The sequence below is a fragment of the Cervus elaphus genome, chromosome 14 (genome assembly GCF_910594005.1).
Source record: "Cervus elaphus chromosome 14, mCerEla1.1, whole genome shotgun sequence".
In the NCBI taxonomy this organism is placed as follows: domain Eukaryota; kingdom Metazoa; phylum Chordata; class Mammalia; order Artiodactyla; family Cervidae; genus Cervus; species Cervus elaphus.
Genome location: NC_057828.1, coordinates 8,058,447 through 8,113,031, shown reverse-complemented (window position 1 = coordinate 8,113,031; position 54,585 = coordinate 8,058,447). Strand labels below are relative to the sequence as shown.

General features: G+C 44.7%; 1 protein-coding gene, 1 long non-coding RNA gene and 1 other non-coding gene across 4 annotated transcripts; 1 reads left to right on the top strand and 2 right to left on the bottom strand.

The window, feature by feature from the left end:
• Positions 1-6,412: 6,412 nt before the first annotated feature.
• On the top strand, positions 6,413-12,890 carry LOC122707877. The gene is made up of 3 exons (XR_006344945.1): positions 6,413-6,468; positions 8,884-8,982; positions 12,817-12,890. It is a non-coding gene; the product is annotated as an uncharacterized LOC122707877 (long non-coding RNA).
• An 8,385-nt stretch (positions 12,891-21,275) lies between these two features.
• LOC122708436 lies at positions 21,276-21,382 on the bottom strand. Its single transcript, XR_006345208.1, has one exon. It is a non-coding gene; the product is annotated as a U6 spliceosomal RNA (small nuclear RNA).
• Positions 21,383-27,467: 6,085 nt separating this feature from the next.
• Positions 27,468-37,224, bottom strand: DYRK3 (dual specificity tyrosine phosphorylation regulated kinase 3). 2 transcript variants are annotated; one of them, XM_043924080.1, is made up of 3 exons: positions 36,951-37,224; positions 34,802-34,913; positions 27,468-29,276 (listed from the first exon to the last, which is right to left on the bottom strand). In XM_043924080.1, the coding sequence occupies exons 1-3, from the start codon at positions 37,025-37,027 to the stop codon at positions 27,702-27,704; spliced, it is 1,764 nt and encodes a 587-aa protein (XP_043780015.1). In that variant the 5' UTR covers positions 37,028-37,224; the 3' UTR covers positions 27,468-27,701. The 2 variants fall into 2 exon arrangements, with proteins under 2 accessions (XP_043780015.1, XP_043780016.1); XM_043924081.1 differs by having other exon boundaries at positions 36,913-37,035.
• Between the last annotated feature and the right edge of the window lie 17,361 nt (positions 37,225-54,585).

The following is a 54,585-nucleotide window of genomic DNA, read 5'->3' as shown; positions in this document are numbered from 1 at the left end:
GGGTTCGATTCCTAGGTTGGGAAGATCCCCTGGAGAAGGAACTATCAACCCACTCCAGTATTCTTGCCTGGAGAATCCCATGGACAGAGGAACTTTGTGGATCCTGGGGTCAAAAAGAGTCAGACACGACTGAGTGACTAGATGATTTGACTGTATATATATACCAACTTTTATTTATTTGTTCATCCCTCTTGATAGACACTCGGTTTGCTTTCACCCTTTGGATAGCGGGAACAATGATGCCATGAACATCAACATCACCGCTCATTCGCTCAGTTGTGTCTGATTCTCTGTGACCCCATGGACCACAGCCCGCCAGCCCTCCCTGTCCATCACCAACTCCCAGAGCCTGCTTAAACTCATGTCCATTGAGTCCAGGATGCCATCCAACCATCTCATCTTCTGTCGTCCCTTCTCCTCTTACCTTCAATCTTGCCCAGCATCAAGGTCTTTTCCAGTGAGTTGGCTCTTCACCCCAGGTGGCCAAAGTATTGGCGCTTCAGCTTCAGCATCAGTCCTTCCAATGAATATTCAGGACTGATTTCCTTCAGGATAGACTGGTTGGATCTCCTTGCAGTCCGAGGGACTCTCAAGAGTCTTCTCCAACACCACAGTTCAAAAACATCAGTTCCTTGGCGCTCAGGCTTCTTTATAGTCCAACTCTCACATCCATACATGACCACTGGAAAACTATAGCTCTAACTGTATGGACCTTTGTCAGCAAAGTAATGTCACTGCTTTTTAATACATTGTCTAGATTTGTCATAGTTTTTCTTCCAAGGAGCAAGCATCTTTTAATTTCATGACTGCAGTCACTGTCCACAGTGATTTTGGAGCCTAAGAAAATAAAGTCTGTCACTATTTCCATTGTTTCCCCATCTATTTGCCATGAAGTGGTGGGACTGGATGCCATGATCTTAGTTTTCTGAATGTTGAGCTTTAGGCCAGCTTTTTCACTCTCCTCTTTTACTTTCATCAAGAAGCTCTTTAGTTCCTCTTTGCTTTCTGCCATAAGGGTGGTGTCATCTGCGTATCTGAGGTTATTGATATTTCTCTAGGCAACCTTGATTCCAGCTTGCTTCATCCAGCCTGGCACTTCTCATGATGTACTCTGCATATAAGTTAAATAAGCAGGGTGACAATATACAGCCTTGACGTACTCCTTTCCCTATTTGGAACCTGTCCGTTGTATCATGTCTGGTTCTGACTGTTGCTTCCTGACCTATGTACAGGTTTCTCAAGAGGCAGGTCAGGTGGTCTGGTATTCCCATCTCTTTAACAATTTTCCATAGTTTGTTGTGATCCACACAGTTGAAGGCTTTAGCATAGTCAATGAAACAGAAGTAGATGTTTTTCTGAAATTCTCTTGCTTTTTCTATGATCCAATGGATAAGGAAGTGGCAACCCACTCCAGTATTCTTTTTTTTTTCCATTTATTTTTATTAGTTGGAGGCTAATTACTTTACAATATTGTAGTGGTTTTTGTCATACATTGACATGAATCAGCCATGGATTTACATGTATTCCCCATCCCAATCCCCCCTCCCACCTCCCTCTCAACCCGATTCCTCTGGGTCTTCCCAGTGCACCAGGTCCGAGCCCTTGTCTCATGCATCCAACCTGGGCTGGTGATCTGTTTCACCCTAGATAATATACATGTTTCGATGCTGTTCTCTTGAAACATCCCACCCTCGCCTTCTCCCACAGAGTCCAAAATTCTGTTCTGTACATCTGTGTCTCTTTTTCTGTTTTGCATATAGGGTTATCGTTACCATCTTTCTAAATTCCATAAATATTCATTAGTATACTGTATTGGTCTTTATCTTTCTGGCTTACTTCACTCTGTATAGTGGGCTCCAGTTTCATCCATCTCATTAGAACTGATTCAAATGAATTCTTTTTAATGGCTGAGTAATATTCCATGGTGTATATGTGCCATAGCTTCCTTATCCATTCATCTGCTGATGGGCATCTAGGTTGCTTCCATGTCCTGGCTCTTATAAACAGTGCTGCGATGAACACTGGGGTACATGTGTCTCTTTCACTTCTGGTTTCCTTGGTGTGTATGCCCAGAAGTGGGATTGCTGGGTCATATGGCAGTTCTATTTCCATTTTTTTAAGGAATCTCCACACTGTTCTCCATAGTGGCTGTACTAGTTGCATTCCCACCAACAGTGTAAGAGGGTTCCCTTTTCTCCACACCCTCTCCAGCATTTCTTGCTTGTAGACTTTTGGATGGCAGCCATCCTGACTGGCGTGTAATGGTACCTCATTGTGGTTTTGATTTGCATTTCTCTGATGATGAGTGATGTTGAGCATCTTTTCATGTGTTTGTTAGCCATCTGTATGTCTTCTTTGGAGAAATGTCTGTTTAGTTCTTTGGCCCATTTTTTGATTGAGTCATTTATTTTTCTGGAATTGAGCTGCAGGTGTTGCTTGTATATTTTTGAGATTAATCATTTGTCTGTTTCTTCATTTGCTATTATTTTCTCCCATTCTGAAGGCTGTCTTTTCACCTTGCTTATAGTTTCCTTTGTTGTGAAAAAGCTTTTAAGTTTCATTAGGTCCCATTTGTTTATTTTTGCTTTTATTTCCAATATTCTGGGAGGTGGATCATAGAGGATCCTGCTGTGATTTATGTCGGAGAGTGTTTTGCCTATGTTCTCCTCTAGGAGTTTTATAGTTTCTGGTCTTACACTTAGATCTTTAATCCATTTTGAGTTTATTTTTGTGTATGGTGTTATAGAGTGTTCTAGTTTCATTCTTTTACAAGTGGTTGACCAGTTTTCCCAGCACCACTTGTTAAACAGGTTGTCTTTTTTCCATTGCATATTCTTGCCTCCTTTGTCAAAGATAAGGTGTCCATAGGTTCGTGGATTTATCTCTGGGCTTTCTATTCTGTTCCGTTGATCTATATTTCTGTCTTTGTGCCAGTACCATACTGTCTTGATGACTGTGGCTTTGTAGTAGAGTCTGAAGTCAGGCAGGTTGATTCCTCCAGTTCCATTCTTCTTTCTCAAGATTACTTTGGCTATTCGAGGTTTTTTTGTATTTTCATACAAATAAAAAAATAATTGTGAAATTATTTGTTCTAGTTCTGTGAAAAATACTGTTGGTAGCTTGATAAGGATTGCATTGAATCTATAGATTGCTTTGGGTAGTATAGCCATTTTGACAATATTGTTTCTTCCAATCCATGAACATGGTATATTTCTCCATCTGTTTGTGTCCTCTTTGATTTCTTTCATCAGTGCTTTACAGTTTTCTATGTATAGGTCTTTCATTTCTTTAGGTAGATATACTCCTAAGTATTTTATTCTTTTTGTTGCAATGGTGAATGGTATTGTTTCCTTAATTTCTCTTTCTGTTTTCTCACTGTTAGTGTATAGGAATGCAAGGGATTTCTGTGTGCTAATTTTATATCCTGCAACTTTACTATATTCGTTGATTAGCTCTAGTAATTTTCTGGTAGAGTCTTTAGGGTTTTCTATGTAGAGGATCATGTCCTCTGCGAACAGCGAGAGTTTCACTTCTTCTTTTCCTACCTGGATTCCTTTTACTTCTTTTTCTGCCCTGATTGCTGTGGCCAAAACTTCCAAAACTATGTTGAATAGTAGTGGTGAGAGTGGGCATCCTTGTCTTGTTCCTGATTTTAGGGGAAATGCTTTCAATTTTTCACCATTGCCACTCCAGTATTCTTGCCTGGAGAATTCCATGGACAGAGGAGCCTGGCGGGCTACAGTCTATGGGGTTGCAAGAGTCGGACACAACTGAGCAACTCAGCACACACACACAACGGATGTTGACAATTTGATCCCTGGTTCCTCTGCCTTTTCTAAATCCAATTTGTACATCTGGAAGTTTTCAGTTCACATACTGTTGAAGCCTAGCTTGAAGGATTTTGAGAATTACCTTGCTAGCTATGAACAAGGGTGTACAAATATCTGTTTGAGTCCCTGCTTACAGTTCTTTTAGGTATATACCCAGAAGTTGAATTGCTAGGTTATGTGGTAATTCTACATGAAATTCTTTAAGAAATGTCAAGCTATTTTCCATAGCAGTTGCATCATTTTACGTTCCCATCAGCAATGCATAAGAGTTCCAATTTCTCTACTTAGCTAATACTTGTTATTTTCTTAGTGTTTTGTTTTTGCATTTTGGTAATAGCCATTCTAATTGGTGTGGCATTGAGAGGGTTTAAGCATGAGTCTTCTGGACTCACTAACAAGAGAGAATCATCTGAAAGTTCTCACCAAAGAAATGGCATTTGACCTAGGAATCTAAAGAAGGGCAAGAATTCTCCAGGCAAAGGAGGAGAAAAGGAAAACCTCTAACAATGGAGCAAAGGGAGAGAAGAAATTGTACAGCCTCTTCCAAAGCATCAGGTGGTCAGCATGGGATGTGTAGGGGAGGGTGCCAAGGTGTGAGGTGACAGGCAGGCTTAGGAGCTAACACTCCACTAAGGCTTTGGACTTTGGACGACAGGATCCATAAGTGATATTATGTGAAAGTGCTGTACAAGCTTCAACACAGGATATAAATGCAAGAGCCTGGGATGAAAAAGAAAGAAATGTTTTTAAAGAAACAAATGTACTAAGTGAAGTCACTCAGTCGTGTCCAACTCTTTGCGACCCCATGGACTGTAGCCCGCCAGGCTCCTCTGTCCATGGGATTTTCCAGGCAAGAGTACTGGAGTGGGTTGCCATTTCCTTCTCCAGGGAATCTTCCCAACCCAGGGGTTGAACACAGGTCTTCCGCATTGCAGGCTGACGCTTTACCATCTGAGCCACCAGGGAAGCTTCACCTGGAAATTAGAGGCAGCTTCTGGCATCTACCAGGATGGGTCCCTGGGGTGCTAGCTCTGGCCAACCCCACCACGTTGGCTCTGAGTGCAAAGGCACCTGAATGGCTCCCCTCTGTCGCCCTCTCCTTTCCTCTCAACCGTCCACTAGTCCATTAGATAGGAGAGCGGCCTTCCAGGCCAGGATGGACCACATTTAGCAATGTGTCGCCTCATAGTTCAAGATTCCAAGTGGTTCACACACTCAGAAAATCTCCCCAAGCAGCCACCTGCCTCTGACAGCCCCTTCTGAGCCTGAAGTTGGGTCCAGATGTGGCTTCCCCAGTGCGACAGCATCAGTATCCCTTCTGCCCTGAAGAGAGGACCAAATGTCTCTTCTCTACATTCAACACGTAGAAGATTTACAAAAGTACAGAATACTCGCTCGCTCTCTTTTGGAAACTTTAACACATCCGCATGGTACCCAGTGCAGGGACCCTGAAGGCCATGTAATAAACAGCTCTGTCCTGCTCGAAGCCCTCAGCCACTCAACTGTCCGCCCCCGTTCGTTGGTGCATCCTTCCAGCGGTATCTGAGCCAGGCCAACATTTCACTTAGGAACTGGCATGGATTGGGCTTGGCCTGAATCCCGGTACATCAGATCCTAAACTCCAAAGTCAAGCAGGCAGCCCTGGACCCACCATGTCACCCAAGTCCAGAGGCCTGGACAGCGCAGAGCCTTCACTCGGAGCTTCCTGGGACCAGGTCATCCTTTTCCCTCTGAGCTTCTCCTAGCTTCTGTAGGGAAGGGATAGGAAACAGGCGGGGACGGCCTGGGCGGAAGTGGATATACAGCAGGGGGACGGGCAGAGTAAGGCCAGGCCCGCAAGAGGAGAGATGGGCTGAGCTCTGGTCCCAAGAGGAGAAGCCTCTGAGGCTGGCCCCCGGCCGCTCCCCTGTTGTCTGCAGAGCCATCTGGGGCCAAGGCCCCGGTCACTCAGGCCCCGGACAGGCCGGGCCAAGCAGAGGTGTTTCTTCCAGCCCCGGTGTCATCACAGCTGCCCCGGCCGGCGTCACTCCCCGGGGAATCCGGTTCTCGTTCACACCGAGAAGTGTGCCGATGGAGCCACAGGGCCCTCCTGCAGCACCCCCAGGGAGTGTGGGGGGAACTGGGGCCTGGAAGGAGACAGGGGCTGCGTGGGGAGACCGGTGGGCGTCCTCACTGGGACGCGTCAGGGGTGGGCCCGGCGGGACTCCAGGGCGGCCTGCGCTGGGACATGGGGGACCGTCTTCCACAGAGCTGGGAAAAAGAGAGCGGGCAAGAAGCGAATGAAGGCACACAGCGGGGACCCGGGGCGAGGAGCCAGGAGGAACTGGAGGCAAGGTGACACCCCCTGTTTCATGCGCCGCTCCGTGTTAGGGTCAGAGACCCGGGGGAAAGTGCAGCCTCCGGGGAGACGCATGTCCCACAGGCTCGGATCCACCCCCAGTGATGTGCCCACTGCCGGCCCCGGAACACAACAGTCACTCGTGCTGGGCAGACGGAATGCAGGATGGTGCCTGCCACTCAGAGAAAGACCAACGTCGTAACTATCACGCCCATTGATCAAGTGCTTACTGTGTTCCTGACGTGGTTCTAAGTGCCCACCGTGTGTTGACTCAATCAGTTCTCACAAGAGCCCTACAAGGTGAGTATTACTAATACCCTTTCAGGGGCCCAGTGTACCTAAGTGACTTGAAGTAAGGCCTGGAGTCGGGATCTGAAGGCAGGAAGCTGGGACCCAACCCAAGACAGGGAGTGGGGAGAGGGGCCACCCAAAGGCAGACGAGCCTGGGGCGTGAGACTCTTTGCTAGAGTTTCCTCTCCGATCAGGAGCCTGGCTCTGACCTCACCCCCACCCCAGACCCGAGTGGGCGCCACTGGACCCTGTCCTGGACTTGGAAAAAGTCACGATAAGACAGTTACGCTTTTCCCACACCGCAATTCCAACAATCCATTCATTTGGATCAAGCTCTTGGTCCATTAAAGGTGTTGGGAGGAGAAGCAGAGCCCAGCACGCTGCTCTCTCTTCCCTCCTCTGGTCCCCATCCTGACGCTTTTTCTCTGCTGCTCCCTCTGCGTTTTGGGGAACACTGTCCAGGTGCAGGGGTATTTCCGAAACACCAGCTTGCTTCATATGCGCCCCACGCAGCTGCCGGCTCTTTTCCCCCTGGGAAGTGGAGTTACCAAGGCAGTCAGAGAATCAGGTCATTTCTACTGTTACTCAGAGTTTCCAGGGGCACTGGTGCTGCCAATGGAAATGTCAACGTGGGGCCAGTACCTCACCCAACGCCCTGTTCTATGACTACCTTTTATCCTCAATCGATTCCTGAGAACGACAGAGGATGTGAATAATCAGCCGTGGGATGGAGTGTGGGGCAGCCAGGCCAGAGGAGGAGACAGAGCTCCCCTGAAGGGAGACGCTCTCCCTTCAGAAAGACCTCTGGCTCAGGGAACATCTGCTCTGGGGATGAAACGGGCTCCCGGGGAAGGCACCCAGCTCCGACCTGGCCTCAGCAGATAAGGTGTGTGTGCAGAGGGACCAATTAATCACCGATTAAGGACGTGTCCTTTACCACCTGACAGTTGTGGGAAGCTCTGTCTAGGAAATGGGGAAGGAAGTCGTAAGAAAGGATCCTGAGGGTATGACATGAAGTGGGAAGCATGGGCATTAGAATAAGGTTGAAAGATCGCAAGTCCTGGAAACCAGTTGTTTAAAGACACTCCTTGTCTCACTCACACACACGCACGCGCACACACCTGCACACGCACACACTGGAGGCTGATAGAGCCTGCGGCAGAGCCAGTTTTCTTGGCTTCTTGGCCTTTAGGTCTGGCTGAGAAGACAGGGCTAGGCATGTATCACTGGTCATTTTAGTCAGTTTCACTTCCTGTTTCTCATGCAGAAAACATAATAATCATCATAATGATAATAATAGTTCCTCAGGCTTGCCACTGCCTCCTATTTATCTAGGGCCTCCCAGAAGTGCGTGTGTAAGTGGGAGGGGGAGGGCACAGCTTATCTGCTCTATCGGTCAACAGCTGGGGGTGGAGGCAGGCGTGGAGGCATGGGTAGGGGATAGGAATTAGCAACAGAAATTATTAAACTCTTTTTTTTTTTTTTCCAAGAAGAGGAATCTTAAATGGGTTGGTAGTTCCCCAAATCTCACCACAGGGATGTTTGTAAATCCCTTCTTCCAGGGTCCTCCAAAAATCAATCCCTCCCTTCTCAGCCCCCAGTCTGTTCCAGTCTAGGAAATTCTTGTGATCCAAGGCCCAGAGACCTTCAGCTGACTTCCTAGAGTCACACAGCAGGGAAGATAGGACCGGATCAAGTTTCTTGCCCATCCACTAAAAGCCATAACCAAGAAGGGAATTTCCAACTCTATGGGGAACTTGCAAAGTTGTTAGGAAAAACCACAACTATTTCTGCTAAGGAAAAAATATGCAGTCCTCCGCAGACCTGAAACCCCAGGACAGTAAGAGAGAGCTCCACTTACTGGGAATGGGTTGGACCATCCAAGATTAGGATGGGGCAGGGGGGAACAGCTTCCAGACTTTGATCATTACAGAGGTTCGTGGAATAGAAGTGTCAGGCCAGTATTTTAATTTTTTACCACCAGTCAAAGGAGCTGTGCTCCAAGGACAAAGGTTGGGCACTTGAGAGGCTCTGGGGACTCAGATGGGAGTGGAGGGAAGCGGGGGAGGGAGCCATTACCCTGATGACAGTACTGACTTGTCCTTCCTTTCATCCCTCCCTCCCCTTGGGGATCTGAGGACACGCAGAGGGAGGGAGGAAGCAGGTGGCTCAAGAGTCTTTTCCATATGAACAAAAAAGAAGGCAGGTAAAGAAAAAAATTAAACCACCAGAGAGAACCTCTAATTTTGAGTCAAGATAAAAAAAAAAAAAGCTTCCGCTCAGACGCAAAGACACACACAGACACACATCCCACACAGATGCACCCCGAAGCACTATTTAGCTACACTAGGGATGAGAGGATGTGAGATCATGCATTTATTTACTGTGGTATTTATTATTGTGGGGTTTATTTTTCCCCCAAAGACAATCATAAGCCTGGGGCTGGATGGCGAGTGCCAGTCTAACAATGTGAATATGAGACGTTAACTGCGATCCTGTGAATAATCAACCTGAGGCTGTCAGGTGAGGAATCCACCTGGGGAGGGAATAATACTAACACTAAACACGCACATGGTGATCACTACGTGCCAGACACTGTTTCCAAGCTCTTTATATATATTTGCTCATTTAACACTCACAGCAAGCCTGTGAGATAGGCTGCAGCTCTTATGATCCACATGCTTCTCATTCACACTCATTTTAACCCTGGCTGTCCTCAGGAAACTATCCAGAAATTATGAAGAATTTCAAGAGAGCAACCGCAGAGCATTAAACCAAATATGGGGTTCCGAAAGCACAGGTCCCTGTGTGAACACACGAGTCACACACCCCTGAAGCTGGCCCTGCAGAGATCCACCCCCCACCCCGCCCCCAAATCCTTGCATAGAACAATTGTTCTGTCTTCTGTGATACAACTCCGGTTTGTGCCCTAGTCCTGAACAAGGAAAGAGAGTGAGAAAAACACATTGCCTCCCATGTACATCGTATGGCTTTGTTGAAGAAGGTATCCCAAGCTTGGTTTGCAAACCTGACCCGGCTCAGGGGTCCCTCACCAGTGTGTGGCCTGTTAGGAACCGGGCCGCACAGCGAGGTGAGCGGCAGGGTGAGCGAGCAAAACCGCTCTTGTATGTGCAGCTGCTCCCCGTTCCGCACACCGTCCCCCGAGCTCCTCATCCTGTCAGATCAGCAGTGGATTGGACTCCTGTTGGAACAGGAACCCTCCTGTGGACTGCACAGGCGAGGGATCTCAGCTGGTCACGCCTTACAAGTCAGTTCAGTTCAGTTGCTCAGTCGTGTCCGACTCTTTGCGATCCCATGGACTACAGCACCCAGGCCTCCCTGTCCATTACCAACTCCCCGAGTTTACTCAAGCTCACGTCCATTGAGTCGGTGATGCCATCCAACCATCTCATCCTCTGTCGTCCCCTTCTCCTCCTGCCCCCAATCCCTCCCAGCATCACGGTCTTTTCCAATGAGTCAGCTCTTCGCATCAGGTGGCCAAAGTATTGGAGTTTCAGCTTCAACATCAGTCCTTCCAATGAACACCCAGGACTGATCTCCTTTAGGAGTCATCCTGAAACCATCCTCCCCATTCCCTGGGACCATGGGAAAAAACTGTCTTCCGTGAAACCAGTCCCTGGTGCCAAAAACGCTGGGGACCACGGATCTAGTTGATTTTTAAGGACTCTCCTGACGCTGTATTAGATCTGTCCTTTTATTCTCCCCTCTGCTTACATCCCACATCCCGTTGGTTGGCAGTCCTTGCTGCTTCTATCTCAGCGAGGCCTCCTGCATCCCGCCCTCTTCTCCAACTCCCCTGCCACTGCCCTAGCTTTCCCTCACCTAGAATATCCCAGTGACTGGCTGACTAGATGCCCTGCTTTCAGCCCCGGTTGTTTTCAGCCTTCACTCTGCTGGTTACTCTTAGGCTTTTACTAGTCCCTCTCGAGAACATCCTCTCCCCTCGGCTGCACACTTCTCTAGGTGGGTACTCTGTCCTGTCACCCAGGCCTTCCTCAGTAGCCCTGAGACAGGCAGCCTGTACCTTCTGGCTGCTTCCTTAATGTCTCCTTTGCATGTCTCTTCTTTTCCTTCAGAGAAGGAAATGGCAACCCACTCCAGTACTCTTGCCTGGAAAATCCCATGGACAGAGGAGCCTGGTGAGCTACAGTCCATGGGGTCGCAAAGAGTCAGACATGACAGAGTGACTTCACTTTCACCTTCTTTTCCTTCAGGCCCATACTCTGAACCATAGCCCAGCCTCTTGAACTCTCAATCAAGAGAACTATCTTCGGTCTGAATTACAGAGGAAAGCGTGACTTCCAGATTTCTGTATCCTATTACAATCAAACTGTGGCCAGCTGGAAAAGTTAGGAAGATCTGCCTCCCAGAGGATCAGGAATGACCAATGAGAAGTGATGGAGAGGGCTAATCACGGTTTCTTGCTTAGAACTGTTGTTCAATCACAGTCATGTCTGACTCTTTGCAGCCCCATGAACTGTAGCACGCCAGACTTCCCTGTCCTTCACAATCTCCCAGTTTGCTCAAACTCATGTCCATTGAGTCGGTGATGCCATCCAACCATCTCATCCTCTGTCGCCCCCTTCTCCTCTTGCCCAGAAGCAGAGTCTTTTCCAATGAGTGGGCTCTTCACACCAGGTGGCGAAAATATTGGAGCTTCAGCTTCAGCATCAGTTCTTCCAGTGAATAGGCAGAGTAGATTTCCTTTAGCATTGACTGGTTGGATCTCTTTGCAGTCCCAGGGACTCTCAAGAGTCTTCTCCAGCACCACAATTTGAAAGCACCAGTTCTTTGGCACTCAGCCTTCTTTATGGTCCAACTCTCACATCCATACATGACTACTGGAAAAACCGTAACCTTGACTATATGAACCTTTATCGGCAAAGTGATGTTTCTGCTATTAATACACAGTCTAGGTTTGTCATAGCTTTTCTTTCAAGGAGCAAGTATCTTTTAATTTTGTGGCTGCAGTCACCATCTGTAGTGATTTTAGAGCCCAAGAAAATAAAATCTCTCACTATTTCCACTGTTTCCCCATCTATTTGTCATGAAGCAATGGGACTGGATGCCATGATCTTAGTTTTTTGAATGTTGAGTTTTAAGCCAGCTTTTTCCACTCTCCTCTTTTACTTTCATCAAGAGGCTGTTTAGTTCCTCTTTGCTTTCTGCCATTAGAGTGGTATCATCTGCATATCTGAGGTTGTTGATATTCTCCTGGGAATCTTGATTCCAGCTTGTGAGTCATCCAGCCTGGTATTTCGAATGATATACTCTCCATAGACGTTAAATAAGCAAGGTAACAAGGTAACAAACTCCTTTCCCAATTTTGAATCAGTCAGTTGTTCCATGTCCGGTTCTAACTGTTGCTTCTTGGACTGCATACAGGTTTCTCAGGAGGCAGGTCAGGTGGTCTGGTATTCCCATCTCTTTAAGAATTTTCCACAGTTTGTTGTGATCCACACAGTCAAAGCCTTTAGCGTAGTCAATGAAGCAGAAGTAGATTTTTTTTGGAACTCCCTTGCTTTTTCTATGATCCAAAGGATGTTGGCAATTTGATCTCTGATTCCTCTGCCTTTTCTAAATCCAGCTTGAACATCTCTGTTCATGTACTGTTGAAGCCTAGCTTGAAAGACTTTAAGGAGGTTAGCCTGGCTTCAATTAGAAAGGTAAAGAGATCTGACTTCCATAACCTTCTCTATCCATCACAAAGTAATCGGCAGCTCAGGATTGTTTTAAAGAGTGATGGTCTTGATTGCTACTTTAGGTGAAGAAGCCCCAGTCAGAGATGCTTTACTTCAGCATCTTTAAACGTCTTACTGGTACCTTGATCCCATTTTAAGACCAACCTAAAATAGCTTGGGTCCAGATTATAGCAACCTCCCCATACCAGTGAAGACGCATTCAGCTGGAAAGGTAACTGTGTTGTACTGTCCTGCGCTTTGTCGTGTAGTCGTGTCCGACTCTTTGCAACCCCACGGACTGTAGGCCACCAGGCTCCTATGTCCACAGGGATTTTCCAGGCAAGAACATTGGAGTGGGTTGCCACACCCTTCTCCAACCCAGGGATCAAACCCAGGTCTCCCACATTGCAGGTGGACTCTTTACCATCTGAGCCACCAGGGAAGCCCAAGAATACTGGAGTGGGTAGCCTATCCCTTCTCCAGGGGATCTTTCTGGCCCAGGAATCAAACAGGGGTCTCCTGCATTGTAGGTGGATTCTTTACCAGCTGAGCTACCAGCGGAACCCCGGAAAGGTAACTAGCAGTAGCTTAACTCATAAAGCAGATAATAGTTTCTTAATAAGCCCTAACAGAGTGATCGCTGGTTGTTTGGCAGCTCAACAAGGTCATCAAGTACCATCAAGGATCCAGGTCCCACTACCCTGCTGTATTGCCATCCTCAAAGGACTGGGTGTCACCCCCCAGCTCAGTGCATCCCTTCCCTGTTCCAAGGAGGCTGCAGTGGCTTCAAGCTTCTCATCTCCGGAGGATACGGTTCAACAGAGCAAAGGAAAGAGGCAGGAGTGAAACACAGAATACAAATAAATTTTAAATTTTTAAAGGCTTTTTTGCTCTGTTGACTATCTTATTCACCCAAACATATTTGGACAGCAAGGAGATCCAACCAGTCCATCCTAAATGAAATCAGGCCTGAATATTCATTGAAAGGACTGATGTTGAAGCTGAACTCCAATACTTTGGCCACCTGATGCGAAGAGCTGACTGATTTGAAGAGACCCTGATGCTGGGAAAGATTGAAGGCAGGAGGAGAAGGGGATGACAGAGGATGAGATGGCTGGATGGCATCACTGACTCAATAGACATGAGTTTGAGTAAACTCCAGGAGTTGGTGATGGACAGGGAGACCTGGCGTGCTGCAGTCCATGGGATCGCAAAGAGTCGGACATGACTGAGCGACTGAACTGAACTGACTGATTTCCAGGTAACCTCAGCAGATTCATCCTTGTGTCTCATTGGCCAGATGTGGACCACATGCTCATCCTCCACCAATCACTGGAAAGAGCAAGTGGAATTCCTCCAACTCCTCCCCTGTCCGGAGTTGCCCATCCCAAGGGAAGAAAAAGAGAGAGGTCAGCTTTTGTAACTGACAGTGTGTGTCCCACTCCCCCTCAGCTGACTCTTCCCTTTGATCTTGTAACATGTTTAAGTATCCTTGGCCTTCAGCTCTGCTTCTCCCTGACACCTGCCCCATTTCTCTGCTTTCTTCCCCAGCAAGTTCACTGCAGAAGCCGTATAACTGCATTGCCTCCAATGAATGATTGATAGGATCTGGTTACTATTAAATCCTGGGGCCCATAGTAAGCCCTGTGTCCTCTGCCCCAGGAGAGCAGAGCCAAGTTCTTGGATTTGGAAATAATAAAAGGCGTGAAAGTTTAGTTTAAAGGATGAGGAGTGGCTTATGAGGGTGATTGTGTATAAGGGTAGGTAGGAGGAAGGAGAAAACGCATAACATGAACAAACAAATCACAACAAATCTATTTTGTCCAATAAAGTAGAAATTGGAAAAAAAAAAAAAGAAAGAAAGAAACTGGGAGGCTCAAGTTCAGTTAAGGGAAAGCCAGCACTTGAACCCAGATCTTTAAGACCCTAAAGCACATGCTTTGTCATCCTCCTATGACCCCGAACAGCCATGAAGTCTCCTTTCCAGAGATGGTGATCTGTATGTACAGGCTCATTTATTCATTAAACAAATTTTTATTTTGTGCCCCTCATAAATCACACCCAGAGCTAGGCTCCAGTGTAGCTGTGTTTCTGCTTTGGGAAGGGGTATTCAAAGGGCCTCTAGGGGTGTCTTCTGGCGACAGAGTTCAGCAGCTGTAGAAACAGGCAGCACAGTCTCTTTATCTGCTGTCGTCAGTATCTGATGAATTCCCACTGGGGAAGGGGCTAGAACACAGTGGACACTCCTTTTCTGCCCAGGCTAGGAAGAACAGTAGAAGGGAAAGTCACCAGAAGTTCAGTGGCCGCACTGGACTCCAGCAGTCTCTCCCAGGGTCCAGTGTTAAAAAGAGGTCCAGGGCCGTTTCTTTTGGGATCATGGGAAAGTTCTAGAGATGGAGAGTGGTGATAGTTGCATAACATAAATATCCTTTAATGCCATGGAATTGCACACTTTAAAAACAGTTAATATTGTAAGTTTCATGATATATACGTTATCACAATAAAAACTACACTTGGCAAAGTAAAACATAATCCTGAAACACACCGTGCAACATTTCTCCTGAATGGACACCTATCCAAAGAACTGACTGTTCATAACATTCATGCACTCAGCTCATTTTACTTTCAAGCTATCAGTACAGAAAGAAAGGAAGGAAGGAAACGGTAGGGAGGGCGGGGACAAACAGTACCGAAAGCTCCATTAATTTATACGTGGAAAGGGTCAGGACCATAATCGAAGCATAGAACTTGTTCTTCTCGCTTGTTTCCTGCCAAGCGCATCCAGTATCTGATAGACTGAGTCACAATGCACATTTTTCAAATGTCCAGTAAGTAAGATGCCTAAAAATAGACGTAAATCGTAACGACTAAGCGACAATGGCCACAGCACAACAGACCCAGGGCTTTGTCTTTCCAGCCTGAGCGACACAGTCACCAGGTCACGCTGACCTTCCTTGGCAGGCAGCCCCGGACAGCTGGAAAAGTGACTTCCTGACCAGGATCCGGGAGCCTGGCAGCCGCGGGGGCTGAGCCATGCGGGGGTCTCTGTCCAGGCTGGAGGGACAGTGCCGCCAGCTTCCAACAGCGAGGACCCCTCTAGCAGTGGCCCCAGGACCAGGAAGTGGTCCCCTCCCCTGGACACACGCTGACTCCTCACCCCGCACCTGCAACTCTGGGGGAGGCAACGCCTTTCTGGGGAGGGGTCTCCGTGCTTCCCTCATCGCCACATTGCAAATATGGAAACAGCTAGGCTTGACTAAAGGTACAAACAAGAAGTCTGTTTCCCTCCGTGGAGCAGAACGGAAAGGTGACCGTGATCTCGTTGGAGCCAGGCTGCTGTTCACAGCACGGCTCCAGTGCTTTTCCCCACTAAACGTGTCAATCTGTAAAACTGAAAGACCATCCCAGCTAGGAGCTATAACTGCAATCAGGAGAAAGAGAAGGGAGCTAGAGGGACTCTAGCCTGGAGTCACAGGCTTCTTTTTTTGGAGCTTGGAAGGAAAGATGGCGGGTGGACCAAGGTGCGGGGTAGCGACGCGGCCCCAGGGTGACTGTATCCCTGTGATCACCACCAGAGGGGGCAGTCGCTCCACGCCGGTGGTCTCTGCCCTGCAGAGAAGGTGCACCGCACCGAACCCCGGGGGAGACCCTCTAAGGCTCTGAGGGTCCTTTCAGCGCGCATCTGCCCCTGCCCCTGCTGCCTGCATTTACTGAGCAAATGTCACTCTCCGATAAGGAAGGCGCTGCAGGCCTCATCTGATCCCTGGCAGCTGGCTGTTTCCCCCACTCTTAAACAGCTCCAGAAATAAACTCCAGCACCTCACTTGGCTGTGTCACAGGCTCCCAGCGTGGGCTGCTGGCTGCCCACAGCCACTGAGATAGGAGCCAGATGAGGGCAGGTGAATTCCCTCAGGTGAGGCAGCTGTGCGCGAGCCCCGTGGAGGAAGCTGGCTTCCTCCTCCTGCCCGGAGAGGGGCCCAGACATCTGCGTCCACCCTCTGGCCACCATGCAGACCAGGCCTGAGAGCATCAGCTGGACCCCTGGCCTGAGAACCTGAAGGTTGCCTCTCCGGCTCCTCGCTCTAAGAGGCACCCTCTGTAGGGGGAGGTGGGGCTCATGAGACAGCCCCACTTAGCATCGACTCCCACCCCTCCTTGCCCCCAGTGCGTCTGGCTCTGCTTCATTCCATCTGGTGTCCTCAGAGGAAAGGCTAATTAAATTGAAAAGTGTTGGCCTATTTCTGGCGTTTTTCAGCTGAGACCTGGAGGAATAGCCACAAAGTTTGGATGGAACTGCAGGGAGACTGAAGAGGCCTTGGGGTTGGCGGGTTATTCTAGGATTGGCAGGCCCTAGTTCTAGTTCTAGTTCACGTTCCATCCCATTCCCTGGGTCAGAAAATTTGAGGTTAGGGTAAAGTCTGAAAAAAGAGGAAATACTCTCCAGGGCAGACTCCTCCCACATTATCCTAGAAGACTAAACAAGCTCATTCATTTGGCTTGCTTGTTGCAAAGTCAGAGCAGCAACAGTTTCCAAACAACTGTTTATATTCTCTGCAGAAAAATGGCAGGAGTCGGGGAGGCACAGGGGGGGAATGTGGGGTGGGGGTGGGGACAGGGGCACCCAATCCCTAGCTCACATTCCATTCCTTTCATTTGAACAAATACTGTTTCCTTCCAGAAAATTACTTTCTTTCCAAAAAGAAAGCTCATTTTACTCCTCTGCTTCAGAACATCCTTTGGTTCCTTATTTGCCTAACTGACAAAATCCTTAACTGTACTTGAAACATCCCTTTAAACCAGCCCAAACCTTTTTCACCAGATTCACTTCCTGCCATCCTATACTCTAGCCATCCTGAGTTTTTCATCATCTCTTTTCATCTCTTGTGTCTCAACACAGTTCAAGTCCTCCGCCAGGAATTCCCTTCTCAGCCTAGCAAATTCTACTCACTAATGGACTCACAGTGTAAATACGACCTCTCTGAAGTCTTTTTTTTTTTTTTTTTTTAATGCCTCCAGGTGTTAGTCACTCTCTGCTATACTTCCCTAGAACTTGGATCATATATACATTACACCTCCTATCAAACACATTTTAATAATTTTTTACATGTTTCTGTTCTATGTAAAATATGAGCTCCTAAGGGAAAGGATGGTGTGTTGTATTCACCCATACTGCCCCGACGGGAGTCCAGTGAGTTTTTACTGATGAATTGCTTGACGAATTAGGACATCCCTCTTGGAGGTGGAGAAACCAGAGACCCCAGGGGGAAAATAGGCAGTTTGGAAAGTTGATCCTTCCCAGGGGAGTAATATGTGGACTCAGCCTAGTCAGATGGGTGTCTTTGGCCCTGGCTAGGTCGTAAAGTGTCAGGGAGGGAAGGTCTGAACGTTGGGGCGGATCCAATTGCAAAGTGGCATCCTGCTACTGGAAGGAAAGCTCTCCCAGCCTCATCTTACCAGTCCTCTGAGCCCCTTCTCACATTCCCACCTCCTCCAGGAAGGCTTCTCTGAACACTTCTGCCCTGGCCTCCACAGGTGTCCAGGTTCTCACAGTTTCCCCCTCGGTGGATAGCACAGTTTTATGCTCCAAAACTGTTGATTAACGCTGATGAAGCTGCCTGCTGAGCATCATGGAGACTGTTGTTGCTAACCTCCCCGCTGGCCCTCCTCAGCCTTCTCGGCTGTGCTCTGCGCCTCTGGCTTTCAGGGAGGTTTGGTGAGGGGAGCCAGCATGTCTGTCCCCTTGGTTGGTCAGAGGGCAGCAGGCCGTCTAGCTCCACCGAGGGCCTCCTCCGGCGCGGCTTCTCCTGCAGCCTCGTCCAGGTCTCCACGGCTCTCTTGGCTGTGAGGCTATGGCTTGTGTGCTTCTCTGTCCCTCAACAGTTCTCTATAAGCGTGTCCACGTTTTGCAAGTGGCCTCTACCTCACACTCTCCGCAGCTTCTGTCTTGAGTGGGGATTGAGCCCAGCATCCCCGGGAACCTTTATCACCCTCATGTCTAGCTGCCACCGGTCAGTGTTCTTCAGATGCCCACTCTACGCTGGTGCCTGCAGTTGGCTCAGAAGCAAATGTCATAACTACAGGAACTTAGCTGTTTCTGCGTATGTCCCAATCCCCCACTGATTTCATAAATTTTCCAGTCAGAGAAAGGGGGCATTCGACCCCCAACCTCAGCAGGAATCTCCATGGAGTTTGGAGTTCTAGAAAAGTTCTTGAGATCTCAAATGATCATGTTCCCTTCTTATATGTCCACTGTTTTTCTGGACCAGTGAGATTCATAAACTTGGAGTATTTTGGTGTGGAGTTCAGGGGTCCCAATCTCCCCATTGAACAATCAACCATCTAGTCGGTAATAACCTCCAGAGCTGTTCAGTGAGAGCTGCCTTCCCACCCCAAGCCATCCATCAGCCTGCTCAGGCTGTTCCCTTGGCCTCCCCACCCTGCAGAGAGCAAGTTCTGTCTCCTCGTGACCCCCAGGCTGCTATCCAGCCCCCACTGCAGTGAGGCTGCAGGCTTCCAACCATGCCACCCAAGGTGTTTGTCTCCCCAGCAGGATCTAAGCAAAGGAGTCCCTTGGCTCAAGGTTCCCCAACGTCTCAGGGAGCTCAGATCTGAACAAAGAGGTCCTGAGCTTGCTGAATCATTTCACCTAGTTCAGTGAAAAGACTGGTTCCAGAGTTACACTCTTTCTCCTGGGAGGCTTGTGTGCTGCCCTAGTTTGCCTGGAGGGCGCTGACAGCCAGATCCACACGCAGCCTGGGGGGAAACTGAGGCCTGGGGAGGTGCAGCCATGGGCTTGGGAGGGTGGGAGAAGGGGGGTGGAGCTGGGGGGTGGAGGGGAAGGAACCAAGGCCACGGAAGGAAATGATACACTGTGCGGGGCTGGGATACACACACACTGCCGGAGGGGCAGACAACGGTCTGGCCCTTGGCTTCACCAGGGACCTGGGGCCAAGCTCTCCTCCCTTCAGTTCTCACCAGACCTGTCACCCTGTCCCAGGGCCAGGACGGTCCCAGGGCCAGGACGGTCCCAGGGCCAGGACGCGGGACTGATGGATTTGCCTGGGGTTGGGTCCCACCAGCTGGCTCTGTCTGTGGCCCGAGTTGCCCCTTCCCCCTGCGCCTCCCTGGGCTCCAGGCCCCACGAAGAGGAGCTGGCACCCCCACCCACACGGCTCCCCACGCCAGCAGAGACACTGGAGCCGGGAGATGACCGAGCTCTTTTTAACCAGCTTTGGCTCATGTGACTGGCTTTCCTCCAGGCAGACAGACGCAGGCCAGCCCTCAGGCCGGGCCCACAGGCTGCTGATTTCCTGCTGGGTTGTCCTCAGGCAGAGTTGGCAGGGTGGAGCTTTGTCCTGTATTTAAGCCTCAGCTGGCGCCACTGAATTGCCCCGGCCTCAGCCTTTGCCCCTTTCCCAACCCTGCTGGTAAAAATAACCCACCCCCCCACCCACTTTGGCACCTTTGGGGAGCTGGATGGGGGCCAGGGGAAGGAGGGTTGCTGGGAGCGCAGTGTAAACACTGCCTGGAGGTGGGTGTTGAATGGACACGGTTGTTTGCTAGTAGCGGTGCAGAGTCTGGCTCCAAACCCTGGCTCTGCTACTAAGCAAAGGAACCAGGGTATGGATTTGCTCTGTCCAATCTGGGCCTCAGTCTCCCACATCTTCAGGTGGGAATAGCCTGGGCCCCAGTCACCCATGATCGCTGAGGCAAGGAGGCACAGTAGACAGGGGGCGGTCAGGGGCAGGATGGTCAGAGCTCGTGATGGACGGGGGCAGTCACCACAAAAATCCTCCGCGGACTTCTCCCCCTCACCTTTCGTCTTGGGAGCGGGGTGCTGGGAGAGACTCCTAGGCGCTTATTGTGTCTGGCATCCCATGCATCCCACTGTATGCCAGTTCCTCACCCGAGTTTAACTTCTCAGAGAATTTGAGAGCGAGGATACAGGTCTCATTCCTGTATGAGCTGTCCAGCACAGTGCCCGGCACATTCCTTTACTGAGAGAAGGGAGGCAGGCAGAGAAAGTGGGAGATGGAGTCTGGTGCCCGCTGGGGGAGCCCCTGGGAGCAAAAGAGGGCACCCCCAGAGCCCCGGAGCTCCAGGGACCCTGGTGTCCAGCCCAGCTTCTGACTTTACAGACTGCGGCTCTGTGATCAGGAGATCTCAGCCCCACCCACGCTTTCCCAGCTAAAGCTGCGCCTCCTTCCTCTGGATACAGTAGCACTGAAGACTGGGAATCCATCAAGGGCAGAGGGATCACTCTCTCTCTGAAAGGCAGCTGCCGGGTTGAGGTAACAAGGGCGGCAGGGGCGACACAGCAGCTGGGAAACAGCTGTCCCTGCAGGAAGACGCACCGCGGAAGCCCCGGGGCCTTATTTTAGCAAGGTCGAGGGGAAGCATCTGCGGTCTCCCAGAGAGGTCTGGAGCCGCTCTGCCTGGAAATCTGCCTGAGGTTTTAAAGCAGAGAGTGACTCTGGGTTCCAAGGAGAGAAAAGGGACTCCTGGAGAAGAGGGTTTGCTGGGGACCGCCCAGGGTCTGTGTGGGACCGCCGATCGGAAACTGCAGGGAAGGATCTCAGGGCTGAAGTCCCTGAGTCCATCCCACTATTCACTTCGGTCTTAGGCTCAGACAGGGTTTGATGATGGGACAGGAATAAACAATGTGGATTTAGCAACTGGAGAAAGCAGCAATGCAAGCCAGCTCACAAGCCAGTTTGTTGTCAAGGGAAATCAAGGCGCGAGAGGGAAGAGATGAGCCTGCCATTTCCTCCTCCCCTGGGGTAGCTTCAGATGGTTGAGGAGGGAATGGCAAGAGTCATATCCCCGCCTGAAATCATGCTGGAGAGCCTCCAAGGGTGACCCCATCTCATCAGGTCAGAAACGGAGGGAAGTGAGAGCCACGTGGCAACTGGATAGCTTGTCTCTACACCTTTCTTCACCCTATTTCCTGCTCCGCTTTCAGCTCAGGAGGCTCCAACCCTTGACAGACTCAGAGCACTCTCTTCTGAAACTCTCTCCCCTTCCCGCCCCATCCACTTGAAGGTTTGAAACCAGAACGGAGTGTAGTGTAGCGTTCATGTTCTAACCCCACTGTCTGGCTTTTTTTTTTTTTTTTAAAATATGGAACGCTTCACGAATTTGCGTGTCATCCTTGCGCAGGGGCCATGCTAATCTTCTCTGTATCGTTCCAATTTTAGTATATGTGCTGCCGAAGCGAGCACCACTGTCTGGCTTTTTAAAATTCTGAACAAACGGTCTGTGGTCCTGCCAGTGCATTTCATTCCTGAGGAATGCCGCTAGAGTGTTTTTCTTTTTTCCCCACACACAGCAGTTGCTCAGTAAGTCACTGTGGAGAGAACAAGTGCACCAAACAAGGCCTGTACAGAGGGCTTCAGAAGGGCAGAGGTGAGCTTGGTTCGGGCCAGGGCTCCACCCAAGGCAGGATGAAGAATTCTCTCCCCTGGTTCCCACCGGGTGCCATCAGGAGCGAGGCAGGGCTGGGCCGCCTCTGTAAACAGCGGGGTGTGCTGGGCTCCTGCTCCAGGGAGGGCAGGATCAGCCCTGGCCACTGCAGTCGCTCCCCGTTTCTGCCGCTGGACTGGAACGCCTTCCTGGATGTTGGAGGGCAACACCTTGAGCTCCTATTGTCATGTCATTGCCTTTTCCAAGTTCGGATAGCTTTTACCTTAAATGGAACAAAAAACCATGGGCATGTCCTGGCTTGGGGTACACTGTGTCAAAGCTGAACCGCTATGGTGAAGGCTGGTATCCTTTTAACTCCCCCCTGGCCTGTAGTTTCTCCAGATGAAGTTAGTTTTTCTAACATGCAGCTGCTTCATCTGAGTATGGGAAGGGCCTTTTCTAGCTGTAGGCCAGGGCAAGAAGGGGGAACTCAAAAACTCGGGGAAAATTCAAGGGTGACCGAAGGCAGTTCTTCCCCGTGTCTGCTTAGCTCCTGTTGCCGGGGCAGTAGGGGCCCAGGGCCAGCCAAGAAGCAGGCGGCAGCTAAGGTGCCTGAGGGACCCTAAGAGCATTCTTTCCATTTGCTCTGTTCCTGTAAGCGCTGTTACCCGTAGGCAAAAAACACCAAAACTTCCCAAATAAGCTGCATTCCTTAAGCTGCTCGCCAGACTTCACCCTTAGGCCAAGCGTGGGCCCCAGGAGGGTATATGTGGTAACTCCTGACAGGAAAGCTGCTAGTTAGGGCTCCCTGAAGACGGGCATCCCTAAGCCCACACCTGCTTCCCCAGCTCCCTCTCTACAACAGTGCCAGAGCTCATGGAGGCCGCTCTGGAGAACTCAAAGGATGGTGCAGGCCGCCTCCCTACAAGGCTGTGTTCGACACCACTGCCTTTCTCATCTCAGTATTTTCTTTTTCGAGCATTTTCTTTCTCCATCATTATCACCAAGTTAAGAGAGACTGTACCTGCAGCCCTAAGAACTCCATGACGGATACTTACCCATTATATTGGGAACACTTCAGAGGATGGCACTCATGGTCTCCTGGGGAAGTTGTCAGCCTTGGTCTGAAACCATCATGAGATGCTGAAAAATTCTCAAAGCAATTTTTATTTTTTTAAAAAACAAACACCCTAAGGAAAAAAACAAAAAACCACTGACTCATCCATGCCAAACTACGCTTTCCAGAGGAAGCGAGTCAGCAGATTCAAGTGAACAGTGATCAAATCCCATGATACCAAATGATTCAAACCTGATGCTTCAGACACTGACATCCTGAGCTGAAATAGCCACAGGTCACCATCTGGCCTGATTTAGGGGAGCCCTTTCTTTTTAATTTATTTGTGCGGTAGCGTAAGAGATGAGAGTCTTTTGCGTCAACAGGCAGGCAGGCAGACTTCTCCTGTTATAGAAAAAATTATGAGAGCCTGGGCTTGACTTAGTGGTTGGTGAGCTATATTAAGAATTGTATCCTTTCTTTCAAAGGCTAGACGGTATATTTGTAGCTCTGGCTTATCTCAGGGAAAATGGCCCTCAGCAACCAGAGCTTTTAGTCCTTACATGGATGGGTTTGCTTAAAAACTTCTCTCACTGAAATAGTAGGCACAATTTGACACACCTGAAAGGATTACCCCTGATCACATTCTGGTTGGAGATCAGGTATGGAAGTAAATTCTTGTAAAATCGTGGGCTTTAGGAAGAACAGGTTGAAGGTGAAAGTGGGACACGCTGAAGAGATTAAGAATACTGCAAACCGAGGGGCTGATCCCTGGCAGAGGAAGCGCTTCCTTGACTTGCCGGTCCCTGGCCTCATCTCTCCTTGTTCGGAAGGCTCCAGCTTGCTCACGTTGTGGGTGAGTGACTGCAGTTGCTCTGTGCATAGTAAGCTGTGGAGTTCTACAGCCTGGTCACCTCCGGCGAGACTGAAGAAACGGAGGGAAACGCGTTCTGGCAGTTCCACCTAATTCAAGGGATAAGTACCTATCCTTCATTCTCAGAGGAGAAGAAAAGCATTCAGATGCAGTCTGGAACAATCACTGTCACCCTGCCAACTTCCGTGTTTGTGATGCTGAATGACAGATGCAAGAGAAATCCTTAAAAATAAATGAGAAAGAATTTTCCATGATTCACTAAAGCAGTAGGCGTACTCTTGTTAGTCAGGAAAGCTTAGAACCATGTATCACCTGCTACCTAAAATACAGCATTTAACTTTACTTATGTCTAGTTAGGAATTAAGCAAAACAGAAAGTTTCAACATGACCAGCTGCTACAGATTGTTTCACAGTTAAATTTTTCATCTTTTGTTCAGTTTTTTGATCATGTAATAAACCCCATTCTTAAAAACTCAGTGTCATGAAAACTAAAATATAATGACATTAGTTAGCTAACCTGTCTGTCCCAACTCCCCTTAAAACACCTAGGAATAACTGAAAGACACGTGTACCCCAATGTTCACCACAGCACTATTTACAATAGCTAGGAAATGGAAGCAACGTAGATGTCCAAAGGCAGATGAATGGATAAGGAAGCTTCCATATACACAATGGAATATGACTCAGCTATAAAAGGAACGCAGTTGAATCAGTTTTAATAAAGTGGATGAACCTGGAGTCTATTATACAGAGTGAAGTAAGTCAGAAAGAGAAAGACAAACACTGTACATTAATGCATATATGTGGAATTATAAAGATGGTACCAATGATCCTACACGCGGGGCAACAAAGGAGACACAGATGTAACGAACAGACTCTTGGACTCAGTAGAGGAAGGTGAGGGTGGGATGATTTGCGGGAAAAGCACTGAAACATGTACATTACCGTATGTAGATCAGATGACGCGGGCAAGTTGGGTGCATGAAGCAGGGCACCCACAGCCCCTCCGGGAGAACCCAGAGAGGTGGGGCGGGGAGGGAGGTGGGAGGGGGGCTCAGGATGAGGGGGACACATGTATACCTGTGGCTGATTAAAACTGATGTACGGTGGAAACCATCACAATATCATAAAGTAATTATCCCCTAATTAAAATGAAAAAAAACTCAAAAACAAAAACACCTTGGGATAAAGCATGCTAGTATGGTCATAATCAATTTCCTCCAGGAAAGGAGATCCAGGCTAGACTCTCTCTTCGTTCATGGAGCCCTTATGGGACAGAAGTAGAATCTTTGTATCATAGTTAGGTTATGGTTGCATTTTTTCATTATCATCAAATGTCAAATATTGGATCAGAAAAAGGTGGCCTCACATAACCCTTCTCTAATTATCCTCTCTCAAAAAGAAGGGGTCAGAGGTTCACTGTGTAGGTCAATTTGAAAGAAGGTACGAGGTGAGCACACTTCTGGTGCACGGAGGAAAACAGCCCCAGCACGTGCACACGCTCAGGAGCATCACGACCGGTTAACTCAGAGCCTCACGATGAACGGGCGTGCCTGTTCGCAGCTTGCACTGTAACAAGGGAGAAATCGTGACAGCAATCACAGACAGATCAATCACTGTGGCAGCAGAAGGTGGGATGGGGTCTAATAAGGTGAGCAGGCATTAGCTGACAGGTCAGTTTTCCATGTTGAAAGAAAACCATGATTTTAGGAATGAAATAAAACAAACAAATAAAACAAAACCCAGCTCTGTACTGCGTCAGTAACAATTTGGAAACTCAGCTGATTTTTTCAATTTAAAAATCAATAAGTCAACCAACTTGACCTATTTAATTGAAATAACGAAAATGGCTAAAGAACAACCCAATGACTGTAATACACAGCCTGAATCGCTGTATCAGCTCTGATCCAATTCAGTTACTCAGTGCTATGGCTGGGCAGGGATCCAAGCAGTATCTGACAACGGCTGGAAAAGGGGGGCACAGTGTGACAGCTTCTAAAAACTGCAATTATCCCCAAACTTGAAATGCACTCATAACCTCTCCAAATCCATCTGGCACAAACACAGTGTTTTCCAGCAGCCCACTCTCCCCAAACTTGAAGTAGCCCGCAACAGCCAGGCATGCCAACTTGAATGACTCTGCTCTGCGTCACTCTCTAGGCTGCCAAATTTAGGCATAAACACATCCATTCACCTTCCCAGAGCTTTCTAGAATTTGTACAGTGTCATGGGTTGTCTATACCCTGTCACTTGGCCCGGGTTCCATAATTTCATGGTTCGTTCAATACACAGAATCGGACCACAGGCTCCCTTCTCTCCCAAGTCACACACAGTGCTGAGTGACCAAGGAGACAGCTCACCAACAACACAAACATCGAAATCTAGCACATGGCAGACGCGTTTGAGGTTTCAGTCCTTTTAACAGTTTGCTGAAGACAGCAGGTCTCCCTGTGTGATAACGACTGGAAAAACCACTTCAACATATGCTCTGCCTAGATAATGCAGGAGTTTTACACAACTTCTCTGCAAGTCAGAGCGTTTAGCAAGAGTTAAAGGGCTCAAAGGACTTGCATATTCCATTGCCTTCTGCAAACCAGGGGTAGGGCAAATAACTAAGGTTTTAAATATACAGTTGCTCAGGCCCCAGAAGTACCAGGATGTCCCCTTTTAAGAGGCTGGGGCCTCAGTCTGAACCCTGCCCTGCATGTGGCCTTGCACCCAAGAGGCTGGGGCCGCGCTTCGGACATTTACCCTCACAGCCTGTGCTGTGGCCATCAGGAAAACTTCTGCTCAGGGCAAAAGTTCCTGAAGCAAAGTGCCTGTGGCATGTTCCTTCTTTTTTCTGTGTTGTCCAACAAAACCAGCCTCCTCCCCATCTTATGGAATCTGCAGAGACTAAATTCCATGTTAAAACGGAACTGGATAATTCTGAGAACAGTGTTAGAGAAAGCAACGGTCTACTCTGCAGCGAACCCCATCAGGACAGCATTCAGGTGGACTCCCGTTCTGGAGGAGGATAGAAGCAGAGGCAGGACAGGGGGAAGAAAACAAGTCAGCAAGTGCGTTAGCTGCTGTCCCTTCCCACCCTTCTGAGGACGGCATCTGGTTAGCAATGAGCTTTATTACTAGCCCTCGCTGTTTAAATCTTAGAACAGAAATAGAATATTCAAGTGAAGGAAAAATGAAACGGATTACAGTCTTTGGATTTTCTCATAACCGAAGCTCGCTCTGAATCCAGGGAATAGTCTTCTGTTTAAACTGAAAGGGCCAGAACTGTGGCACGTTAAGCTGGCAGACAGCTGGAAAGAGGAGTGGAGTGATGGAGCTGTGGTCAGCTCCACGTGACAGTGATCACTTCATGAGGAAAGAATCCATGGAGATGCAGCAGCCATCTGCACGCTGAAGCTACCTTTAATGTCCTGGCTCATCTGGAGACCAGGGTTAAATCCCTGGGTTGGGAAGATCCCCGGAAGAAGGGCATGGCAGCCCACTCCAGTGTTCTTGCCTGGAGAATCCCATGGACAGAGGAGCCTGGTGGGCTACAGTCCAGGGGGTCAGAGTCGGACACGACTGAGCAACTCAGCACAAGATGTCTGTAAAATGCTTTCAGTGCCCAGGAAACTAATCAGCAGCAAAACAATGACAACATAAAATAGAAACACCACCCATCACAGAAATGAAGTGAGCCACTTGGAAGCAGACTTCTCCAGGAGACCCCACATTCTACTGTGAGCCCTTCCCTCTGGCAGGAGCCCACAGGACAGCGGGCTGGGACAAGAGGTCTCGCTTTGGCTCTCACCTATAACTACAGCTATGTCCCAGATTAACCCTCTGGAACAGATGCTGAGGGAGTCTAGAAGTTAATGATCAGGATATACTTTCTGGCATACCTTCTACCTTGAGAGAAAGAGATTTAAACCAACCAAATTTAATACGGAAGTTGATGCATGCCTGCCAATAATAACAAAAGATGCACTGACCTATAAAAAGTCTTTTAATATATATTCCAGGATGGCCAATACAAGCTGGTTAGGTAATCTAGCCCTTGTGAAGAATTCTTTTAACAGTCATATAAAAATGCTTTGCCTTATTAAAAAAAAAATCTACATTGACAAAAAACACATCCACCAATGGGCTTTTTTTCCATTTTCAGGTTTGCAAGATAATTAAAAATACATATATATGCATCTCTTGAGCACATCGCTATCCATTAGTTAATCAGTTTTGGCAATACACTGCACAGAGGTATACCACCATTGGTTTCTGACATTAAGTTAGCTTTAAGCTTATTGGCTATTCCTACAACTGGAGGCAACTTGGAACCCAGTCCCTGGAAAGCATTTGCAGGATTTACTACCCGTTTGCCTGACACCTTTTCAATGGTGAGAGGTCTGGGAACAGATTTGCTAATCCAAGGGTGTCTTAATGCTTGAGCCGGGGTCAGGCGGGCAGAGGGGTCCCACTGGAGGCATCTTTTCAGAAACTCTATAAATAAGTAGTCCTCACACCCTTTCAGCGCTGTCCCCCAATCTTTGCTGCCTGGGGGACCCCGCTTCTTACCCCTCCGCGAACGACCTCCCACAAGCACTGCCCTCCCATCGGCCTGAGTGGTCACAGAACAGTAGCGAGGCAGGCCCTTGGAGTTAATAAAGTACTTGGCACGTTTGGACTGTTCCAGAAGTTTTGCTGGTGGCATCCCCAGAAGCTCCATCATACAGGCCAGCTGGTCTCCTTCATCCTCTCCAGGGAAGAGCGGCTGTCCTGTCAGAAGCTCTGCGAGGATGCAGCCAAAACTCCATATGTCGATGGGTGTGCTGTAGCGGCTTCCCAGGATGATCTCCGGAGCTCTGTAGAACCGAGACTGGATGTAGGTGTACAGCTTCTGGTACTCGAAACAGCTGGAGCCAAAGTCAATGACCTTGGTCGCACTGCGCCCATGCTGTTTCAGGAGAATGTTCTCTGGCTTTAGGTCACAGTGAATGATCTTGTTTTTGTGGAGCGCATCCAAGGACTGCAAGATGGATTGAGCAAACTTGCGAACTAACTGGATGCTAAAGCCCTGGAACTTGTTTTTTTTAATGAGCTCATAAAGGTCTATGCTCAGCAATTCAAAGGCCATGCAAACATGGTTCCGGAATGTGAAACTTTCTAGCATGTGAATAATGTTCATACTACCAGTTTTATCCTGCTTTTTAAGATGTTCCAAAATCCGGATCTCCTCGGCTGCTTGGCGATGGAAGCGCTTTTCATTGCGTACCATCTTTAGGGCTACGTACTGCCGAAGTTTGTGATCATAGACCCGGGCTACCTGCCCAAAACTGCCCTTGCCAATAATTTTCAGCACCTCATATCGATAAGCTAGATGGTCTCGAGGCACGTGAATATAGGACCCATCTGCATCGTCATACCCACCGTTATTAGGACCACCAATAACTCCATGTCTTTTTTTGGCATTTGGACCCACAAAGTAAATTTCTGGATAATTGACAATTTCCAGCTTCTCATAAGCAGTGAGGTGATGTTTATATTGCTTCAGGGCCTGTTCTGGAGTCAGAGGCACCATTTTAGATGCTTTGGATGAACTGCTGGCTTTCACTGTATTCAAACTATCTGAACTTTTACCCTGAGAAGCGGAGGGAGAGCATTTTTCAGAGTCGTTGATACCATCTGACTGAAGGTTGTCGGCTCTTCCATTGCCAAATTCTTGAAATAGCTGTTCTACCTTCATCTCACCTCCATTCAGGAAGCGTTGAGTAGGATCTCTTGTTAAATGCTCAGTGGTGATCTATGGCAAAGAGAAATGAATCTGTTAAAGTCACTAAAAATAGTGGAAGGATGGAAGAATCCTCCCCTGGACTGAACAAAACAACAAAACATGTCCAGTTGTGTAGTTAAAAGACCCAAAAGTGAGATGAGAAAAGCAGGCATCCCTAGAAGCCTATGCTATGCTAATCTTCAGACTCCGTGACTGTTAAGGGCACCCCAACTCCCTACATATGTCTTGCTTTGTTCCAGACAAGATGGTCATCTTACCATACCCTACACATGCTAGATTCCTTCTAACAGGTGTGTCTTCCTACTGAGGATCTTTCCACCGCATCCACTTGAATCCTACACTCTGTCAAAGGCTGATTCTCCTCTTCTCTCTCTCCTACTCAGGGCCACTCCAAGCCCGCACTGTGGGTCCACTCACGTCTCAACTGTAGCTTTTCCATCTACCATATAATCCGGCACCTGATTATACATATACTGTCCTACACTGTTCACACCTGTTTCCAAGTATCTTCCCAAATCTTAAGGGCACGTATCAGGAGCAAAACAATGCATGTTACAGTGTTCTGTAAACAATAAAGGGACAGAGGCAGGATGTGAAGCCAGCGCTTCTGACTCAGTCAGAACGTTAATACAACTTGGCACCAGCTTCTCCTGGTGTCTGTTTAACTCTCCAGTAAGGCCTGAGTGCTGATCGTGGTCTGGAATCAACCAAGGCCTCATCATCTACTCCAGGGTCCCCAAATAAATTATTCCATCTTCCTACCTCCCTTCACTCAATCACAAAAGTTCTAATCCAGAGAAGACTCCTGAGATCATGGAGGCCAATTCTTTCTGTATCTGATGAGGAACAGTAAGAATCCAAGGCCCCTGTGGAAAGGGGCCTCTCCTAAAGAAAGATAGCCTCTTTCTTTCCTTCTCTCTCTCCCAGGCTCACAGACACATACACCACTCTTCCTCAGCAAGAGCCTACACGACAGAGGCACACAACTCTTTACTTGATTTTGCATCACCTTTTTCTGCAAAGAACAGTAAGCCACAGAAGAAAACTCTACTTATTGAATATCTCTGAAATAAGATTCTTTGAAAATAGATGGAGAAAAAGGGCAAAAAACCAAACACCAAAAAAAAAGAGAAAAATGTAAGAAGGTGCTAAGAAGAAGAAAAGGGAAAAAAATGCTAAATCCACTGTTCAAAAAAAAAAAAATTCCAGGACAGTTCCAAGAACAATTTTTTTTTAATGGATCTGAAGAACTGCAGCTCTGATGTGTCTGAGAGCCTCTATGATCATTTCAGGGGAGCTCTGAGCTATAGTTATGATCTCTTAAAATATGACACGAATTATAAGGTAATGATCCAAAGTGCCCAAATATTTAAAAAACAGAATTTTAACAAGACCTAAATAAACAACACCTAATCTATCATCTATATAAATAAAAATATAAATAAAAACAAAAAAGGGATGAAAAAAATTGTCAGCATATCTAGACAGACCCTAATTTAGTTACAAAAGCAGGATATTAGTTCCTGCCTGTTCCTGTCCTATAATCAATTTAAACATTTATAGAGTACTACAGTTACAAAAATGAGGCATCTTACATATAAGCAAAGCAGCCAGTACAACTGTAGCCATACTTTGACATTGGGTTTCTAAATAAAGAGGTAAGACAGGGACCAGGACAGATCTCTGATACCAAAACAGAGAATGATCACTAGTCAAGAAGTGCTAAAATGTAAATATAATACAACATTTTTCTTTTTCTTTTTTTCCATTTATTTTTATTAGTTGGAGGCTAATTACTTTACAATATTGTAGTGGTTTTTGCCATACATTGACATGAATCAGCCATGGATTAACATTTTTCTTATCATCAATTAAATCAAATAATTATTCCTGTTTTTAGGGATGTTCAATACTACTATAAAAGTAGTTGTAGTGAACAATTGAGATTACCAAAAAACATGTGATCTCAAGGCTCTACAATCTATTAGGAGACATGCGTTGCTGAACTAAAGAATTATAATTGTTTGATTTTAGCTAGATATACACAACAAAACCGAACATTTGCATGCATCTCAACCAGTTTTCCTTAACATTTTTATTATCTAACCTAAACGTATCTAAATATTTACTCTAAAGTCTTGGGGACACATTCTTAAAAAATATGAAGTCAGAGGCCTTGGCTGGGATGGCCACACTGCTCAAAAACTGTTGGTCCCAGGACAGGTAAAACCTTTAGCTCAGTTTCTTAGCCTGGATTTCTCCATCTGTAAAATGTGGATAATACCGCCTTGTAGTATGTTAGGAGAATCAATTAATGATATATGTGAAAGACCTTCGCAAATGATAAAACAGTTTAAAAATACTGGTAACAATTAGGGAAAATTCTCAGCACAGTAAGGTTTAAACTCTGATACACCCTCCCTTCCCCGTCTAGCTTATCTTTTCTCTCTGTGGTGCCTTCCTCTGTGGCTCCAGACTCCCCCTCCACCAGATGTCTGGCATTAAATATGCCTTCTGCTCCAAGAAGGGCTTCTTGATTGGGCTTCTCTTAGGATGCATGGAAACACTTCACCCACTTTCTCCCCCACATAAAACCTGCTTGCAACTTGCTATACAATTTAATGTGCTACCACCTCTCCAGAGCTATTTGAACTTTAATAGAAGATTAATGTCTCAACCCAAAGGAATAATTGTCTAGGAACTCGACAAGCTGGTAGGAAAGCTATCTGTGGTCCAGGGTCCATCCCTGGGTACTTCACCTAACTCTGCCTACAAGGAAGGCTGCCCTGGCTCTCCAGGTCTTCACTTCTGTTTGTGATCAAGAGAGGGTCTCAGGTACAGAACATTAATAAGAACAGATATACAACAGAAAATTAACTGCCACAAAACTATTACAATAAGATTAAGGATGTCATTTGGATTTGCTGACTCGTGGTTTTTCCTTAAAATGAGCCTAAATCTCTCTCTCTGCAATTTAAGTCTTACTTTGCTCTCTGGACTTGCACAGGAGTATCCAAATTTCCACGCTAAAGCTCTTCAGATACCTAAAAGGGTTGTTCTACCCCACTGTTTTTCTGTAGACTCATCATCCCCATCGCAACCTCCACCTCACACGGCTTGTGATCCCACGTTCTCACCACAGGCTGCACTTTGTGCAAGCGTGGCACCCAGAACAGAACCCAACACTTCAGGTCTAGGCCCCCATGGATTGTCAAGTTCTGAATCTCCAATGCATCTGAAGAATTCCAGGAAGGAATTTTTCCACACAGGGAGGGGTTCTTTTCTTAGCTTTCTTTCCTTTCTTGTAAATAACTCAAATACTGGCCTGAATCAATTATGTATCAAATCTGCTGTGCTATAAATAAAAATCTTTCTTTCATTGTTCTAGAAGAATCTACAATTCCACACACATGTTAAAGTAGTTATAGAACACCACCCTCTCACTCTCAACCCTAAATCTCTGCAACACAAAGCTAACCTATTAAAAGCCTAGGAGCAGATGATTTATCATTTACAATGAGAATGTAAGGCATCTCGGATAAACAACGAAGCTAAAAGCCTTTGTGAAATGAGCAGTAGGGTCCTGGAGTCATGGCATAAAGAGCTACAAGTGTCACTAAGAGGTCCAAAGCAGTGTAAAAAAAAAGGTTTATTTCTTTTGAAATGTATTTATTTACTTCTGGCTGAGCTGGGTCTCTGTTGCTCTGTGTGGGCTTCTCTCGTTGCAGAGCGTGGGCTCCTGGCTACTGGCTCAGAAGCCGTGGTACACGGGCTTCATTGCTCCACCGCATGTACGATCTTCCTGGACCAGGGATTGAACCTGTGTTGCCTGCACTGGCACGCGGATTTTTTAACTGCTAGTCCACCAGGGAAGCCCTCAAAAGTACTTTTTCAGCAAAGTTTGCAAAGACACCATTGGGTTAGAACATAAAACCTTGTGTTTCCAAAATTGTATTATTGTGAGTATCATAGAGTAAAAAAAATTCATTTTGATCCTGAAACATTAGTAGGCAATTTAATTGCTCTACTAGACAGCTTCCCTGGTGGCTCAGATGGTAAAGAGTCTGCCTGCAATGCAGGAGACCTGGGTTTGATCCCTGGGTCAGGAAGATCCCCTGAAGGAAATAGCAATCCACTCCAGTGTTCCTGCCTGGAAAATCCCATGGATGGAAGAGCCTGGTGGGCTACACCCCATGGGGTTGCAAAGAGTCGGACATGACTAAGCAACTAACACACAGACAGTGATTAGCACTGACAACTAACGGCCAGTGCTGACGTTAAAATGGCCTATTATCTATATTCAATTATCATCTCCAAATTCTCTAGCGTTCTTTCCAAAATAATGTATATTAAAAGTAATTATGCAATTTTATTTTAAAAATATTTATAAATTATACATAATTTGTATCAATTAATAAATGTTTAGCTCTTAATTTAAAAAATTAGTTAAAATGTATTTTAAGTCACATGATGACCAACTGCAAAAGTTTCCTATAGAGACATGCTAATGGTCAGTAAGTAACCAAGAAATCCGATCGTCAACACAAGAACTACATATATGGTTCTGGAGTTTTCAGAAGTTTTTATATATTATAAAAATAAGCTGGCAGAGAATGGAAAGGAAACTTATTGCAATCCAGAAAGGAGATTAAAAATAGGGTTACTGGCCTTCCAGATATATTTAGCCCATATTCTGTAATATTACTAGCCTTGAAAGCAGTGAAAAGGTTGATTTTTAGTGGCAAAGCTGACAAACAGCTGGGAAAGACTATGAAAAATGCAAGCAGTTCTTTATATAGAAATAATTTTAGGTCTTAAACAGAAATATGAAGGAGAATTATTGATAAATTAGTCAGCTCAATTATTCAATTTGTTCATTAGATGACACGCAGCAAATTTTAAAACCACAGGATAGCTTCTCCCTGTCATGGAACTTGTCCAAACCCCACTCTCCCTATCACTCTATGTGTGCCGAGGGAATAAGAATTAGTTTTTTTTATTACCTTAATAAAATGGTGTCAAAAGCTAAATGCCTGCAAGCTCCAAAATGAATAAATGCATCAAAACCAAACTGTATTGTTCAAGTTTTATTTATGATCTATAAAATGGTTCTCTTAAGCATACTAATAAGCTAGGACTGCATTTCTACCTTGCAGAAAAAAACATACCTCTAAGTTCAGAGATATTTTCTGTTCCTTGTTTTTGTTAAAATGAGCCATCATAATACACTCTATATATTTATCATTCTATTAAAAAGAATAACCATTATTTAGACAAAAGTAGCATGCTATTTTTTCCCCTTATTTATCCCAGTGATTGGAAGGAATAAATAAATGGATTCCAAATCAAAATCACTCTGAAAAGCTAAACTTGGACCTCAGAACCTGTTATTTCAAAGTCGAGAGAAACCAAAAAGAAACAAAAAAAGAGCCTGGGTTAACCAGTGAGCTATAACTGTACCTTGATCATTCAAAGTAGCACTTTCTCCTTTCAGGAGGACCATTAAAGCTCAAAGAATTACTTCATTTACTTACATTTAGTCTTCTGGGTAGAGGTGGTTCAGAAGGATTGCAGAGTACATTTGAACAGGGTGGGCATTTGGTTTCATCTATCATCATGAAGGTATCATAGACACCATCCCCCAATCTAGTTGAAACGATTACAGATAAAATCTGTCAGTAACTAAAGTAAATAAGTTTGTATTTCCAAAACACCTTGTCTTTTAACTACTTCTTATCTTCTACAAAGAATAATTAATACAAACAAATGTCCACTCTGTATATACACTACCATACGTACAATAGCTAGCTAGTGGGAAACTGCAGTATGTATATAGCACAGGGAGCTCAGATGGGTGCTCTGTGATGACCTAGAGGGGCAGGGGAGGTACAAGGAAGGCTCAACCGGGAGGGGATATATGTGCAACCTGTGGCCGATCCACACTGTTGTACCGCAGAAACTAACACAACATTGTAAAGCAATTATATCCCAATAAAAATGATTATGGTGGGGGAAAAAAAAGGTTCACTTTGAATTTTGGCACTGAACACAAACTACAGAGGTATTTTGCAAAGGAAGAGAGGAAATCCAACTTTTCTCTTTTTGTACCTAAAGAAATAAAAGTATTTCTAGGTTTGTATTTTGAAACAGTTAAAATAATTCTTACTTTCTGAATGTTGTTAAGGATAGGGACTATCAAAGGATTTCATTTAACTTATTACTTGAAAACGAAGACTAGTTTAAATACGGAAGCCTAAAAGCTAACTAGAACAAACAAGACGGAGGACTGTATTTCAAAGTCGGAGACATGGATTTTAATTTCAGCTCTAAAACTGGCTACACCAGCTCCCTCTCTGAGCCATTTTCTACACAGTTGTAAAGGGAAGAATAGTTCCAGTCTACACCTTTCTGGGTCTTATAAGCAAGAAATAAAAGGCCTTCTTAGGGCTGTCTTCTCTTTACTTACCCACTTAACATCTATCTAATTTGTAGAAAAATACAGTGAATTCTACAGCAAATACTAAAGAAATTATCTAAATCACAAGCATTTCATGTCTTTAACCACTTAGTTTTCCAGTGGATGGTGGAAGCTAAATGCCAAGTGATTACAGATTATTTCTCTGTACTTTAAAACTGTGCCTCCACCACTGGAAGGGAACACAAAAGACAGAGAGGATTTCTTTAATCCACAAGATGGCCCTGAATAATGTATTGCCACCAAGAACACGGACTTCCCAGTAACACACATTAGCACTTCACTGTATCATTTTTACAAGATATACTATGAATGCAATGATAATGATCCAGCGGCCAGGGAAGAATTTTTTTTTTTAATCTTTAAAAGCACGCTGCAATAAGTCAGTGGCTTGTAAAAACTGTTTTTCAGAATCAGTTCTAGAGTTTTCTTAATCAATGTGTTATAGAAATACAAAGAGTTTTTTAAAAGCTCAAAAAACAAACCCTAACAACCCACTACAAATATTTTTAGAATGTTCTCTTTTTAAAAAACAGTCACGTTCTGATAGAATTACGTCTTTAACGGGAACTGCTTCACTGACAAGAACCAAAAATTCTGGATGCGACTGATTCTTTGCCAACAGCAGGAATAAAACAAACACAATGGGACAGACGTCCACATTTACAGGGAAAGACAGATGGAAGACCTACAAGATTTCCCATAAAGAGCCAAAGGAAGTGTCCATGCAAATGAAGTGGGGAGCGGAGAGGGGTCCCTTCTATTAAGGTGTAAAATACAATGCAAGGTGGAAAAACTCTCCAAACAGGATCCACAGAAAAGCCCTACCGAGGAGAGCCCCACACCTGCACCCCGAGGCCAGACCACACCCCTCACGGCAAAGTCCTCGGTTATCCCTGTTCATCCTCCCCAGTTTGCTAAGAAGCCCCTACAAAAGTCCCAGCTTCTTGGACTTCTTGACCGTACATCCCCGATGGAGGGCTTCAGAGAGAACCCCAGGGTGGGAATTATTTCCCTAGCCTCCTCCCCCACTGGGCTGGGGAGGAGGGCAGCGGATGGAGAAGAAGGCGGCGGGCCAGACCCCTTCCCTAACCCTCCCGCTGGGGGTTCGCTCAGCCTCCAGCCCGCCCATCCCCGCCCCGCTCCCCGCCGGCCAGCGCCAGCGCTCACCGGGGCGCCCCAGCCCGTTACGCCCGCGGCGCCGTTACCTCCGCTGCTGCGGCGGGAGTGCGGCCCCCGGCGGCCCCTCATCCTTCCGCCCGGGCCCGCGAGCCGTGCCGCCCATCCCGCAGCTCGGGACCCCGCTGGGGGGAGGGGCGGCGGTTGGAGAGGCGGGCGGGCGGGCGGCGTCCACCTGCGCCCGGGCGGCTGCCTTCCGGGCCGCGACGCTGCCCCGGGAACTCGCGTCTGGACACTGGCGCTCCGCGCGCGTTCGCTCGGGACTGGCCCGGGTCGGGAAGAGCGAGAAGAGCAGCTAGGAAGGGAGGCGGGAGGGGGAGCGGCGCGGTCGCCTAGCAACCGCGGCACGCCCCGGGAAACGCCTCTGCGCAAGTACGCGGTGACGCACGGGGGCGGGGCCGAGCGTCCCCCGCCTCGGGACACGCCTCCGGGAAGCGCCTGGGGAGAGACCCCAGGAGATGGGGAGTAGGAGGCGGCCTTCCGTGCGGCGGAGGACCTCTGGCAGCAGTCTGAGGGCTGGGGACCCGGGCTGTGTAGGGAGAAAGGCCCTGACGGAGGGTTTGTAAAGTAACCGCCCTCGCTTTCCGACGTGCCGCTGGCTCCTCATGGCCGTCTATCCCTTAACACGTTTCAGCTTGGAGTTCTAAAACCTCCCTTGAATATGAATTTTAAAAGAATGGGGAAAAAAAGGGGGGTAATTTGTCAGACTGAGGGGCACTGAGGGGGCATCCCTTCGGAGGGTAGTAAGTTAACAAAGGAAAGCAGTATTAATAAACGCATTTTGTCTGTGACACTACCGGCGCGACAAACGCTTTCATTTAACCATACCGGATGACATCCCACTTTTATATAGATTTAACTAGGAATTATATAATTTAAGCTGAGGTATAAATTATATAATTTAAGCTGTGGTTGGTCCGACTCCCCTACCACGGGATGCCACGGGCTGGTATGGCTCAGAGCCATGTTAAAGATGAAGAAACTGAGGCCAGAAACGATCACGTGGTTGGCGAAGCCTTAAACTAAAACTTCTCCAGCTTCCCAGGGTTCCTCCTGCTGCGCCAGACGCCGCGGAAGGAAGGCTCTTCTGGTCTTTCTGCTTGGAATGGCTGGGATTTTTTTCCCCTTTCTTTTCTGAAAAGTTAAGACGCCTTGGAAACAACAAGGTTAGGCGGATTTGTCTAGTTGTGACAAACGTGAAAGGGAAGAAGCTTACAACAGAAGAACAGAAGTGTTGTTTTCTCGAGCGTGACATCCAATCGGATTTCCTAAACCTACAAAGCACGAGGCAGGCCATCTGACCCTTGAGTTAGAGAACTAAACATTCTGGAAATGCCGAATATGCGCGCCACCTGGTGGGGCTTAGGGACTCATTGCCCCGGGCCTGCAGAACATAGTTCATAAATCTGAAATTTTCCACCCAAGGCTCATTTCCGTGTGACTAAAAGTCATATTCCCTATTCTCATGCCTTTAAGTAAGTGAAGTCGCTCAGTCGTGTCCGACTCTTCGCGACCCCATGGACTGTAGCCCGCCAGGCATCTCCGTCCATGGTATTTTCCAGGCAAGAATACTGGAGTGGGTTGCCGTTTTCCTTCTCCAGCTTTTAAGTAAAAATGTCCTTAAAATCCAAAAGCTCTTCACTTTAAAAACTAATGAAGTGTCGGTTTTGGGGAACTTCACTCTGTGAGCAGTGTTTCTTTAGACTATGATATAAATATGAATCCAAAGCTTTTCTCTTATGATGATTTAAATTTTTCTAATCTTATGAATAAACTTTTTTTTAAAACCACGCCCAACCCTTCCCCCACCCTTCCCAAACTGGAGCAACCGTGCCTTCACGTGGGTTTGTATTTGGACTCCTACAGAAGCTTTTGTTTGAAGGAAAAGTCCCATGGCAACAAAAGGTTTGGACAGGATTACAAAATTCTGTTTAATTATTGTTCTTAGTACTTATGTGGACACCTCAGACCACTTTACTGCCCTGAACATTTGAATGGGACTTGCCTCAACAAGTTTTCTTACCTCATTCTGAATCATTGATCTTTCCAAGTCTGTTTCAAGACATATCTGCATAAGTCTTCTTGAAGCATTCTTGCTCTCCTTCCTGCCCCTGAGGTGGGAAGCACAGAGGCCTCCTTTATCTTTAGCCTGTTGACTTTAAGGTCAAGGGAACGAGGATTCCTTGAGGGTGCTGGAACTTTATGAGTCGCTGACCTTAGTGACCCAAGCAATTTCTTCAGAGCCCCTGTTTCATAACAGTGTGACTGGATTAAAGCCCAGTGAGGGAGCTAGCAGGAGCCTCCATACTGACTTCACCTCTTGGTGGGTGTTGAGCCACTAGACCCAACCAAGTCAGAGAGAAGGAAGGATTTGTGACTTGCAGCAAGTAAGGAGAACCTTGGGGATCTTCCTTAAAGCAGTGTCTCCCAGAACTGCAAAATTGGGGAAGTTTTAAGCATATTCATGAAAGGACTTGGGTGGTTGACAGAGTTCAAGCTTTAGTTGCTTGAAGTCATAGTTTATAAAAGGTCAACATCATTATCCTTTAGGTTCCAGTAGATCTGGTTGTTGAGCACTTCAGGTTAATCTTTGTCATTGAAAGAGAATGGGAGTCTTTACAACTTCTCTTGCCTAATAACAGGCAATGTTTCTTCATTCTTTTCTTCTCTTAAGATCGTTAATTACCGAGACCTGCTCAAGGGCAAGCATTGTGGCCAGGCTTAGATCACCAAATGGCTATGGTCAAGAAAGCCATGCCTGGTTCTTCTTCAAGGACCATCCTACCCTATCTGCTTACACTCCCAAGCTCCACCTAAAAGTGGTTAATATTTCCATTGTCTCTCTCAGGGCAGCTACAGCCAGATTTACCTATTATGGATTGGCTAAATATCATACAAGATACTTGCCTGCTCTTTGAAGCCAGTTCCAACATATTTGCAAAATAAGGAACCTATAATAAATAAACAAAAAAAAATGGAACTATTCCTGAGTCTTCAAAAATCAAAGCATTCAGAATGGGATTAGAACAGTTTTAAATGTATAGATTAAGAAAATATTCCTGTAACCACATGCACCTGGAATTTTGTGATGAAACACCTGTTGGTGGTTTAGGTTTAAATTCATCTCAGTTCAGTTCAGTCACTCAGTCTTGTCCGACTCTTTGCAACCCCATGGACTGCAGCACACCAGGCTTCCCTGTCCATCACCAAGTCCTGGAGTTTACTCAAATTCATGTCCATTGAGTCGGTGATGCCATCCAACCATCTCAAACCTCTGTCGTCCCCTTCTCCTCCTGCCTTCAATCTTTCCCAGCATCAGGGTCTTTTCAAATCAGTCAGCTGTTCGCATCAGGTGGCCAAAGTATTGGAGTTTCAGCTTCAACATCAGTCCTTCCAATGAATATTCAGGACTGATTTCCTTTAGGATGGACTGGTTGGATCTCCTTGCAGTCCAAGGGACTCTCAAGAGTCTTCTCCAATACCACAGTCCAAAAGCACCAATTCTTTGGCGCTCAGCTTTCTTTACAGTCCAACTCTCACATCCATACATGACTACTGGAAAAACCATAGCCTTCACTAGACGGACCTTTGTTGGCAAAGTAATGTCTCTGCTTTTTAATATACTGTCTAGGTTGGTCATAACTTTCCTTCCAAGGAGTAAGCGTTACTTCCAAGGAGTAACTGCCCCATACTGCACTACTGTTTCTTGATTGCTCCTCCTTTCTTTCTTCAATCCATCTCTTCCCTGATTAGCAACTGTTTGAATCTGCCCATTGGAATTTAGGGAAGGTCAAAGAGGCTGAATGACGCCTATTTCTTATAGACAAGAATCTGGGGACATGGAAAGGATTTGTGCCTGGGAGGGCCCCACAGCAGACCCATAGAGGCCTTCAAGGTTTCACTTGCTGTACTTCCTCCCTCCTCTATCTCTTCCCCAAGCGTTGAGAGTTCCCCCTATTAATCCTTCTGAATCTTGAAAACAACAACAAAACAAAGAAAATCTATTTGTTTCTTCCAAAACTATAGACACTTTGTTCTATGTCTCCTAAATCCTGAAGCTTATCCTTCTTAATCCCTAACTCCAGAAATATTTATCTTTTCCCCGAATATCTGTCACTTCTTCTCACTTACTACTCCCAATTTAGTTCCACCTACATGACTGGGGGGCCATATGAAGCTACATTTCTGAATTCTTAAAACCTAACTAGGACTCTTTCTAATATAGTTACCACTAATTAAGTCTATTATTTTCTAGGTACCATCTGAAGTACTTCATATATATTTTCTCATTTAAACCTTATGCAAGTCCTGTGAGATAGGTATTATCCCCATTTTACACTGCAGAAAACATTCTCAAAGATGAATGCTTGTGCAGGTTCACACAGCTGGTGTGTGGTGTCAACTGAAAATTGTCACACCGTCTGGTACTACAAAAATGAAGTCTCTAGCCACTGCAGTTGCTGACCTTCAATACACCCTGAAAGGCGTTTAGGGTAGAGATCAGGAATGAGGCATTCTGTGCTCTAGGAAAAACTAGCACAACAGGCCTTCAGATAGTTAGACTTTGTCAGGAGAAGATTTTTATGAGCCTGATTTCTTATATTGTCTCACATCTAGAGAATCACTAAAATCATTAATGGAAACATCTACTCCTCATGACTAGCAACAGCATTCTGCCAAAATGTGTGCTTGACCAGTATCACATGTATACTGACCTCTCTCTTTACCTCTTCAGAACAATTCTTCAGAGTTATCTGAGAGGCTGTCTTCTGGGCTATAGTCCTCATTTACCCCAAATGAAATTGAACCTACAACTTTCACGTGCATTTTTTTTTCCCAGTCCATAGTTTTGACAACCATGAAGGGACCTAAGGGGAACTTCTCTCCTTTATCTAAACTCTACAAGGAACTGGCATACTGGTATCAGCAGAGGCCTCTTGTACCTATCCACCTCCTTGGAAACTCCAGACAATTTGGGTGAGTCTGTCCTGGTTCTTGGCTCTCTTGTATTGGTTGATGGTTCTGAGTTTCATTTGGCAGTGTATAACAGGTACCCGCCCCCCTCAACTGAAAGATATTGGTGGGCGGAGGTGGAATCTGTTGAAAGACACTGGGAAAATACCCATCCAGTTGAAAGATACTGAGTGGGTAGAAGTTGAAAGACACTGGGGTTTGCTCAGTTGAAATTCACTGAGTGGTCTGGGCTGAGTAGTTAGGTAAGAGACTAACTGATCTGACTCTTTCCCTCAATTTGGCTGCCTTTAGAATTTGTCAGGATAAAAATGAAGATATTACATGAGAGCTTTGCTCCAAAGAAGAGGGACAAGATCCCTCTTAGTCACTTAAAACTTTCTCAGCAACTGAAAAATTTATGGATTTCATACTGTGCAGTGGTCCCATAGGGAAACACACTTACTAGTTAAAAGATTTGCTCATCCAGGATTCATGTATAAGAATTGGTCATTCAGTGATCTGAGCATTCACAGTGGTCTTATACCACTGGAGGGAGAAACTGAGCCATGTAAGAGGGCTGAAACAACTCGAGGGTGATGCCTAGAGGACTTACACTAACAAGTACCTTGCTGGCCTACCACACAGTTTTATTAGTAATTTTATCCCTGACAAATTCAGCTTTAAAGTGGAAAATAGAGACTCTCAAACAGAGAAGCGAGGAGTATCAGAAAGCCAGCCTGTGACTAACACCCCAGCCCCAGGTTTATGTATATACATAACTTATATTTACAAATACGTCCTTAATTGGGAATTAAAGGAAAACTTTGCCCTGAAAATAGTCAATACGGGCTCCTTTACTGTGTATGCAGTTGTAAGAGGAGACTGGCTTGATGAAACATCTCTTCAGAATTCTGACTCTTGAAGGAAGACGTCCTTCTGGGAGTACTTGCTTTCTTTTCAATATGCCTTGAGACCAAGGTCCTTAGGAACAGTTACCTAGATCATAATTCCTGAGGCTGAGGGGAAAAAAAGGAAGGAGGAGACCTTTTAAAATTTAACGTATTCCAATTGTTATAAACTAGTGAGTTTTACTTTGTAATACCTGATTCATGACTAAGTTTTAAAATGAAACTATAAGATCTTTGATTGTATCTGTCTATATGTGCACATATGTCTTTACCTTTGGATGGTATTATCAAAATTAATTTGTAAATGAGCTCTACTTAATGGGCTTAATTGCAAATTAAGCACTTATAAAAATTCTCAGAAATATAAAAGGAAACAGGCCAGGATGAATTTCAGGTTTATGTGAACTACGAAATATTCAGTTATAAATTAATACCTGAAATTAAGGTTTGTTGATTTAATTAATACAGACACGTCTTAGAGTCATCAACATTAAGTATACCTTTACTGTACTTAGGCTTAATAAAAATCAAATGAGATTTTATTATAGCTATTGCAAATTTGTTAGCAAGAAAAATAACTTGGTATAATGAAATTTTTATAAATGAATTAAATATAAATGAGAAAAGAGGTTTTTGGTGAACTCTTTAGAAAAATTGTTTTAGGAATCTCTACTTAAAAATACTCTCTCCAGATTTATTTTTTAATTTATTTATTTTTAATTGAATGATAATTGCTTTATGATATTGGCCATATATATACATATGTACCCTCCCTCTTGAAACTCCTTCCCACCTCCCACCCTTTCCCATCCTGCTAGATTGCTACAAAGCCCCAGTTTGTGTTCCCTGAGGCATATAGCAAATTTCCATTGGATATCTATTTTACACATGGTAGTGTATATGCTTTCATGCTCCTCTCTCCATTCATCCCATCTTCTCCTTCCTCCTCCTCCTCCTGCTCATGTCCATAAGTCTGTTCTCTATGTCTGTGACTAGATTCATTTAGTGTGAAATCTTTATTTCTTCAGATGCATTGGGTCTTAACTGCAGCATGTAGGACCTTCGTCGCATTGATCTTTCGTTGCAGCATCCCAGGGCTCTCTAGCTGTGGCATGTGAGGTCAGTAGTTGCAACATGTGGGCTCCAGAATAAATGGCTTCAGTAGTTGTGGCACAAGGGCTCTTTAGTTGTGGTGTGTAGGTTTAGTTGCTCCGCGGCATGTGGGATCTTAGTTCCCTTTCCAGGGATTGAACCTGCTTCCCCTGCATTGCATGTTGGATTCTTAACCACTTGACTACCAGGGAAGAACCCTGGCAACTTTGAATTTTAAGTGAAGTGAAGTGAAAGTCACTCAGTCGTGTCCGACTCTTTGCGACCCCAAGAACTATATGATCCATGGAATTCTCCAGGCCAGAATACTGGAGTGGGCAGCCTTTCCCTTCTCCAGGGGATCTTCCCAACCCAGGGATCGAACCCAGGTCTTCTGCATTGCAGGCAGATTCTTTACCAGCTGAGCCACAGGGGAAAGTTGTGCTAAATAAGTTAAATGATGAAAGTATATTGAATACCTCGGTCATTCCCTAGTAAAACAAGATACTTAAACATTAGTTAATGATTATTGACTTTCTTTTATGGAGACACTAAACCAAATATTTGGTGCCACATTGAGATATTTTCTATAAAAAGAGCACAGTTCTTTAGAAATTATTGTTGGTATTTATGTTTGCCAATTTACAAAATGAAACTGTAAATGACAGTTCATAATTGCCCAGTTCTTAGTCTTCACTAGAAAGTAAGGTTTTAACAGTTGTGGATTCTAACTTAAATATGTAATTAAGGCTACTAGAAAAAATAAATGAAACTTTTCAGTATATAGTAGCAAAGTAGGAAGTGTGTTTTCAATAAATGAAGGTATGAGGAATGGAATTGCATTTTGTTAAGGGAAAAGATACCTGAATATTCATTGGAAGGACTGATGCTGAAGCTGAAGCTCCAATACTTTGGCCACCTGATGTGAAGAGCTAGTTCACTGGAAAAGACCCTGATGCTGGGAAAGATTAAGGTCAGGAGAAGGGAGTGACAGAGGATGAGATGGTTGGATGGCATCACCACCTCAATGGACATGAGTCTAAGCAAACTCTGGGAGATAGTGAAAGACAAGAAGGCCTGGTATGCTGCAGTTCATGGGGTCACAAAACAGGGCACGACTTGGTGACGTAACAACAAAGGGAAAATAAAGTAATTTTTGTCCTGGAGCTGTTTGTTTCTGGGTAGGGAAAAAAATAAGGGGCAGGGCTTCCCTGGTGGTTGAGTGGTTAAGAATCTGCCTTGCAATGCCAGGAACTTGGGTCTGGTCCCTGGTTTGGGAAGATCCCACATGCCACGGAACATCTGAGCCTGTGTACCACATCTCCTGAGCCAGTGCGCTAGAGCCCATGAACTGTAACAGCTGGGCTTGCTTGCTGCAACTAGTGACGCTGGTGCTCCCCAGAGCTGTGCTCCCCACCTTCAGTGAGACACCCACACACCACAACTAGAGCACAGCTTCTACAACTAGGGAAAGTCTGTGCATAGCAATGAGGACTCAGCACAGCCAAGAATTAAAGTAAGTAAATAAAAACAAAGGACAAACTAATATGGATACAGAAAGTTATGGAAGGTTTATGGAAAAGGAACCCTGAGAAGAGTTTTGTGTATGGTCAGGCTAAGTTTAGAATAAATTTAATTGAGTAAATAAATTTTAGAAATTTTTGTTGCTCAGTTGCTCAGTCGTGTCTGACTCTGCTACCCTATGCATGCCAGGTTTCCCTTCACCATCTCCCAGAGTTTACTCAAACTCATGTCCATTGAGTTGGTGATGCCATCCAACTACCTCATCCTCTGTAGTCCTCTTCTCCTGCCTTCAATCTTTCCCAGAATCAGGGATTTTTCTTAGACTTAGCTCTTTGTATCAGGTGGGCAAAGTATTGGAGCTTCAGCTTCAGCATCAGTCCTTCCAACGAATATTCAGGACTGATTTCCTATAGGATTGATTGGTTTGATCTTACAATCCAAGGGACTTTCAAGAGTCTTCCCCGATTGGCCAAAGACCACCCGGAAACTAATCCCATCACCATAAAACCCAAGACTGCGAGCCACGCGGTAGAGCAGTTCTCCTGGGTTCCCTTACCTACTGCTCTCCACCCGGGTGCCCTTTCCCAATAAAATCTCTTGCTTTGTCAAAAAAAAAAAAAGAGTCTTCCCCAACACCACAGTTCAAAAGCATCAATTCTTTGGCACTCAGCCTTCTTTATAGTCCAACTCTCATATCCATACAAGACCACTGGAAAAACTGTAGCTTTAACTATACAGACCTTTGTAGCAAAGTAATGTCGCTGTTTTAAATACACTGTCTAGGTTTGTCATAGCTTTTCTTCCAAGGAGCAAGTCTGTTTTAATTTCATGCCTGAAGTCACCATCTGCAGTGATTTTGGAGCCCAAGAAAATAAAGTCTGTCACTGTTTCCATTGTTTCCCCATCTATTTTCCATGAAGTGATGGGACCGGATGCCATGATCTTAGTTTTTTGAATGTTGAGTTTTAAACCAGCTTTTTCACTCTCCTCTTTCACTTTCATCAAGAGGCTCTTTAGTTCCTCTTTACTTTCTGCCATAAGGGTGGTGTCATCTGCATATCTGAGGTTATTGATATTTTTCCCAGCCATCTTCATTCCAATGTGTGCTTCATCCAGCCCAGCATTTCTCATGAAGTACTTTGCATATAAATTAAATAAGCAGAGTGACAACATACAGCCTTGACGTAATCCTTTCCCAACTTGAAACCAGTCCTTTGTTCCATGTCCAGTTCTGACTGTTGCTTCTTGACCTGTATCGTACAGGTTTCTCAGGAAGCACGTAAGTTACTTGGTCTGGTATTCCCATCTCTTTAAGAATTTTCCATAGTTTGTTGTGATCCACACAATCAAAGGTTTTAGCATAGTCAATGAAGCAGAAGTAGATGTTTTTTTAAAATTCTCTAGCTTATTCTATGATCCAACAGATGTTTGCAATTTGATCTCTGGTTCCTCTGTCTTTTCTAAATCCAGCTTGTACATCTGGAAGTTCTTGGTTCACAGACTGTTGAAGCCTAGCTTGAAGGATTTTGAGCGTTACTTTGCTAGCAAGTGAAATGAGTGCTATTGTGTGGTAATTTGAGCATTCTTTGGCATTGCCTTTCTTAGGGATTGGGATGAAAACTGACCTTTTCCAGTCCTATGGCCACTGCTGAGTTTTCCAAACTTGCTGGCATACTGAGTGCAGCACTATAATAGCATCATCTTTTAGGATTTGAAATAGCTCAGCTGGAATTCCTCACCTCCGCTAGCTTTGTTCGCAGTAAGGCTGCCTAAGGCCCACTTGACTTCGCGCTCCAGGATGTCTGGCTCTAGGTGAGTAATCATGCCATCGTGATTACCTGGGTCATGAAGATCTTTTTGTATAGTTCTTCTGTGTATTCTTGCCACCTCTTCTTAATGTCTTCTACTTGTGTTAGGTCCATACCATTTCTGTCCTTTATTGAGCCCATCTTTGCATGAAATGTTCCCTTGGTATCCCTAATTTTCTTTAAGAGATTTCTAGTCTTTCCCATTCTATTGTTTTCCTCTATTTCTTTGCACTGATCGCTGAGGAAGGCTTTCTTATCTCTCCTTGCTATTCTTTGGAACTCTGCATTCAGATGTGTATATCTTTCATTTTCTTCTTTGCCTTTTGCTTGTCTTATTTTCGAAGCTATTTGTAAGGCCTCCCCAAACAGTCATTTTACCTTTTTGCATTTCTTTTTCCTGGTGTTGGTTTTGATCACCGCCTCCTGTTCAGTGTTACGAAACTCTGTCCATAGTTCTTCAGGCACTCTGTCTAACAGATCTAATCCCTTGAATCTACTTGTCACATCTACTGTATAATTGTAGGGGATTTGATTTAGGTCATACCTGAATGACTCAGTGGTTTTCCCTACTTCAATTTAAATCTGAATTTTGACAAAAGTGGTCCACTGAAGAAGGGAGTGGCAAACCACTTCAGCATTCTTGCCTTGAGAACACCATGAACAGTATGAAAAGGCATAAAGATATGACACTGAAAGGTAAACTCCCCAGGTTGGTAGGTGCCCAATATGTTACTGGAGAAGAGCAGAGAAATAGCTCCAGAAGGAATGAAGAGGTTGAGCCAATGCGGAAACAACACCCAGTGTGGATGTAACTGGTGGTGAAAGTAAAGTCCAGCGCTATAAAGAACAGTATTGCACAGGAATTTGGAATATTAGGTCCATGAATCAAGGTAAATTGGAAGTGGTCAAACAGGAGATGACAAGCGTGAACATCGACATTTTAGGAATCAGTGAACTAAAATGGACTTGAAAGGACAAATTTAATTCAGATGATCATTATATCTACTACTGTGGGCAAGAATCCCTTAGAAGAAATAGAGTAGCCCTCGTAGTCAACAAAAGAGTCTGAAATGTAGTACTTGGGTGCAATCTCAAAAACAACAGAATGATCTCAGTTCGTTTCCAAAGCAAACCATTCAGTATGATAGTAATCCAAGTCTATGCCCCAACCACTAATGCCGAAGTAGCTGAAATTGAACAGTTTTATGAAGACCTACAAGACCTTCTAGAACTAACACCAAAAAAAGATGTCCTTTTCTCAGAGAGGACTGGAATGCAAAAGTAGAAAGTCAAGAGATACCGAGAGTAACAGGCAAATTTGGCCTTGGAGTACAAAATGAAGCTGGGAAAAGGCTAACAGAGTTTTGCCAAGAGAACACACTGGTCAGAGCAAGCACCCTCTTCGAACAACACGAGAGATGACTCTACACAGGGATATCACCAGATGGTCAATACCAAAATCAGATTAATCATTTTCTTTGCAGACAAAGATGGAGATGCTCTATACGGTCAGCAAAAATGACACTGGGAGCTGACTGTGGCTCAGATCATGAACTCCTTACTGCAAAATTTTACAAATAAGCTGGTGCAAAACCTGAATTTGGTTTTTATCTTTGTTGGGGTCAAAGTTTTCTTAAAATGTTGATCCCCTTTTAACTACAAACTGTAAAGTTTCTTTTACCTTTAATTGGTAATCTGTTATAATTTATAATCTGTTATAATCTGTGTAATTGCCTTTGAAATATTTATTGTCACTGGTTAAGTGGATAAATATTATTTCACAGTAACATGTGATCTCATACGACCAAGTGTTTTAAAACTTTAAAAAAATTTTTTGACAAATGGCCCAAATCAAATTCTAATGAAGTTCCTTTGACCTCTAGCTAAACTTTGGGATGTTTTGAAGGGTCCCTGAAGCATCCCAAAGGAGATATTAAACTAATCAGGTTCATTTGGTATGTTAAATTACATAGGATGTATTGTCAAATGAGTAATAAATCTTCTTAGGTTGTATTATATGGATAAATGTTATTAATGTACATATTCTAGAAATTGCATGGAATTCTTAAAAATCTTGTATGTCCTGGTAAAATTTATCAGTCATAATTCTGGTTATTATCTGAAAATGTTAAAATGTCACAGTAGTAACGAAGTTTCTTTGTCTATTGCATTGTAATCAAGTTTTTAACTGCCTTCTTAAGTGTTTTGTCATTTATAGACAATTATTGTCTTACACTTATGCCTTTGCAAAAATGCTTCCTCTTCACAAAGATTCATAGCAAGGACTTTTTGACAAGTTTAGATTTCTAATAACTTTCAGATCACACTGCCAAACTGGGTAAGAATTTTAAAAATTCTAGTTAAAAACTTGATAGTTTCATAAAACTATTAATAGAAGTGATTATTTACATAGAACTCAGTGAACCAGTAAATGTGGTTATAATTTTTATGGTTTCTATCTAATTACTGCTTTTAATCTGTGTTTTCTAACTATGAGCAAACCTTTCCCCTCTAGTTAATTATGTCTTACAGCAGTTTGGTAAGGTATACCTTTGTAAACAAAATTGAAAATTTTATCTTTTCTCCCTACCTGGGTCCTCCAGAAATTGGAAACTCATAGGTTCCCAATAGCTTTATCAGGTGAGTGAGGAAGGCAACCTCCTGGCTGGTGATATTTTGGGAACCTTGAAAAGGGAGGAATTCACCCAAATCTGTAAAGCAAAATCTGTGACAAGCCTTTGGCATGGCTTTCCTTGCCTGAGAGACTTTAAAAAAGTTCAGTCTGAGACTCTTTATGAAAATTTCCTAACAGTCAATTTAAAAGAGCCTATTATATCAATTACACTTATATATAAGTGATCAGGCCAGGTTTATTAAAAGCAGATTTAATATGCAAACAAATTAGTCTTAATTTGGCTATATTTGGTTGAAATGAGGGCACTTACAGAGAGAAAAGATTAGGTTTTAGTGGATATTAAATTCTGGTTTTGTTTGATGACAACACACAAAAAGAAAACTACAGGCCAATATCACTGATGAACATAGATGCAAAAATTCTCAACAAAATTTTAGCAAACAGAATTCAGCAACACATCAATAAGCTCACACACCATGGTCAAGTTGGGTTTATTCCAGGAAGGCAAGGATTCTTCAGTATATGCAAATCAATCAATGTGATACACCATATTAACAAATTGAAAGATAAAAACCATATGATAATCTCAATAGATGCAGAAAAAGCCTTTGACAAAATTCAGCACCCATTTATGATTAAAACTCTTCAAAAGATGGGCATAGAAGGAACTTACCTCAAACTAGTAAAGGCTGTATATGACAAGCCTACAGAAAACATTATTCTCAATGGTGAAAAACCGAAAGCATTCCCTCTAAGATCAGGAACAAGACAAGGTGTCCACTTTAACCACTATTATTCAACATAGTTCTGGAAGTCCTAGCTACAGCAATCAGAGAAGAAAAAGAAATAAAAGGAACCCAGATTGGAAAAGAAGAAGTAAAATCTCTCAAGGTTTGCAGATCACATGATACTGTACATAGAAAACCCTAAAGATAGCATCAGAAAATTACTAGAGCTAATCAGTGAATTTAGCAAAGTTGCAGGATACAAAATCAATACACAGAAATCACTTGCACTTCCATATGCTAACAATGAAAAATCAGGAAGAGAAATTAAGTAATTAATCCCATTCACCATTGCAACAAAAAGAATTAAATATCTAGGAATAAACTTACCTAAGGAGACAAAAGAACTGTACACAGGAAATTATAAGACACCTAATGAAAGAAATCAAAGATGACATAAACAGATGGAGAGAGATTCCATGTTCCTGGGTAGGAAGAATCAATATTGTGAAAATGATTATACTACCAAAGGCAATCGACAGATTTAACATAATCCTATCAAATTACCAATGGCATTTTTCACAGAGCTAGAACAAAAAATTTCACAATTCATATGGAAACCAAAAGACCCTGAATAGCCAAAGCAGTTTTGAGAAAGAAGAATGGAGCTGGAGGAATCAACCTTCCTGACTTCAGATTATGCTACAAAGCTACAGTCATCAAGACAGCATGGTACTGGCACAAAAACAGAAATATAGACCAATGGGACAAGATAGAGAGCCCAGAAATAAACCCATGCACCTATGGGTACCTTATTTTTGACAAAGGAGGCAAGAATATACAATGGGGCAAAGACAGCCTCTTCAATAAATGGTGCTGGGAAAACTGGACAAGTACATGTAGAAGAATGAAATTAGAACACTTCCTAACACCATACACAAGATAAACTCAAAATGGATTAAAGACATAAATGTAAGACCAGAAACTATAAAACTCTTAGAGGAAAACACAGGCAGAACACTTGATGACATAAATCAAAGCAAGATCCTCTATGACTCACCACCTAGAGTAACAGAAATAAAAACAAAAGTAAACAAGTGGGACCTAATTAAACTTAAAAGCTTTGGCACAGCACAGGAAGCTATAAGCAAGGTGAAAAGACAACCCTCTGAATGGGAGAAAATAACAGCAAATGAAACAACCGACAAAGGAATAATTTCCAAAATATACAAGCAGCTCATACAACTCAATACCAGAAAAACAAATAACCCAATTAAAAAGTGGGATAAAGACCTAAACAGACATTCCTCCAAAGAAGACATAGGATGGCTAACAAACACCTGAAAAGATGCTCAACATTGCTCATTATTAGAGAAATGCAAATCAAAACCACAGGGAGATATCACCTCACATGGGTCAGAATGGCCAACATCAAAAAGTCTGCAAACAATAAATGCTGGAGAGGGTGTGGAGAAAAGGGAACACTCTTGCACTGTTGGTGGGAATGTAAATTGATACAGCCACTATGGAAGATGGTATGGAGATTCCTTAAAAAACTAGTAATAAAACCACCATATGACCCAGCAATCCCAGTCCTAGGCATATACCCTGAGGAAACCAAAATGGAAAGAGACACATGTATCACATTTTTCAGTGCAGGACTATTTACGATAGCTAGAACATGGAAGCAACCTAGATGTCCATCAACAGATGAATGGATAAAGAAGTTGTGGTACATATGCACAATGGAATATTACTCAGCCATAAAAAGGAATGCATTTGAGTCAGTTTGGATGAGGTGGATGAACCTAGAACCTATTATACAAAGTAAAGTGAGTCAGAAAGAGAAAGATAAATATCGTATTCTAATGCATTCTGTGTAGAATCTAGAAAAATGGTACTGAAGAATTTATTTACAGGGCAGCAGTGGAGAAACAGACATAGAGAATAGACTTATGGACATGCAGAGAGGGGAGGAGAGGGTGAGATTTATGGAAAGAGTAACATGGAAACTTACATTACCATATACAAAATAGATAGCCAACAGGAATTTGCTATATGGCTCAGGAAACTGTGTTCTGGGTCAACCTAGAGGGGAGGGGTGGGGAGGGAGATGGGAGGGAGGTTCAAAAGGGAGGGGATATATGTATACTTCTGTCTGATTCATGTTGAGGTTTGACAGAAAACAACAAAATTCTGTAAAGCAATTATCCTTCAATAAAAAAAAAAAGAAAAAAATTCTGGTTTTGTTCATTTATGTCTCTACTGCCTAAGACTCAGTTTCAAGTCAGTTCCTTACTATTATATTATATTATTATAAAATTTAATTGAATAATAAAAAGGACATTCTAACTTGTTTCTGAAGCTTATCTCATTAATCTATCTTTGAATGAAGATCAGATGCATCATGACCTGCAGCCAGAGTTATGCATGCTGGAAAAGACATCATTTAATGGACTATCTCCAACCTAGATGGAAAGACCTTTATCAGGTACTCTGTACTCTTACCTAGCTCAGACACAGTGAAACTGAAGGAAATTGACTCTTGAACTAATGTTTCCACTTAGAAAGGGCCCCTGCACTAGACTGGCTTATAGAAAGGACTGCTGACCTTAAAATCACCTTAAACAGGACTCAAGCGGAGGAGAAACTCCCAGACCAGAATGAGAAGATGACACCTGAGTATACAGCTGTTCCAAGGTTCCGGACCAGGCCTGGATACCAATTACTCTGATAACTGCTCATACCTTTGCTTATGAACCAAACATATTTCATTCTCATGCAAAGTTTAAATTTAACCTGATTGTTTGGTTTATGGTCAACTACTTATACCCTACTTTGGTGGATTTCTCCACTCGAAGGCTCCAACTGGGTGACCCTTAGGAAAATTAATTCTAGAAGAAAGAAATTATAGCTCTCTTTAGGCCAGTATTGATATTACTAAGTGGGACCCCCTCACCTGGCCAATTAATAATAACTGCTCTGACTCCTACTATAAAAATGAATTTTCTTTTTGGATCACTCAAGCTCAGTCAGAATATTGAGCCAAATTTCAGTCAAAAACTTTAACCTCCTATTTTTATTAGAAGGAACCTCCCACAATTGCGATATATATTTATGTGGTTAACACCAGGCTATGGACATTTAAGTTTAAAGGCTCCTTTATGTCAGGAACAATTAAATCATACAAAGGATAACCAGCTAACAGCAGTAGGAAATTGGGTTGGGTGCCTTATGAGCAATGCCAGTATATAACTTCCCTTGAAAATAAGGATTGGCATAGAACAGACTAAGTCAGATGACCTGGGAATATACTGGCTGCACCTGATAGAAGTTCTTGGCTTAAATTCTTACTTATAACCTTACTAATACTACTAGCTCTATCATTTGTATTTTTCCTGTTTTACAAAATCATTGTTTTTTGCATTACCAAATGTGTGTGCCTGAGTGTTTGATAAAATGATGACTAGGTAACTGGAAGCAGTTGACCAGATAGATAGTTCTATACCAGATCAATGATTATATAGTGTAACTCTAGATGTGGGGAAAAGCAACAAGAGGGCATCATGTCTTGGACCACGATAGACTAGTAAGACTGTCTTGTGGTTCAGAGACATTTGGCTATATTAGGAGGGCCTGGCCTGGGAAGAGCACATTGAGTTGCCCATTGATGAAAGCCTCACGTGACCTAGGAATAACTGTTCCTTAACACCACAGGACAAAACAGTCACTAAATGTCTCCCAAACTATGGTCAAATTTATGACCATGATTGGACACTGCCAACTAAAACTTATCACTTGCCATCTGGCACTGCGAGAATGAAGCCACTGTAGCTGCTGACCTGCAGCTCACCCTGAAGGGGGTTCAGGGTGGAAATCAGGGGTGAGGCACGCTGCTCTGAGAAAAACTGGCAGAACAAGCGTTCATTTAGTTAGATATTTTCCGGAGAAGGTTTTACAAGCCCAATTTCTTGCATCTTCTCCTATCTTCTCAAAAGCACTAAAATCATTAATGGAGACAT

What these genes read in the sequence shown, in the direction of transcription:
- DYRK3 (XM_043924080.1), bottom strand. Translation starts at nt 37,027, where the DNA reads ATGGGCGGCACGGCTCGCGGGCCCGGGCGGAAGGATGAGGGGCCGCCG. An exon ending in CTCCCGCCGCAGCAGCGGAG is followed by an intron (nt 34,914 to 36,950) that starts GTAACGGCGCCG and finishes CGTTTCAACTAG; the next exon opens with ATTGGGGGATGGTGTCTATG. An exon ending in CTCTACCCAGAAGACTAAAT is followed by an intron (nt 29,277 to 34,801) that starts GTAAGTAAATGA and finishes TCTTTGCCATAG; the next exon opens with ATCACCACTGAGCATTTAAC.